The sequence below is a fragment of the Mytilus trossulus genome, chromosome 3, assembly GCF_036588685.1.
Source record: "Mytilus trossulus isolate FHL-02 chromosome 3, PNRI_Mtr1.1.1.hap1, whole genome shotgun sequence".
Classification (NCBI taxonomy): Eukaryota; Metazoa; Mollusca; class Bivalvia; order Mytilida; family Mytilidae; genus Mytilus; species Mytilus trossulus.
In genome coordinates, this window is record NC_086375.1 from 37,591,461 (window position 1) to 37,653,674 (window position 62,214).

At 30.8% G+C, this 62,214-nt stretch overlaps 4 protein-coding genes across 5 annotated transcripts; 1 reads left to right on the plus strand and 3 right to left on the minus strand.

Moving 5' to 3' along the window:
• Positions 1–10,132: 10,132 nt before the first annotated feature.
• LOC134711390 (uncharacterized) lies at positions 10,133–21,672 on the minus strand. Of its 2 annotated transcripts, none has more exons than XM_063571952.1 (9): positions 21,585–21,672; positions 16,348–16,905; positions 15,637–15,695; positions 15,026–15,080; positions 14,165–14,226; positions 13,425–13,528; positions 12,150–12,893; positions 11,696–11,805; positions 10,133–11,280 (listed from the first exon to the last, which is right to left on the minus strand). In XM_063571952.1, the coding sequence occupies exons 2-9, from the start codon at positions 16,847–16,849 to the stop codon at positions 10,850–10,852; spliced, it is 2,067 nt and encodes a 688-aa protein (XP_063428022.1). In that variant the 5' UTR covers positions 16,850–16,905; positions 21,585–21,672; the 3' UTR covers positions 10,133–10,849. The 2 variants fall into 2 exon arrangements, with proteins under 2 accessions (XP_063428022.1, XP_063428020.1); XM_063571950.1 differs by lacking the exon at positions 21,585–21,672 and adding an exon at positions 18,466–18,562.
• Positions 21,673–28,263: 6,591 nt separating this feature from the next.
• Positions 28,264–34,433, minus strand: LOC134711392 (radial spoke head protein 4 homolog A-like). The gene is made up of 10 exons (XM_063571954.1): positions 34,190–34,433; positions 32,775–32,964; positions 32,186–32,464; positions 31,740–31,797; positions 31,276–31,389; positions 30,919–31,016; positions 30,496–30,637; positions 29,922–30,031; positions 29,272–29,531; positions 28,264–28,726 (listed from the first exon to the last, which is right to left on the minus strand). The coding sequence occupies exons 1-10, from the start codon at positions 34,297–34,299 to the stop codon at positions 28,501–28,503; spliced, it is 1,587 nt and encodes a 528-aa protein (XP_063428024.1). The 5' UTR covers positions 34,300–34,433; the 3' UTR covers positions 28,264–28,500.
• A 45-nt stretch (positions 34,434–34,478) lies between these two features.
• On the plus strand, positions 34,479–48,055 carry LOC134711391 (uncharacterized). The gene is made up of 7 exons (XM_063571953.1): positions 34,479–34,977; positions 39,641–40,012; positions 40,749–40,937; positions 42,655–42,847; positions 43,355–43,512; positions 44,946–45,007; positions 45,577–48,055. The coding sequence occupies exons 1-7, from the start codon at positions 34,887–34,889 to the stop codon at positions 46,705–46,707; spliced, it is 2,196 nt and encodes a 731-aa protein (XP_063428023.1). The 5' UTR covers positions 34,479–34,886; the 3' UTR covers positions 46,708–48,055.
• Positions 47,387–59,483, minus strand: LOC134711393 (coiled-coil domain-containing protein 42 homolog). The gene is made up of 8 exons (XM_063571955.1): positions 59,288–59,483; positions 58,093–58,312; positions 57,366–57,523; positions 56,302–56,384; positions 54,469–54,575; positions 53,740–53,910; positions 53,252–53,368; positions 47,387–51,463 (listed from the first exon to the last, which is right to left on the minus strand). The coding sequence occupies exons 1-8, from the start codon at positions 59,368–59,370 to the stop codon at positions 51,359–51,361; spliced, it is 1,044 nt and encodes a 347-aa protein (XP_063428025.1). The 5' UTR covers positions 59,371–59,483; the 3' UTR covers positions 47,387–51,358.
• Positions 59,484–62,214: the final 2,731 nt, after the last annotated feature.

Below are 62,214 nucleotides of genomic sequence, written 5' to 3' on the forward strand. Positions count from 1 at the left end.
TAAAAATTTAATTGCACGTGTTGGTTTATTCTTTTCATATATTTATTATGTTTACCTCGCTTATATGATAATTCGAGGTCAAATCGATAATTAATTAGATGGCGTCTGGACTAAAATTCACACGAAACGAACCTTCATATTATCTACCCCATGCTCTGTAAACTGTTTCTTTTGGACTTTTGGTAGTTTGGATAAATGTTTTACATTGTTATAAATCAAATATGAGAATTTGTGTCAAATCTGTGACCATGAATTTGACAGCTAGTGCCCCTTTAATACTGATGAAATTTAACCGAACAAATGTTAATCATAATCATCTGCTTTACCGGTTTTAATCATATTTCTCTAAGGTTATTCAATGATAACACTAATGTTAACGCCATCATGTAGACTAACGTGTGATTAAAAGATTGTTCTAATATGTAGTCGGAAATTAAAGGGCTTTTCTCAAAAGACAACACGCTTTCTTCATATTTTCTACGTATTAACTGGTAGATTTATTCAAAGATTTCTCGATCAACTGTTAGGTAAACTTTTCAACTAATAAGTCATGAATAAAAAAAATCTTTTTACACAAGCACGCAAGAAAGACAAATTCTGTGTTATAAAGATCTACGTAAAAAGATATAAGAAGTAAAAGCAGAAGTATGTCAAGTTATTTTATAATTCCAAATTGAAAATATATTCTGTAATAGTATTTCCAATGGAACAAACAGTATTAGTTCCTAACAAAATAAAGGGAATCGAATATGTATTCCAATAAAAAAATATTATGACATTGTCTTTAACAAATATTCTGGGGAACTGCTGTTGGACGGAAATTTAACAAAGTTACCAAATTTCAAGGCAAATTCAAAAATTTGAAGTTCATAAAACTGACAAAATAAAAGAAACAAGTGATAAACAACTGCCATATTTCTGACTAGGTACAGGCTTTATGACTTCTAAATTATCTACACTTATCAATACTATTGGATAAGTGAAGATAATTTTTACCGGATATCTGCTACTGTCTTTTTACATGTAGCATACATCTTTAATGAGATGGAGCAGTTTATCACATGCAGTAAAATCAAAAAGGTTTAGATATATTTTTTTTTAATTAAAAAAAAAGGTTTAGATATAAGCTAAATATGGATTTATACTCTGACATTATTAACAGAAGTCTAGACACTTATGATCAGTTAATTGAGTATAACATTAAGCAAAGCTGCTTTGAGGATAAATATTTAGAATAAGGCCAAACACTTATTTAAACCAAATAAAATCTGTACAACTAGGTGAGAGGAAAAATCATAAATATGCATGACATTTTGAAAGACATGCATCGGATTTTATGGGATTCCCAACTTAAAGGTACACAAGCTGTTAAATTCATGTTCACCGATTTTAATAAAATTCCCTTATTTGATTTATAACAATGTAAAATATTTATCCAAACTATTTCAAGTCTAAAATAAACAATAAACAGGGAACTGTCATGAAAATACGTAGCTTCGTGTTGTGTAAATTTTAGTATTGACACCATCTAATAAACTATCGAGTTGACCCTAAAGTCATCCGATGACCATATAAGCGATGTAATCATACATATAGACATAAATAGATTAAGCAAACTCGTGCTGTTGGATTTTTATAGGTCTATTTAATTTTATATTATAGGTAAAAAAGAAATGTTTATTATCGTTTTTGTGAATCGAATCAGTCAATCAAATGATTTACATTTGTTTATTTTGCAACGTTGACACTCTTTTCTTTTAAATAACTTTACACATACAATTCACTTGTTATCCATCTTAAGCTAAGGGGCTAAATTGAGTTCATATGAATACGGATTCAATGAGGTAGAATCATTCACTTGCAAATGAATAATTCGTAAAAAAAAATATTTTGACAAAATTGAACTATACTGTCTGCTAAAATCGAATTATTATTTCACTATTTGCATTTTATAAATGATTGAGCCAAACAAAATAATATATTACATTTTTTATATATCTAGTAGCTAGTGCCCCTTTCAAGGCGGAAATAAACTGACAATACCATAGCAAAAAAAGAAAAACTACTAAAGACAAGTATGGAAAACTAAAGATTGAGTTACACGAACCTCTACCGATCACCGGTTGTGATTTCATGTGACCCGGAAGGAAAGTAGATCCGACTCCACGTGTAATATCTAACTAAATATAATAACAATACCATATCTGAGCTGTGTATATATAGTTCTACAAAGTAAAACAGATTACTCTCTTTAACACTGTTTTTACTGTCGTGTTGGAGAAATATACGCGACACATACGCATTTCTGCCGTAGATTTCTCACTTACACTAAACCTCAAAGCGTCCTATGTACGATTCCATCTGTTTTTAACTTCCTTCGATGTTCTGCTGCCAGAATGCAGATACAAATTATATCTGAGACGTGTTTTACTTTGTAGAATTATATATACACAGCTCAGATATGGTATTGTTATTATATTTAGTTAGATAGTACGCTACCTTATTTTCTCACCGCGGGTCTTGATTACAGACAACAGTCATTCACCGATGTTCAAATCTAAGAAATTCACTAAACGATACACATAAAGATAAACACCGAACATGGAATCGCATGTGCACAAAAAAACGAAATCGAAATCATCGACAGTATTATGTAAATACAATATTGAACTCCGAGGAAAATTCAAAAACTGGAAGTCCCTTATCAAATGTCAAAATCAAAAACTCAAACATCTCAAACGAATAAAAAAAACAACTGTCACATTCTTGAATTGGTAGAGACATAACATAGAGAAGAAAGTGGTGGATTAAATCTGGTTTTATAGCTAGAAAAATCTCTCACTTGTATAACAGTTGCTTAAAATTCAATTATATTGACATCGTTACAAACAGACATAGTAGGTAAAAATGACAATTTTTCAGCAGTAAACATTGTGTTGTCATCTTGATCACTATAATAACAAACACATAATAAATCATTTTCTTTTTTATACAAAATCAATTAAGGGTCATTGATTTTAGGACCTTAATTTCTTCTAATAAATGGTGTTACAGAGAAAATTTATCCAGACAAATATATTACAACCTGAAGTAGACTTATAATTAAATATACCATGTTCGGTGGTCGTAAGGTAATGGATTATTGACAGGTTTATTAAATAGTATACTTGTATATAATTTAAGTTAATTGAATGTCTGCCTTTAAAACATATTACAGTAAGTAATAACGATGTGTTTTTGATGAATTCAATAGTTTAAGATTGATATATAGTATATAATTACAGTAGTAATTGTATTATGCACCGCAACTCGAATTACACTTCTCCTCGCGCTGACTCTTTTTTGTTTGTAAAATTTTGGATCGAAAATACTGCTAGTTATACTTCAGTAAGAAGACTTAGTTTTAAAAATTTGGAAATAAAATACCTAATTGAATTCGATAACTTTATGAACAGTAGAATGCAGAGCAGAACAATAACATGTATGTTCCCTTCAGTCGTTTTAGGCATTGGTGTGCATAAAATTCAACATTAAATAGATTATAATATTAATTATCTATGTTGAGTATTTGATTTATTTGTTGACAAAAATGATGTATCTGATCTACAAGTCGACCATAATTCACGGCATAGGTATGCGTTTTTACTCATAATACACTGTATACGAGAAATCATCTATTACAGTTTCCAGTGAGATAGCAAACGGTCACATAGATAAGACGACACGCGCGTCTGGCGTTTAAAATTATAATCCTGGTACTTTTGATAACTATTTACACCACTGGGTCGATGCCACTGCTGGTGGACGTTTCGTCCCCGAGGGTATCACCAGCCCAGTAGTCAGCACTTCGGTGTTGACATGAATATCAATTATATGGTCATTTTTATAAATTTTCTGTTCACAAAACTTTGAATTTTTCGAAAAACTAAGGCTTTTCTTACCCCAGGAGTAGATTACCTTAGCCGTATTTGGCACAACTTTTTGGAATTTTGGATCCTCAATGCTCTTCAACTTTGTATTTATTTTGCTTTTTAACTATTTTGATTTGAGCGTCACTGATGAGTCTCATGTAGACGAAACTCGCGTCTGTCGTTTAAAATTATAATCCTGGTACTTTTGATAACTATTTACACCACTGGGTCGATGCCACTACTGGTGGACGTTTCGTCCCCGAGGGTATCACCAGCCCAGTAGTCAGCACTTCGGTGTTGACATCAATATCAATTATATGGTCATTTTTATAAATTTTCTGTTCACAAAACTTTGAATATTTCGAAAAACTAAGGATTTTCTTACCCCAGGAGTAGATTACCTTAGCCGTATTTGGCACAACTTTTTGGAATTTTGGATCCTCAATGCTCTTCAACTTTGTATTTATTTGGCTTTTTAACTATTTTGATCTGAGCATCACTGATGAGTCTTATGTAGACGAAACGCGCGTCTGGCGTTTAAAATTATAATCCTGGTACTTTTGATAAATATTTACACCACTGGGTCGATGCCACTGCTGGTGGACGTTTCGTCCCCGAGGGTATCACCAGCCCAGTAGTCAGCACTTCGGTGTTGACATGAATATCAATTATATGGTCATTTTTATAAATTTTCTGTTCACAAAACTTTGAATTTTTCGAAAAACTAAGGATTTTCTTACCCCAGGAGTAGATTACCTTAGCCGTATTTGGCACAACCTTTTGGAATTTTGGATCCTCAATGCTCTTCAACTTTGTTTTTATTTGGCTTTTTAACTATTTTAATATGAGCGTCACTGATGAGTCTTATGTAGACGAAACGCGCGTCTGGCGTTTAAAATTATAATCCTGGTACTTTTGATAATTATTAGCATATTTATCTATTGTAATAAAAATTCATAATTTCTAACAAAATTTGTAGATTTAGCTAAGAAAGTCCTTATATGTGTATAAAGTAACATTCTTATATAGTGGAATATTGTTTTGGCGTTAAATAAGCTACAATTAAAAATTGCTTGCTAGTCCCTCTCTGTGATTTATATTAGACAACTCGGATTTTTTCCCAATCAATCAATCAATCTATCATGAAGGGGAAATAAATATTTTGATCTTCATTTATAGTCCTTTTTCAAAAATGATAAGCGGTTCTTTATATTGGTATGTAATCATTTTAAACGTTTCAAATTTATAAAATTATATTCGTACATCAATGATTTTGATACACCAATAACAAAAACTGATATATACTGAACTGATGCATTTTGTGATTATTCAAAATTATATCAGAAACCTAAACTTAGTTATAAAATAATGAACCTGTTAAAGGGAGACAAAACTCGCATAACTTTTTCGAATCGGCACATAATACAAAGGAATATCACTCTCGCATAATAATGGCACATTAATAAAATTAATTAACTGTGCATTCGTGCTCCGCCTTCAATGGTGATTCGTCATTATAAATATAACCAAAAGTTGTTAATCTATGCGATAGTGAAACTATTGAAAGCTACCCCACTGTAAAAATATTTCTTTGCAATTTTTTAAAAACTTACTCAGAAAAATGATCGAGCCACTTGATTTTCATAGCTTATAATTAACGTTTTTACACAATATTATAATAAAGTAGTTAAAGATTATTCGCTTCTCAAAGTGAAAGATGCAATAAAAATTGTATGCTTGCATCATCTTACCCAAATACAGATTTAATGAAGTCCTGAACATTTCGACATTTCTTCGTTTATTTATCAAAACCGGTTTTAAACAAATCACAAATACATGTTAAGATCCGACTAAATACCTATATCCCGATATCGTCAGGTAAATTTGCTACGGCGGATGATAGATATGTTTTATTTTTCGGTATGAAAGTAGTCAAAGTGATTAGGTTCAATCAATGGTGTAATTATACAATGTATATGTAAATCAGTTTTTTAAATGATATTGGTCACTTTAGCTGTATTTATAACATTTCCAAAAAAGTGGGAGGTTTAGCTAGCCATAAAACCATGTTCAAACTACAAAGTCAGTGTTATGACAGTTTTGATCACAATGTCCATTTGTATGTGTAATTGCGTTTGTTTTTGTTATAGTTCAATGTTTCTGTTGTTCCGTTGCTTTTTTCTTATATTTGATGTGTTTTCCTCAGTTTTAGTTTTATGATCCGGAATTGTTTGTGTTCCAACGAACTCTGACTATTGAACAGTGGTATACTGCTGATGATTTTATTTAATAATTATCAATTGCAGTTTAACATAAAGAAATGTTATTGATCAATTGAATATTGAATAATTTTAGTACGTAGAAAAACACTACACCAAAACCAAAAAGCTCACTGAATAATTGGCGATGAATTGTTGACTCTGAACAAAGGTTTTTCTATGTTGTTTCAAGTATACAATAATGTGCACTGCATTATTCTTTTAGAAATCAGTTTAGAACGATTGATCATTATTACGACCCTTATTCTTATTTGAAAATATTGTTACCATTCTGTTTCCCAAAGGTCTCTAAAATTTCAACGACTACCAACTATTTTTAAAATTTTATAATGCAAATATCAAAACACAAAAGTAAACAAATTTAAATGATAATGATTTTTATTTCAATAGAACAAATTAATCCTAAAGCTAAAAATAAAAATTAAACACCGAAACTCTAAGTTAATTCCTTCAGTAGGATCAGAACGCATTGGAATCAACCAATGACGTTTCTGATTCCGTACCACAACTTTTATCCATTGAGAATATTTGTATCATTATTTAACCAATACTTTATATTCAAACAAAACAGCGTGTTGCAAAAACATGTGTACTAAAAGGTATAGAACGGGTTGATAAATGAGCTCTCATGTAATTCCACATACAAAAACATATTATTTTACAAGGATGAGATCTAGGCGAAAAGTCATACATAGGTTCAATGAACATAACACTGAACAGGAAATCAAAGGACTAACTTTGTTTGTTATGAATACCAAAGCTTTAAAATAATCCGTACACACAACGGCACATTGAGGTTCTTCAGAATACTCTGAAACTGTTTACTCTCGTATCTCGTAGTGATATTAATTGAATATGGATAAAAAAAAATCTAAAGAACTTTGGGATAACTTTAAATCTCGAACTTTCTCGGAGATTAGTTTTACCAAAACATTTGATTTTTCAACTCTGTATTTCACTGTTTCCCTTTTGAAATTGACAATTCACTAAAAGGAAATAATCCACAATGCTTTACAACATAAAAATTGGAACATACGCTATAAAATATATTACTTTGGGATATTATCTGGCATGTTTTGTTAAAATGAACAAAAAGTTAAAACATTCTACACTGAAGAACAAGTGATCAGTATGCTTGAGTTTCTAATTGATAACATATTTGTTGAATTTGGAGGTAGACTTTTTTCTACAAATTGTCGGTATTTCTATGGGAATGAACTGTCCGCCTCTTCTTGTCGACCTCTTTTGATTTTCATATGAGTCCGAATTCCTTCAAACATCTGAACTAACTAGTTTCAAAACTCGAAATTGAAGAAACAACAAATACAGCTTCCTCTGGTTCATTTTTGAACTTATGTCTCGAATTTGACATAAGTGGCCATCACAGTACCAGAAACAATTTAATTTTGATACTATGAATTGCCTATAGCAGCAATATGCCAACTTCACCTGCATATGGGATATACATTTCCCAACGAATTCCGTATTAAAGAACTTGAAGTTTCTACTCACACTTTGTGAAAGAGGGGCGAAATATACCAGAGGGACAGTCAAGTTCATAGATCTAAAATAAATTGACAACGCCAACGCTAAAGAAAAGACAAACAATAGTACACAAGACATAACATAGAAAACTAAAAACTAAGCTTCACGAACTTCACCAAAACTGGTGCTGGATCTTAGCAAAGGTCAACAGTGTCTGATCAGAAAGTTGATGACCAGTGTTGTCAAAGAACATTTCGTCCTTTTTCTAAAATAAAAGATCGTCGGGAAATACCTTGCTGATAAATATTTCGTATAAACTGCACAAATCACGATGGTCTTGAAGTATAGATTATAGGTGCTGACGTTATTTGTCATCTAGAATACGTGTTATACTGTTCATTCATTTGCCTTGTAAATTGTTGCTCTTTTTGTTTAGTCTATTTTTGGTTGAATTCATTTGACAAGGCCCAGTACTTATGCAGCCTGTTGTTGTGTTGTTGTATATTGGTGAATTATTGTAGTCTTGTCATTTGTTTTTGCGAATATGCTTTGTCTATAGGCCTTTTTGTTTTTCTTTGTTGACACATTTGATCGTTTTATAGTAAATTGATATAATAACCAAATGTGAACTGCTTTTACCTAAATTTTGACATTTTTACCTATTATGTCTTTGTGTTTTGTTCACACATTGTTGTCAATATATTAGGATTTTATGCACAGGGTTGAAGAAGTGATAGGTTTAGCTATCTACACAACCAGGTTTAATCCAACCTTTTCTACATAAGAAAATTCCTGTATCAAATCAGGAAGATTACAGTTTTTTTTTTTTATTTGTTTGATATCTTTGACTTTTTGTCCATGTCATTTCCTAAGAGACTTTCCGATTCGATTTTTCCTTGGAGCTCAATATTTTTTATACTAACCTTTTTTTCACTTTATATTCGTTCAAATGTACTTGAACTTTTGATTTTGCCATTTGATTAGGGACTTTCGTTTACATGAGGCATATAAGTGTCGTTCGAATCAACATTTGAAACAAATACAAAGTTGGAGACCGTTAATAACCGCAAATTCCAAAATGCTGTGTCAAATACGGCTGAAGCAATCTATTCATGGTGGTAGAAAGCCTGAGTATTTTAAATATTTCAACATTTAACATTAAATTTACAGAAAATGACAACAACCATGGTAAACGAAGGATAACTCTAATGCAATTAGACAAAGTTTAGTTACAAGAGCACAATTTTTTTTTATATTTTACAAGATGGTACTCAGAATAGAAGCTTTTATACCTTCTGATTAGATGATATATGATTGAAATTACTTTTCATCGAAAGCTTTATCCATTAGGTTTTTGAAATACAGAAAGTCAATTTCATATTTTACAGAGTATAGAAAATATATTCAATTTAAGCACGTCGGAACCAAGACAAATTTTCGTTTGTCATTAATCGAAAAAAAAGTAAACTTTTGTCTCATGACCATATACATGTTTTGACTGTAATGGCACGCTGACATGTCTACAAACAGGAACTGATACCCATTTTTTTCTAGTTTGTGTGAAGTCTCCGGGAAATATAAGATGGAACACCGCTGATGCTCTATGGAAAATGCATTATGAATAAATGAACTCCTGTAGCGCTGGAGAACTCGCAATGAATGGATATAAGATGAAGGTGATGTATATACTTTATGAATACATATAGAAAGTGTTATTAACTACCTACTGTAAAATTGAGGAAAGGAAATGGGGAATGTGTCAAAGCTACAACAACCCGGCCATAGAGCAAACAACAGCCGAAGGCAACCGATGGCTCTTCAATGTAGCGAGAAACTCCCGCACCCGGGGCCGTCCTTCAGCAGGTCCCTTAAAAAATATGTATACTAGTTCAGTGATAAAGGAAGTGTATACGTTATAATACTTTGTGTTGATATAACGATAATGTAAATATAGGATTTTGTATACGATAATGTATATATTGGTTTTTGTATACGATATGTATACATAGGTTTAATTCTGAACTATTAAAAGTTATATGAAACCTAAAATTAAACAAAAATGATGCATATGTTTTTTTATGACTAAATGGATAGTTTTCATTATAAAATTGATGTACATATACTTTATTATTAAAGAAATTTTTCATAACTTGTCCACGTTTAGAAGTTTATTATATTTAATTGCTTGCTTCCAGGAAGCATCTCTCCGACTTACATTCCGTATGCAAGTAACCTAAGCGTGACACCTCTCCTAAAAATCCGGTGATCGCAATACGCATGGCTCTGTATTTAAATAAATTATGATGTGATAATACATGTTATACACGTGCTCAATATCCATGCTTCTTTGTTGATTGATTACTCTTATGTGACAAATCGATGAACTACGGCTTCAAAACATGGCAATTAATAAGTTGCCATTTTTGTTAAATCATAACAGACTAACTCCAAAAAAAATGACGATAATACTATATTTTGGCTTAAGAAATAAAAAAAAATTGTGCACAGGAGATTCAGTTTATGATATATACATGCATTGGTTAAAGAATTGGATAAACATTATGTTTCACCAGTCACTCGTTTCATTCATGTTTTTTTCTCTATCGATTTATGTATTTTTGAACAGCGGTATACTACTGTTGCCTTTATTCATATGACTTTAACCCGAAATTGTCAATGATATTGTCAAAATACAAAATAGCTAGATACCAAATTCATGGAAAACTGATCAATGTTTTATCAGTTGCGGTCACTCGTTAATGATATACGTTGAAGGACAATATAAACTTAAATCAATATCATATGGTCAAAAAAGCAGATGAAATATCAGTGTACATCAATCCCATGGTTTTTGCACACAAACTTATTCGGAATGCACTATACAAAATTTGAAACGTTTTCTTTAGTTGAAAGTGCATATTATGAAGTCGTTCACGTTTATTTTGTATACTTGTTCATTGTTATACAGAGGTTTTAACTGGTTTTGTATGCAGGTCTCATACTTGTAAAGATAATAATCAAACTCCCGACAGTTCCAGCTCCGATTCGCATACGGGTCCTCAAAACACTCTACACTTATCACATTGATGGAGGAAAGGAAAATAGATCCGGAACGTAAACGATCAATGTACGGAGTTTGGGTGATAATGTTACACATTTTATCAAAAATATCAGCTAACATGAAAATGACCGAAGTAGTCCTGGTCTAAATAATGGAAGCATTTTTTTCCTGAAATTTTCATCATCATAATTCACAGGCTTTATTGCCCGAAACTCAGTTGGCAGTTTGTCATCTTTTGTCATTAATACCGGAATGACCCTTCCGTGTTTGTTTTCATCTTCTAAAGACATGACGAGGCAGGTATTGGCTATGAGTTGAAATATTTTTGACTCGTGGTAGTGCTGAGATAGTAGAACAAAAATATAATGTCTTGTAAAATACGGGCTCACATCAAGCAGCATTTCCCCTGGTTTTGATACTTCATCTTGAAGTTCTATTTTCACCTCAGGTATTTTAATATTAAATTTTCTCAAAAAGGATCCAGCTTTGTGAGAGTCTTCGGGAAATTCAGAATAGAGGACAACTGCAGTTCCACCGCAATCCTCTGTAAATAAAAACAGGATATCAACTTAGACAATAGAAAGTAGTCTTTGCATGTCAAGATGCTGGTCATTTACACTCTTATATGTGTCTTAGACAGAGAGTGCTTTCAAGTATCGTTACTGCATCTTCAGTTTAAGATATGTATATTGATATCATAAAGTGATTTAATAAGAAAATTGAAACAGCAGTATACGGTTGGGGTCCTTAATTTTTTTTATACCGTAAATTTTAAATGGTAAGTCATCACAATGCGATGTCTTATTTGACCAACGGAAATATGGAATGTATTTTTTCCATTTTTTTTATAAATTTCTTTTAATGCGAAGATTATAAGTAAAAACATTGTTTTCAAACAAATTTTTCTAAATATTATATATTTATTGAGAAAAGATTTATTTCATGTCATAAACTTATACCTGCAACTATGTCTTCTACTAATTCCTTATTCAGCTCTTTGACGTCCAACCTCCAGTCCACACCAAGGTCGCTTAAGCGATCTTTGATTTTTGTTCTCTTCTTCTTTTTCCTAAAAGCATATTAAGGTTACTTTAGATTAATCATAATAATATATAATGCAAAACTGTGTAATTGCTTATTATTATAAATTATTCAAATATGCAACTTTTGAAATGGTGTAGATAAACTTTACCATTGACAAAGCGTAAATTATCAAAGTTTTTTAGAGCATAAATGTAGTTTTATCAAGCATATTAACTGTATTTGTGTTTAAATCAATGGAATTTCACACGTTCATTTTATTAAATAAATAAATGCCTTTTCGAAATTAATAGATGGAGAAAAAAAACTTCATTACAGTGAAAAAGATCAATAATACAATAGATAAATGAAACTTGACTAAATGCACCATACCTGTTTCTCAACAATGAACAAACGAAGTCAAACGATGTCCCTTCTTTGGATGGCAACCCTGATAATCTTCTAGCCATCAATGATACTTCTTTGATTACTTCACATGATTTTCGTTTAGAGTATCGTCTGTTTAGGTACTGTTTCTTTGAGTTTTTCGGAACAGCAACAGCAATATTACAGCTTGAAAATGATTCATTGGAATGAAGAGGATATTCTGCATGCCGTTCTGTTTTAGAATATTTCTTTCTTTGTTTTCGGCGAAATGTTTTCTTTTGTTCTGATGCAGGTTTTTGTAAATCTACTTTATGGGTTTGAAACATAAATATCGAGTTATCCTGTCCGTCATGTGTATGTGGTATTGCTAGTGAGTCTTGTATATGATCTTTGCTCGAATTTTGAATCAGGTGTTCTTGGTCTTTGTTTATCGTGGATGACTGACTCTGTGTCTGACTTTGACAGGCCCCAACCTCTTCGACTGAAAAATTCTTAACTGTGTCGACCAACGGACTTCGGCTACGCAAGACACTTTTATTTCCATTTCCAACGCAGGAGGAACATGCCTGATCCAATTTACATTTTTCATTTCCACCTCTGAGATGAACAACCAACTGATCAGGTTTATCGAGACTTCTTCTACTGCAAAACCCAGTTTTGTTGGTCGCAAAAAGTGCTGAATTTTCACTTGGACATTTCCTGATACCTTGATCATTGCACACTTCTGATGACTCAAGATGAAGTTTAGATCTAAAATTATAATCGTTGGATTTTCTTATTTCGTACAAGTTGATGTATGAAAACTAGTTTGTAATGTTATGCAGAATATATAGTCGAAATGACGGTGATGCATAGTGAAAGCTAAACAATTGTTTGTATGCTTTTTGAAATCTCTTCAGCAATAGGTCTTGTCAAAAAGAAATAACAGTACTACTACAGTTTTTAAACGTCCTTGTGTGACAATGAAACTACAGTTACAATTGGTATCGTTTTAAAACCATTAAAAGATGAATATACAATACAATTAGGCTTTCAATATCGTATAGCATTATTTAAATGGTTTTTTTTGTGTGAACTAAGTGTATTCTTCAACTCCATAATGTTTATACTTGTTTGATTAACAATAATTTCCCTTGGTTTTAGGATGAAGCAGCTCTTAACATTTTCCTATGTTTCTTAATCTGATACGTGTTATGTACTTTCAACAATAAGCGAGTGGCATTCCTTGTGATCTAAAAAAAATCTGTTCTTTGTTGTTAATTCTGAAAAACAAAATCTCACCTAAAAGGAAGAGGATGTTTAAAAGGATTTAGTCTCTCACAACTCTCTTTTTCATCAGTTTTTCTCGCTACCTCTGTTTTGTCTAAAACAGGATCGCTTCTAGTCTATAAAAAATAAAAACCAGTAAAATAGAATAAGGAATTGGAAATCACCTGTTGTTTTTTGATAATTCTACCTTTGATTGTGTATAGTTTCATGGACTTCAATCTTTTTTAATTTACTAGTACTTTTCATGTGTATATACTCAGTTTTTTATACTTATACATTTTGAACATATTATATTTAGAAAATAATGGGTATTTTCATAAAAATATTATGTCGGTGGGAGTTTTTCTCAATGTTGTTGAAAGAGTAAAAAATATATATAGGAACACTTTATATTAGTATTACTCTTTCCAAGACTTGCAATGGTCATTTTCATCTTATTGCAATGCGGACTGATGTTCTATGCACTTTTATAAGATTCCATTGGTTTGATGAAGATATTAACCTTTATCCTTTATGGAAAACTGTTGTTTGCGCTCGTGTACATTTGTCAATTTTATCCTCATTATTTCAACAAGAAATAATTTGACGTTATTATAAGTCATTCCTCTCTGTATTCATATGTTTAAAGTTTTTGTAATATGGCCACTGAAAATCGAAATGTTTCTAGTTGTTTTATTTAATTATTTTAATTGTTACCAATATAACAACTGTACCACTGAATTAATCGTGAGATAAAAAAAAATAGTACTTACTTTATCAGTGTGTTCTTCCACTACGTATTTAAGTGACTTAGAATTAGTACATGGTTTGGTACCTAAAATAAAATAAATCGTTAAATTAATAGTCATTATACAAGGTGAAGTATTTGTATCTCAGCAAAGTAAAATGGGAATAATCTTAAATAATTTAAGAGTGCTTGACGATTCACTTTTGCTTAAATCTTCTTTTATATAATTTTGGGATTTGTTCATTTTGTTTATCTTCTTGGAATTTTAAATCTTTATTTTATTTTCATTTTAAAAGGAGTTTCCCGAAAAGTCATTTGAGAAAATATGTGAAGCACTTTAAAACTTTGTTAACTCAGCTTCATTCTGTTGTTTTCTGGCGAAACGCAAAAGCCTGTAATTTTGTTGTTTATAGTTTGTTTCATTTTGCATGTGTAAAATGCTTATTTGTTTTAAACCATTTGATTGACCGTCGCGTCATATGTCAATTTTATATCTGTTCTTATGTTCTCTGTTGTAAGGTTGGGGTTGAGTGTCACTGATAAGTCTTTTGTAGTCGAAACGCGCGTCTGGCGTTAATATAAACTTCCAATCCCGGTATCTATGATGAGTTTATCGGTGGTGTTGCAAAACTGGTAATATATTAAAAAAATTATAATTACATTTTCCTTAAAATTTATGAAACATAAGAAAAAAAGACATTAAAACAAACTGTCATAAATATATATAATTCTTCGTAGCAAATGATAGCATGCCCAGGAGGTACATCTAAGGTAAACGTAACATTTCTTTTTGTATTAAGCAGAAAGTTACATTTACCTCTTAAAAGCCTAACTGGACACTCTGTCAAGATATTACGAAAGAATAACGAAATTTACAAATATTTACCTCGAGCATTTAAAAACCACTTTGTTTGTTCTGGAGGTTCCAATCTGTTCTTCACCTGTAAATATACATGTTTAAATAGTTCAAGTTTAGGACAAGACGTTTCATGGAAAGAAAAAAATAATATAATCCAATCGTCATAACCACTATCCCCTCCATCCTTTCCCCAGAAAGTGCTCTTCTAAATAAGACTTATCGACGTCTTTGTACTTATAAGAGCAACATGAAGCTTGCCACATGTGGATCAGGATTTCATTACCTTTCTCTTTCTGTAGCGCTTGATATCAACCTCGTGCTTTCCTTAGGACATACTTTGATTTTTCTATGTTGTGTTTTGTATACTGTTATTTTTTGTTTGCTCTTTGTTCTATTGTTCTCTTTTAATTTGCCATGGTTTTGTAAAAAAATATCGGCTGTTTTAGTTTGGATGTCATTTTGGCACTTTTGCTTCTTTTTTATATTTTTTTTTGTAATCAACGATTTTTTACAAATTTAATAGCATACTTTTATTCTTTTCTAATATCAAAGCTTTTATTGTTTCAGTATGTTGCGATCAAGTTTTGCAGATTCTATGTATATGCCTTCGCTACTAGTTTATAACCAATAAAACTTACTGGAAATTTGAATTCCGTCAATGACTGTTTAACTGTTTCAATTTGAAAGTCAATCCTATCTGCAAAACAAAATAATCTATTAGATATACCAGATTTTTAGGCGTCATTCGGCGGAAACAAAGTATTCCAATGACCAGACACGTAAAAACAAAAGCTATACAACTTTTGACAAAAAGATTTAATAATTTAACATAAGAAAAAAAGTTGCCATAAATACTTCAGTCATAGTAAACAAACAAACCAAACCTCGTCATGTAATGTTGCCATTTTGGCGGTATATTTAACATTGCCATGAAGCGCAAGGTTTGGCTAGCCACAAAACCAGGTTCAACCTAGTGTGTTTATTTAAATGTCATGTACCAACTCAAGAATATGGCAGTTGTTATTTAATAGTTCGTTTTGATGTATGTTGTATTTTCGGTTTTGTTTGGTTGCACTTCAGGGTTCTTTTGTTTCCTTGTTTTCCTGTTATAGTTGATGTTTTTTCTCTCAATCGATTGATGACTTTTGAACAGCGTTATAACATTGCTGTCTTTGTTTACATTGACCTTTGCTATTGAATAATAGTTCTTTCATTGGCTATCATACCAAATATTTTGATATTGTTACTTTCAGTATAGAACTATTTGAGGCTTGTGGAAGTAATACAATGCTCTACTTTTGAGAGATCATGTATATACACCAACAAATGTCTAGTTTAAAGAATATTACCTTCTTTGGAACGTGTGTTAACTTCGTATATAGTTTGAAATTTCTGCTCCAAAAACTTCGGTTTCTTTAGGTATTCCTCCAAAGCATTTGCTATGTAACAGCACTGGTCAAAATAGATCTCAAACTGTGATTCTGTTATATTTGTATTTGTTAAATGACATAACTCGTTTCTAATTCTCATCAGCGTTGTTATAAGTATTTCAACATTGTTTTTCTCGTGAATATGTCGAAGAAGTACCGCTATGGTTGTTATGTCGAAAGGTCTGTATCCCGTTCTTGAAGCATTGCATATGAGTTCTTCTTCTCTTTGTGTAAATCGTTTCTTTAACTTGTTTTTAACTGCATTATAGTAGTCTTCTATTTTAGAATTGGCAATAGAATGATGTAAAAGTTCCCTGAGGAGCTCAGTCAAATCATCAAATATAATTTTGTTCAAAATAGATAAATACTTATTACACTCCAGTAGTATGTAGTCCTCTGAAGACGTTATAGGAAACGGCATTTTCACATTTTCAGGATTCCTTAAGAAATCCACCAAATTCTAGAAAATATAACTACCTGAAATAAACGATGGGAAATTTTATTAACTGTGTTAACTTGTCTGAACTGCGTTTAAAACGCCTGTCTAAAAATGTCATCAAAAACAATACGGTAAAACATTTGAAAAACAAGGAGCAGGAAAAGAAAACAGTTAAAATCTCTTAGGTTATATTGCCGAAGTTTATAACTGTTTCAACGTTTGAAGATGCTTAAAAGTTTAGTATCATGCATACATTGCGTGCCTTGAATAATTGGTAAATCGTTGTTTTGACTTAAGTGCCACTCACTTATGAGTGATGCCTGTACCAAGTCAGGAATATGACAGTTGTTACCCATTCGTTTGATGTGTTTGGACTTTTGATTTTGCCTTTTGATTTTTGATTTTCCTTTTTGAATTTTCCTCGGAGTTCGGTATTTTTGTGTTTTTACTTTTTATGAATAAGAAACGCGCCTCTGACAAACAAACATATTATTCCTGGTATCTAGGATATTATTTGTTTTCAACACTGGATCTTCCTGTCGGTTAATATGCTATTAGACGAGCGTTTGTTTTCGTCAGACTCTATATGAACTTCCCGCTTTTTCAATTAACAAGTTAAGATTTCAGTAGTGTTGTAAGAATATTTTTTTTCAATACCATTTCTGGTTAAACTTTCAGCTTTGAATGTATCACTACCGCAGTATTAAAGCAAACATCTCCAGGGTTTGTTCATTTCTGTTAACTTACTGCTCACTGAATACTTAATTTATTCAAAAAGATACTGGTTTTTTTTCTACCCCAGAAATAGATTGACTACCTAGCCAAATTTGTCGCGTTCTTGGTTTTGCGATTTGTTGTTTTTGAAAGCTTAATTCAGTTTCGTATTGATTTTGATTTCAAACACTTTGAAACGATTTGCGTCCCAAATAAGTCTGAATTGGATGAAAATCGCAATTAATGTCAAAAAAGTGTAAACCACGAATCTTTCAACTTTTTTTTAATGCTCTAGAAAAAAGAGCGAATTGATTTCGAATTGTATTTTTTTTAAATTGCAGGGCACACGTTTAAGTATTTGTCTGAAATACCCAAAATTGAATTGTCTTTCTTATCAATCATATATCAATATAGAAAAATGACAAGAATTGCATGCAGGCGAAAAATTCACAATTCTAGTATAGTTATCAATACAGTTTAATAATATTACACACAGAAAAATAATCTAATTTTAGATCATGTATATAGATTAATATAGAAGTTTAAAAATAACCATTTCATGGAAATCGTGTTATGATTTAATTTAATGTAAAATATATCAGATTCTTTTGTATTTATTTACTCCTCCTGTTTTAATCTTTTTTCACCAATTATATCTCAAGTTATAAAATTGTCACATTTTATAAAAATATACCTATCAAAATAGTATTCTTGACATTCGAGATTTGCTATGATTACCGACAAATAAACATGACAAAGGTGACGACATCGTCTAATATATAACCTCTAAATCCTTTTCCTGTGTTATATTGTCAATAAAAATGAAACTTGTAACTTATGATACTCAAATTGACATTTGTAATACACATGAATAAACAACTTACCGACACATCTAAGATGCCTCTATTTAATTTAATTTGATAATTCCAACATTTTGACACTGGTCCAAAAAAGATCACGCCATAATAATATGTATAATCTGTAGGTGGGCGAAAATACCCAAAGTTATTTTAAGCTAACGAGGCGCGAATTTCAAATAATTTGAATGATTGATATCAAATCTTATAGTTTTAAAAAAATGTTATAAAATGGATGATATGGCATACAGACATATATAAATCACATGATGTGTATTTAACTTATTAGCCACATGTTTACGTTACTTTTTGATTCATAAAAAAGAACAGTGGCAATATTTACATTCTTTGTATCAACCATCTTCTTTTTAGAATGTTTGCTCCTTTTACTGAATTACTTCTGAGGAAAAGTTTCAAGAAAGAAGAAAGATCGACTACAACTATTCTGAACATGAATGTATCTCCTATATTCAAATCCGACTTTTTGTTTCTTAAAATTCATTTTCATCTGGCGTACAAAATTTTAATCCTGGTATCCCTGGGGAGTTTATTTGCTCAATTAAATGTTGTATTACTTTTTTCTTGTCTATATGTCTATGATGGAGGTTATTTAGTGTAACTAAATAAGTCACTAACTTCAATAAAGTACTAACAACAATGATTATTATTAGTAACTACATTTGTGAAGACCTTGCTAAAAGAGTGTGTTACTTTAAAGATGCATTAACTTGATAGTATTCATTACTATGAAACAATATAGATCTAGTACTTTATATTGGAACGTAGTACACTGCATATGTTTGGTCATATTTCAAACTATTTAGGTTAAACAAGTACATTTTAAATCATTTGACTGACATAAACGAACAAACAAAAATACCTAATGGAGAAAAAATCAAATCTAATGAAGATGCCACTATTTTTTTTATCAAATTCACTAAACCGCAAAGAAAAGTAAAAAAAACCCGTTATAATTCGGTGATGTCCAGGTATAAAAAGTGTCTACGACAATAGGAAATATATCAGTGGTTATCCACACAGTCAAATCATGATATAAAAATCTCTCTTGCAAAAAAAAGTCTTTTGAATATATGCCACTTATTTTCTTTTTCACAAATCTGCTAATTCACAGAGGAAAGTAAGAAATTGAAAGTCGGTGATGTCCATGGCAAGTATGAAATGTGATTAAGACTAGTAGGACATATCAGTGGCTATATGTGATAATCCATACAGCCAAATCATAATGGTGCAATTTCAACTGTACATTTTTATCCTCTCGTGATAGGAGAAAAACGCACTGGGACATGGTTCAAAGGGGGATAAGTATATATGTTAATCACCAAAGTTACCCTGATTCGTTAAATACAAACGATATTTTTAAATAATTCCAAAATACCCCCACTGGCTTCTAAGCAGATTGCTTTCTATAACACGAACCATTCATCTTCATGTTAATGGTTTAAAATTTCAGCTTTTCGAGAAACTTCATATTGTAATGATTTCGACTTAAAAACTCTTTTAAATGATTTAAGTGTCACGGATGAGTCTAAATTGGACGAAACGCGCATTTGGTACACAATAATTGTGAATATGGTATCTTTGAAAACGTATTTCTATTCTTAAGAAAAATAGAGATAACCAGTTTGGAATTTCAACTCCTTAATATACGGAGCAGAAACTTGCTTTGGTGTCAAAACCAAAAATAACCCTGTCTTTAAACAACAAAGAGGTCATAGGAAATCGTATATAAATATAGAAACCAGATGCTCCGCTGAACGCAGCTTGATACGACTGCAGAGGTCAAACCCTTAACAGTTGGGGCAAGTATAGACACAACTTTCAAGAATGAGTCAGCGCTGAATTTAGATTGTGATTAAATAGTTGACACATAATAGGTTTCTGACACAGAATGGATGTGTTTTAGGAACTTAACAAATTTAAATTGGACATTTACCTATTATGGTTATGGTCCAATATCCAAAATCTAAATACATGCTAAGATTCAGCATATCAATGAACTCTAGGAATTCAATTTTTGATGAAATCAAATAAAGTTCAATTTCAGACCGTTTAGAACTCAATTTGTACCAATTTGATAAATGGGCCAAAATATCAAAATTCTAAATGCATGGTTAGATTCAGCATAAAAAAGAACCCCATATATTTATCTTTTGTTGAAATCAAACATAGAAAAATTTTCAACCCTGATTTCGACCAACTTGAAAACTGGGCCTATCATCAAAAATCTAAGTACATCTTTAGATTCAGCAAATCAAAGAACCCCAAGAATTCAATTTTTGTAAAAAATCAAACTAAGATTAATTTACCCTTTGGATATTAATTCCTAAACTGTTCGGACCAAAACTCCAAAAAATCAATTCCAACCGTCCTGTTGTGGTCATAAACCCTCAAAGATTTCTATTTAATTATACTAAAGTTATTGTGCGAAAACCAAGTTAAAGCTTATTTTGCATTTTTGGACCCTAATCCCTGAGCTGTTGGGACCAAAACCCCAAAAATCAATCCCAACCTTCCTTAAAACCATGTGTTAAAATTTAATTGATTTCTATTTACTTATACTAAAGTTATTATCCGATAATCTTAGGACGACGCTGACGACGCAGTCGACATGATACCAATATGTTACCAATATACAACCAAAATATTTTTAATTTTCGCGGTCGTTTAAAAGTGACAAAAAATAGAATGCATGCCTAATGATCGCAATTCTACTAGTTGTCAATGATAAAATTACCCACAAGAGATAGACATTTTGTTTATGTTGTCTAAATATATATATATATTGAAAAGTTTAAAAATAACCATTTCGTTGAAATCATATGACTTCATCATAATTCATGTAAAACTTGTGACCTTTTATATGTATGTTCTTCCCCGCCCGGTCTGCATCTATTTAACATCATTAATTCTCACAAATTATAATTGCCACACATGATTACAATTTCCGTGTTAATTAAAACAATATTTTGCATTCCGATATTTACTATGATAATACTGACCTCACAAGGGTGACGAAATCGACTAATATATGACCTCTTAATCGCCTTCCTGTGAAAGCTTGCCTATAAATATGAAACATATCTGTATGTGATTGAAATTAACAACTAAGACCAAATAAAACTTACCGACACATCTAAGATCTCCAAATGATTCAAATGGCTTGGCAATGATTCCAGGAAAGATCATGCCATTAGAAAGGTCAACGGAATTTCCGAAAGTTATTTAAAATTCTTTTAAAGGCGCGAATTTCAAATCGCTTTAATGATTGATAGTTTCAATTATATATTTAAGAATGCCATACTGAAAAATACACATCATATGTGTATAGTTAATTCGTTGACAAATCTATTATGTTACTTTTAAATTCATTGACAGATCTAAAAAAAGAACTTCGTCTGATATTTACATTCTATGCTTAATATAAATCATCTGAAACACCTTTTAAAGTCATATGAAACGATCGAGTGGTGAAAAATAATGGTTGTCCAATTCTTGAACCAATGCATGTATACATCATAAACTTAGTCCTTTGTGCATGATTTTATCATTATTTTCGCAAATATATCATATAATCGTCAATTTTTTTTCTCTCTGGTTGTTATGATTTAACAAATATGGCTGCTCATTAAATGCCGTGTTTTGAAGCCGAGTTTTACCGATTGTCACCTTATAGTAAACAAATCACAAAAAGCATGGGTCTTGAGCATGTGTTTAACATTTATAATCAGATATTTGTTTATTTCAATGACAGATCCATGCGTATTGTGGTCACCGGATTTTTACGAGGAGGGTTACGCTCGGGTCACTATGCATACGGAAAATATGTCGGCGAGTTTTGAACAGCGGTATACTACTGTTGCCTTTATTTCTTATATTTAAATCTGAGAACTCATTTTAAAACGTGTGTCTAGCATACAAAATTTTAATCCTGGTATCCATGAGGGGTTTACTTTGACAGTTAGATGTTGTATCATATTTTTTTCAATCATGCCTATATATCAATCCTTGGGGTATTTTTAAGATTTAATAATTGACTTTCTTTCAATAAAGTTACAACAATAATAATCATAAAGAAAACCTTGCTAAACTAAAGAATGTTACTTTATAAATTTATTTACCAATTATTGGCCTTTGTCAGGCAAGATGCATAAACAACATAGTTCAATTATTATCATCATGAAATATATAATTGTATACGTTTGGTGTGTAGTAACAAGGACCATTGAAGTTGTTTGGCGAAGTTTTAACAATGTATTTTGGTTAAAACAGGTATATTTTAAATCATTAGACTGGCATTAAAGGATATATAAAATCCCTTTTGGAAAAAAAGTCTTATGTTTATATACCGGTACTACTTTTTTTACACCACAAAGGAAAGTAAAAAATACGGGAATAAGTCGGTGATGTTCACTTATAAAATGTGATTACGACTTGTAGTTATTTGTGACACTTATTTTCGTCACAGCCAAATCATGATGGAGCAATTTCAACTGCACCTTTTAAATTTTATATCCCCTCTTATATTGATCGCGATAGGAGAAAATCACACTGGAACATGGTTCCAACAGGGGGATAAGTATAAATTTTAATCTCTCAAATTATCCTGTTTCGTTACATACACATGACATCGTTATCTTAATTCGTTAATAACCATCACAGACTACTTAGTAGTTTGCACATTAACACTAGCTATGCTTCCTTGACGGGCGTTTTTCATCGATTTCGCCAATGCAGTATACCGATTCCTTTATATTGTGATAAAACATACTTTAAGATGGTTCAGCGATGTTCTGTTAATCCGGTAAATTTTGGTATTAAACGAACAAAATTTAGTGAAAACAACAGGAATCGCATAAACTACAAGGTAATTATTCAGCAGTTTACCAATGTTCAAATATCATAAATACATTAAGAAGATACAGATAATAGGAAAACGGAAGTAATCGCATAAACTTTAACAATGAGCAAGACATTGTGCGTCGACGTGTCAATTAATAAGTGTCTCCTATTATTGGTACATCGATGTCGGAATCGGAATAAGGATGTATTCGGAAAAATTTACAGGTCAGACATTTATTTCTTGTATCTAAAGAAACAAGACCACAAAAACATGTTGCAAATATAAACTCATCACAGATACCAGTATTGAAGCGCGTTGCATGTGATTCATACACAGACACATATTATTGGTCAACCAATTTTGCATAGAGACGGTGAAACTTGTACTAATCAATATATGCATATATATTATCGAGACATGTTATAAATATATATATGGAAGTTGGCAATTGGTCTATATGAAGGTTTTATATATATTTTACTACATATAAGTAAAGAAATATTGTCCTAATGTGTATACTCCCGACCTCTTTAAATATCAATTCGGTAATCTCATCTTTAATGCCCAGCATTTTATTATTAAAATAAATGTGTATTTGTTGTTGAAATTAGTATCACTTCTTCTGTATTAACACGAATTATCATTGAAGTGGTCGTAATTATAATTTAATTGTTTACAAATCTTTTAACTTTTTATTCAAGTTCTAAGGATTTCCTACCCAAGAAATAGATTACCTTAGCTAAATTTGGCAAAGCATTTCGGAATATTTTGTCCTCAATAATCTCCAACTTGGTACTATATTTTTTTAACTCGAGCATCACTGTTCAAAAGTAAAATAACAAATATACCAATCGCTGAGGAAAATTCTTAAAATACAAAAGTTCCTAGCAAATGGCAAAATCGAAAGTTCAAACGCATCAATCGAATGAATAACAGCTTTCGAATCGCGAGTCCGACATACAAAATGCTAAGCAGAGTATTATGATGAGTATATCTTCACAAGTACGATTTTTCGTGACCTTAAACAATTGAAGTATGTTTACTTCGATTTTAACTTTTAAAGAGAAGCCTTTGTTTTATGGGTCAATCTAACTCGTCACTTTTCCGATTTAACATGGGTAATGGTAACCTTACTATTATACATGCAAAATTCAAAGATCGATTCCATAGCGAAGTTGTTGCCAAAGTCTGTTACATTTCCAATCTTGATGAAGTTACTAGGAATCAAAAGGTACCAGGCTTATAATTTTATACGTCAGACGCGCGTTTTGTCTACAGAAGATTCTTCAGCGACTTAGATCTTAAAAATTAGAAATCCAAAACAAGTTCAAAGTGAAGAGCATTGAGGACCAAAAATTCCAAAAAGTTGTGCAAAATACAGCTAAGGTTATCTTTGGCTTGGATAGGAAAATCCTTAGTATTTTTAATAATTTATATTTTTTCAAACAGTAAATTTATAAAAATTAATATATAATTGATATTCATGTCAAAACCGAAGTGCTGACTACTGGGCTGGTGATACCCTCGGGGACGAAACTTTCACCAGCATTGGCATCTACTAAATTGACATTAATAGATACATGTGGTCCATGACCGAATTAAAAACTGAGACACTGGTACTGCCATAAAGTGCATTATGGCTACTTGTAAAGTGATAATGTTCGTTGTTCTTTATAAAACATTGCTAGAGTAGCATTTAGATTCAGAATATATCTCTGTTAGAAGTATCACCATAATGGGAAAAAAACACAGGCAGAGAAAAATCAGGGTTACAAACTTAAACTGAGATTAAAAAACATCAGCTATAAGAAGAAAACAAGGAAACAACAGAAACACTGGAGTACAACAACAAAACAGAACTACAATGCAACACACACAGAAACGAACTATAAGATAACAACTGCCACTTTCCTGAATTGGTACAGTACAAAACCGCCCACTTTTATGACATTGTTTGATTGATTAATTGTTGGTTGCTTAACGTCCAGTGGCAAATATTTCATGCATATTCAGGACGATATGACATTGTTAAATATAACACTAAAATGATAACATTACACGACAGGACTACAGTACAAATAAATGCAAGAACATTATGACAGAGAAATACGCAAATAAACATTATAAAAGTACATTTCGAAATGCTAATTACTATCAAAGGTAACAGGCCTACAATCGAATACAGCATACGCGCGCTACGTCTACATAAAACCCACCAGCGACGCACAGATCAAAATAGTGAAGCAAGTGAAGCCAAAAAAGTACAAAGTTGAAGAGCACCGATAACCCAAAATCCTAAAAAGTTGGGCCAAACACGACTAATTTTATCTATACTTGGAACAAGAAAATCCGTAGAATTTAGAATAATTCGTACCCTTGCAAACTTTTAAAAAAAAATAATAAAAAAAATAATACTATATTATTGATGTTGAACTTCATGTCAAGACCAACCATATAAGTAAAACGAACACGTCAAAAACTAGGACAGAACATAAAACAGCGCAAAAAAATCTGCATTGTCACACGATGATAAAGTGGCGTCACAGGCAAAAGTGATTTCACAGGTAATTTAAAAAAAAAATGTTTGATATTGTTCAAAATCAGGTTTGTGAAATTGAGAGGATCGTAAAACCGATTGGCGAATAATGTTACTACTCTAGACTGGAAGATTGACTATATAAACTCTGAAATCTTCGCATTTTTCATTGGTACTAAAAAAAATCCATTAATAATTCAAAATTTACAAGTAAAATATTTGCACATAAAGCCAACTATCTAGTTTCAGTAAAGTGACCTTTGGTTTCAAGTTCACACGCTTAAATGAGATATATTTGCTCTCTGAATAAAGAGATAGTATTAACGACAGAACATCGTCAGGATATCTGAAAGCAAAACTGAGAAGTTTAGAGGGTGTTTTTTTCTAACTGTATAGGCTTTTAAAAACCGTTTTAGAGGAGTACAAGAACATGGGAGATGTGCAGTTAGTATTTTTCGAAATACTTGGGTTATCTTAGCTGTATTTTGAAAAAAAAATCGTAAATTTTGGTCCCCAATGCTCTTAACTCGGTACTGTTTTGGCTTAAAGACCATTTATTCGAGTGCCACTGATAATTAAGTCTTTTGTAGACGAAACGCTCGTTTGGCTTACAGTATTATTAAATATTTGCCTAATATATGCAATGCGTTTATTTGGTAGCATTATAATACCGAACATGTTTGAGGAAACAAACAAAAATCCATATATCCCTTCAGATATATATGTTATGGTTAATATGTTTATTTGCTTCTCCTTTTTGTTCAATCAAACATATTGTATTTTCTTAACTTAAGAAACATCTCCAATATTTGATGTAAATGTGCATTTTGAATATTTTCGTCGATAAAACAGCAATCAATCAATTATATTGTTTTGCTTTAACTGACAGAGCAAAACGTGAAACATGTTTTCCTTCCGGTAATTTTACATCCACAACAAACAACTTTTCCTAAACTAGTGAGGTTTTTGGATAATTTATATATCAAAATTCAAAAAAAGGAAAATCACAAAAATACTAAACTCCAAGGAAAATTCACAAAGGAAAGACCCTTATCGAATGACAAAATCAAAAGCTGAAACACATAAAACGAATCATGTTCTTGAATTGGTAAAGGCATTTTCTTATGCAGAAAATGGTGGATTCAACCTAGTTTATAAGCTAGCTAAACATTTTACTAGTATGACAGTCGCATCAATGCTTTGTGTCATTTTCAGCATTTTTTGTGATTTCTACATATTTTAACTTTCTAGCCTTCAATGTTCAGGTGTGAATATTTCTGATGAAATTAAATTCAGTAGAGTTCCTAGCTATGACAAAAAAAAATTATAAAGTGTTATTTTCAATACCTAAAAGGGTCTTTCTGGTGATATGGTGACAGACAATTCATGAATTTGTGTTCTGTATAATTTTATAAGAAAGTAGTTCATTGTATAATAGATACTAAAAACGCATTACAAGAAGAAAAGCATATTCATTTCAACCACATAAAGATAATTTCTATTGAAGAAGTTTCTATGTCATTAATTATTCTAAATCATATGAATACAACGGTCATATGTTCCAATATTTTCAATACACTGTCAGTGAGATGAGGTTGATGATGAACAATGAGACAACTATCCACCAGACTATGGCATTTTTTATGTGTTGGTAACTATCTTCTACTATATCTTCATATAGGTATCTATATCTACTCACTGTTTATCATTCTAGGTCCAATGAATGCAACAGATAAAATCCATTCTGTACAAATATGTAATTTAATTCTATGTCTCATAAATAAGATTATTATGCATATCATCTGATTTCTATGTGTTTAGGGAGTTGTGTATAAAAATATACATAACCATATATTTTTTTTAATCTGTCCAATATAATTAGAATTCTATATGTAAGGGGGATAACCACAACTTTTAAAATCAAAATGATTGTAAACCAATCGTATTAAAATATTACCATCAATTATATCCCAAGGATAGATCAAAAGAAGATAATAATTTGTTCAATGACCATAGTGTCTTACTCTATCCCTGAATATAGTGTCTACAATAGAAGGAGGAAGTATTTGTTTGTAAAATTTTGGAAACAAACTTCTGAGCAAATTCTTCATAACTAAAAAAAGAGTGATTTATTATACTACATATATTACCCATTTCTCATAGTCTTCACATTTTTTTATTTCTGGGACTGTTGTAGCTGAATAAATATATAGCTATAAGGTACAGGTTTTCTCATTGTTAAAGGCTTTAAAATGACCATTTATTGATTATCCACTTATGTGAACTCTAGAGGACAGTTGTCTCAATGGCAGTCATACTTAATCACCTATTCTTAAAAAGCCATACATCATTTACTATCTCTGCAGATGCTATCTGCTTACTGATACTTAAAACAAATCTATGGGCTATTAAATAAAAAAAAAATAAGTACAGTCCAGACTTTTACTTCATAACAGGAGCAAAAAATGCATTTATATAATATTATAAATAAGTAATGTACAAATGTAAAATGTTCTTTTTAACATTTGGTATGCTGTAAAAGTAGGCATCAACTATGGAATGACATGATTTAAAAGTTTATAGCTGACACTTTCTGTTCACAACACTATTTAGTTATTCATTTGTTGTTTCTTGGCAGTTTATAAGTTTATTATTTTTTTGTTATTTAATCGTCTTCTTCCTCTTCTTCTTCTGCCTCTTCCATTTCTTCGGGTTCAACAGCCTCTTGTTGTGCTTTACGGATCTGTCTTTCTTCTTCAACTGATGGATCTTCAATTTCAGTGATTTCAGCACCACTTGGGAATTCTTCTTTAATAGGTGTGGTTTCTGGTGGACTGTAATTGTCTCTAGAGTATTTGTGTCCAGTGCCGATGTATACATTTTCAAATTTCCTGTAGACAGAAACAGATTGAAATTAATAAAATTGTACAAATAATTTATGGATATTTATTTCATCTTATTACTTAGTAATTATATTTTCAAAATGTGATAAAATTATAAGTTTAACATTTCATTCTTTTTTTCTTTTTTCATTCATGTCACCAGCAGAAAATAGTTTTATTAATTCTACAAAAAATTTCCTGTAGACAGAAACAGATTGAAATTAATAAAATTGTACAAATAATTTATGGATATTTATTTCATCTTATTACTTAGTAATTATATTTTCAAAATGTGATAAAATTATAAGTTTAACATTTCATTCTTTTTTTCTTTTTTCATTCATGTCACCAGCAGAAAATAGTTTTATTAATTCTACAAAAAATCCATTGTAAAATTAAAAAGAAATGACAACTTGAAACTAAAAGTTGACAAGATAATTAAATTTAAAATCTAGTATACAAAAATCCTACTTCAGTACAAATCAAAATAAAACATTTAACCATGTTCCAAATATTTTCAAGTAAAACATTTACTACTACAAAATCTGACTTACTTATCTGCGGCAAATGCATATGCTCCTGGCCATAGATTTGATCGCATTACAGCACAGGCATACTGTGGAATGAGATTGTAAGAAAGTTTTGGTGTCCATGGTGGCATATCTCCAACTTCAGCATCCTCAGACAGAGGAGTGAGGAGTTCTGGACCTCTTTCTGGTTCTGGTTCATCTGGTTCCTCTCTTTCTTCTTCCTCCTCCTCATCCTCAAACTCATCCTGGTCTGGTTTAGCAGGTGGGAACCAGACACATCGACCCTGAAAGTCAAACAATAATCAATTATACATTTTGTTCAAAAACATACTAATGAAGGTCTGGAATAAAAGTTAAGAATAATTAATTAACCCAGCAACATTTCAAAACTTGCACATCCAGTTTTTATTGATGGATAAGTTGCCATATCATATTGCAAGCTATAAACTTACCACCTCAAGACAAGTTGCTAATTGATTTTTCAGAGAAGTCAAAAGACAGAATAACAAATTGTTAATTGTAAATAATTTAATTAATGGTTAAGGTAGGCGATAAAAACTACTACATAAGTTTTACATCATTGATTTGTAGCCATCTTCTGTAATGTCTTTTCATCATGACCACCCCTTATGTTTACTTTAATAATCACATCTTTAATTGTGTGAATTATTTACCTGTGGTAAGATGTGCTGTACATGATGTACCCAGTGTGATAAAGACTGATCAACCAGATCTCTCATTGGGTGGGCTTCATATTCAGGGTTAATGATGAAATTTTCCCTACCTGTAAAACAGAAAAGAAAAGATATATTGAAAATCTTTAAATAATTGTGTACCAAACATTACTGATAACTGGCAAACAATGATGATTTTACTGCAGATGAGAAAACAACAGTAATACAGTTTACTGTACCATGTATAGCTTTGGAAAAAAGTAAATTTCTGCTCAGTGCTGGATAACTGTGGTATAAATATATAAATGCAATGAATAGTTTGATGGATGCCAGACAACTGTATTATTCTGTGTTTTTTCTTTAAACTATTGTTAAAGATTAGGTTTATGAAGATTAAGTAAATTTTCCAATGGTATTATATCAAATGAACAGGTAAAGATGTTCATTCTCAATTTCGTTGTGGTTTTTTTTTTACCGAAAAGTATTTATAAAAAAATCTGTCCTTAACTTAATAGAATTTAATGATATTTCCATCCTTTGGTGTAGTAAAAACAATAACAAAATGGTCACTTACTGCCTCCTTCTTCTTCTTCCTCCTCTTCTTCATCAAAGATGTAGAATGACAGAGGTGAAATGTGTGTTCCAGCACTGATACGTGCAATCATAGCTCTCAAGTAGTTACATTCATTTCCTGGGAAAGGGGGATAACTCACAATCTACAAGCAAGAACAAATAGATAAATACAAAAATTAGTTCTCATTCTTATCTTCCATTAAGAATCAATTTTATTAGACAACGGAATAAATAAAGATGTTTACTATATATTTTGTTTCCTAAAAATAAATTCAATAAATATTAAGAAATGTCACACTTATAAATTAATCATAATTTTGCCACTTAAATTCATTAATCCTTATGAATTAGAGAATCTATTTTCATATTTATGCAATAAAAATGTGCATGATTTACTGGATTTTCTACTTATATAACAACTTACTGGAGCATCTAGTCGTCCTGTGAAGTACTTTTTAATATTTCTGGCAATGTGAATTTGTGCAGGTGTTACTGGTGGGAGTTTAATCCATGGCTTACCAGCTAAAATATAAAATAAATAGATTTGTTATTCATTTTCAATGTACATTCATTATTGTTTTGTACAACATGTATCAATTAAAATGAAAAATATCTTACCAATAATTGTAACAGCAGATACATGTATAATAGGCATTTTTGTTTGTCTCAAAATTAAAATACTCTTAACAAATTTAAAGAACTTAATAGCTTAATTATGCTATTTTTGAATGTGTTTATGATGATCAGATAAGAAAAAGAATAGAATATTTAAATTACTCACGGTCATTGCACACAAAATATGTCTTTTTATTTGCACCAGATCTGTTTTCTTCTTTTGGTACTTCTGCTGGAGGTTTCCAGTCTGGTTTTGGGGTATCATCTTCCTGTTGTTCCTCTGTGAGAAAAAAAATGATTTATTAGTGTACATTCAAAATACTACATCATATCCATGTTTACACACATTCATTTATAAATTGCTTGTACATGTATGCACATCACTTCATGTATTGTAAGCGTTTCCACTGAATTTCATCAGAAAAACTTTGAAACATTATATAAATGGTATCAAATAATTTTTTTGTTTATAATCAATAATACCATGTACAATTTTTATTTCCAAATTTATATATAACCAAATAGAAATGTACATGTAGCTCAATTTATCATAGGTAAAATAAATGAAATAATTAAAAGCCAAGACTTCAGTTCCATTCAGATAGTGAAAAGGAAAGAATTAATACATACCTTCTTCACCATCTTCATCTCCCTCTTTTTCTGTTTCTTCCTCAGCATGAGCTTCTTCCTACAAAGGTTAGAGAACTTATTGATAACTTTTTTTACCTTTTTATGATAAATGACCTTTTTAAACAATTATTGGTTTATAAATTATCCTTGCTGAAAGTGAAGGTCGAAATCAGAAATTTCTTTCATTGAACTATACACTTGTAGTTACATGTCCTTCTGGTTTTCATATTATCCAAACTAAATGTTTTTAACTGTTGCAGTATTGAAATTGGTAGAATTTGTTAGAGGCTAGTTAAAGCAGACCATATCTAAAGTAAGAATCCTTGGTTTTTTTTTCCTTTTTCTTTTCTTGTTTTACAAATTTATACAACAGTTGATAGACCAGTTTCATACCAAACAGTGAAGCACTTCTGGCATTCAATGCATTTAGTATATAATTAACTAACCTCTTCTTCCTCTTCATCTCCCTCATCATTTCCTTCTCTATATTCTACCTCTGCTACATAAAAGTTCTGTTCTGTTCCAAATATTTTACCCCAGAAATGCACATGTTGTAATGGATAACGATCTACAAGGTCTTTTAATGCTAGCCAAATACGCACAAGTTCTTCACGACCTAATCCAATGCCAGCTTGTTCAAAATAGAAAAAGTGATCCATCAAATTTGGTAGTGGTGTTTCAACCTCCTCATCTTGATCCTGGTCTGCATCTTCTCCTTCTCCTTTCTAAAAATTAGAAACACAAAATTAGTCTCAACTTTAATTATTATTTTTTGTATAGGGTCTTTACAAATAAAAATTATTCTCATTATTTGAATGCTAATTTTACAAAAAGATAGTTTGATAATAAGTTGATTATAAAAACATCTATATATATGAAATGTGGCTGAACACATTTTTTTCTATTCTGTCTTATCAAAAATATTACAAACAAATCAATAAAAATGAAAAGTAAAATTTAAATGAAAGTATCCTGCGTTTTCAAATATCAAAGTACTGAGAATCAAATGAATACCAAGTTTGGTTTGATACCTACCGAAAACAGTTTATGATGAATTTCAGCAAGAGCAACTTCTGTTGACTTGTCTACTTTGTCTTGAACTGTGTCAACTTTCGAATTAAACTTTGACCTTTTGACATCCCTACTGATGTCTTCAATAATGTCAGATGCATTTTCTGGTCTTTCATCAAGTACTTTTGCCAAGACACAACTCAAATGATCATATCTGAAAATAATAATATTTATTACAGACAGCTGTTATTAAATATAACTATATACCAAATATAGACTACTAAAACATTTATGAATGTGGTATTTGAAAAGTATATAGAAACAAGTACATTTTTAACATGTACATGTATAATGTTTTGTGTAAAAAAAATTCACAAATGGTGTTACGGTGGAGTCCGGTGTATCCGTGCACCTAAGACTTATGACTTCACTTCATTCAACTGATAAAACCAATAATTGGATAATTTTGTGTGAACACATTCATAACATACTTTTATTTCATAAAATCTTCTGTTTGTATGGTTTCATCCTTTAGATTTTGTGTAATGTGTGTCCAAAATTAGGAAAACCCCTGTTCTGAGAGTTCCTCCAATGTCCGGTGATTTCGTGCATGTCTTCCAAAAATAGCTTATTTGAAATAAAGGAAAGATTTTATACTACGAAATATAGCTGAGATTGTACCAAACACACTTCCAAGGATGCAGAGCAAAAAATATTTCAATCTGATATTAATTTGACTTAAATAAAACAAAAATAATCTGATGATGTAATTTTTTTAATGGAAATTGGCCAAATATGGTAAATCACGGGATTGCAGTTATTAATTAATTCTTGAACTTATCAATTTTATTCTTTTTTATCTCTTCGGAAGGCTAAAACAATAACAAGAAAGATTTTGTATGTGTTACTGTGTTGATAGGACGAAATCAGCTAATGCGCGATATCACGGGCCGCGCGGCCACTTGGGACTCCACTGTATACAAAAGGTTCATCATACACAATTTGTAGCTATCTACATGTATCTCATATAATATACTAACACTTAAAAAAATCTTTTGTTTTCTCTTAATGTTAACATGTGCAAAAATATACAAAATGTATAATACCATTAATTTGGTTGAGTTTATTAAATGTAAATTTCAGGGGGATATAAAATATAACTTGTGTTTGTATCGTCAGAAAATAAGTATGCTTCACAACAAATACATAAACAAAAATATACAAACCTGTGACAATTTAAACGCAAATGGTAAGAAGTTGGTGAGAATTCCCCAAGTAATAATTGATCGCAATATGTTTTCCAAGAAATTTAATTTAAAAGATATTATTTACATGATTTACAAACTGCTAAAACATAAGAGAATGATTCAAGTCTAGAAAAATGAGCTATAAATTCATCTCGCATTCAAAATAAAGCAAATATACACAGATAAACTTACAAATTTGTTCCCGTGTCTGTGCTTGAAGTGAGAAGATATGATTTTGCACTAATAAATTGTTGGTCCTTCGGGTTCATGTTTAGTTCCGTGTTTGCTGGTGTTGTAGTCATCTTGGAATAATGGGAGGCTTATCCTCCTTTTACAAAATGACGCTATTTTAGACCAAAAATGGTGTTGTTACGTCTCTACTTGTTGCCAAACTACCACTCTACATCGACAGTGAAGTCGTCAAGGTAAATACACATATTTGCGTAAAATTTATTAAACGTCACTTCCGGCCCAATTTCAGTGACATATTTAACACTACCCGGGCACTTGCAGATTTGTCAACAAACTAGGAATTGGAATTTACGAGTTCTTCCATATTTCAACTACTCAAAAACTGTTAACAATTTAAAAAATCGATACATATAATATTTATAGATGAATTGGCTCAGTAAAGTGTGCCAAACATATCTTTTTAAAGTTTAATGGGGCGTTTCCATTGTGCAAAAAGTGAAATGTACTGATGAAGTTGACAATTCATATTTTTTTAAGTATACACATATATACTCTTAAATGGTATTTTAGTTAAATTGAAAAATTAAACGAGTTTACAGTTTCCAACCAGGAGCAATGAATAAGGACCCTTAATATTGATATGACTAATCAAAAAAGCATGTGCATATTAGTAGTAAATACAAAATAATGAAATAGTATGCTGTCAAAGAAAAAAGAATCATCATCAGGTATCAACGATGGTATTGCAGGGAAATATGTCAAGAGAGACACACCTCCTATGCTCAGAAGTAAGTTACACAGTGTTTCTGTTAGGGTTTGTAAATAGAGGAGTTATATACATGTAACAAAAACAACACTTTAGTGACGTTTGCTAATTCACTTATTACAAGGGCCATTAACAAAATGTACTAGAAACTTGGTCTGTTCCCCTATGTTCAGGTTTACCCTAGTACCTGTTCGCCTTTGGTTTATATGTAAAGCAAAATTATATCCGGGTGAAATTTGATCCGGAGGAAAAAATGTCACAGTAGTTGTTATTATTTTTTTATCCAGAGGAAAATATTTCCCTGGGATATTTTTTCCTTTGCAGTGAAATTCTATCTGGGTAGTTAACTTATTGAATAGTTATTAGAAAAAAAACTTATCCTTTACAAATACTATGAAATAATAAAAGTGTATTTGAATTAAACCTATTTTGTAAAAAAAAAACGTATTTTAATGGGAATTATTTCACAAATTATCATTGAAAAAAAATCCTAAACAAATTTAAGTAAATATCATTCTTTTAAAAGAAAATTATCATTAAACATAAGAAAGAAAACCAGAAATAATTTCAAAGATCATAATTGTGAAATAATATCATGATTAAATAAGGTAAAAAATACATGTAAAAGTGAGTTGTTTTCAGATCTCAGTACAAATATAAATTAAAACGTAAAGGTAGAAATATAGTTGCATTACTACTGTTAACAGTAATGGAAGAATTTGATTATGATAATATTTTTAACTATATGAATAGTCTGGGGACAAAGATGTTGTTGTTGATTATATGGAAATCAGATAAAAATAGCATAACAATAAATTGGAACAAAAGCAATTTTAACAGCTGGATAGTATTTACCTGTGAAATAATATCTGTCTTATTAAATATTCATGTTGTAAGTCATCTTGTTATATAAATGAATATAAAAAAAATAAGATTCAAGGAAAAATTTCACTATGAAATAGATTCAGGAATATATTATATTAATATCTTTAAAATATAAATTGCTCATATATAATTACCTCCCTTTGATAAGTTATGCAAATTTGTTCTACCTTTGTGAAACATTTTACAATTAAAGTCAGGTATATATTGATTGCGACTAACTTACATACTAGTTAATAGGAGTATATTTCACATGGTTCTGTGAAATATGATACGGCAAATATATACCGGTACATACTATCCGCATAACACAGATAGATTTTCACTCCTCTGGAAAGGTTCTACCTGTGAAATACCATGCCTGGAAAAAAAATACCGTGATAAATTATCCTCAGGATAAAATATCACAGAGGAAGAAATAAACCGTTACATATATGCTATGCTTTGATTTTAATTTAATTTTTTAGTCTTGTTATAATGTACATTATTTGAATAGATTATATGCAAAAGTTTTTTGAACATGTTACTAAATATTTATGTTCATTGTTTTCTGTTGATTTGCACTATGATGTACATATTAAATACAAAGGAATTCAACATGATAAAACTGCTGAAAATCCATTTCCATATTAAAAAAGTGATCAAACAACTATAGATTTAGAGGTAAAAGAAGCATTCACTTGGAATTCATTTGATGGAGAAGTTAAAAATATTTTAAGCTTCACAGGATTTAAAAGAAAACTGTTTTCTTTTCCACTGGTTCACGTAAAGTTAATATAATCCACTGCCAATTAAGAAATGAGGCTAGTGATCTAAAAGATCATCTCTTCTGTGATCATTTGTCGGACAGCTCTATGTGTGCATGTGGAGATCCAGTAGAAGATAATTTTCATTTCTTTTATATTTGTCCATTTTACACTTATCAGAAATATGAGCTCTTTCGAAAAATAAATAACTTTAAAAATGTCAATCTTGATGTCCTACTACAGGGTTGCTCAGACTTAAATATTGATGAAAACACAGAGATATTTACATATGTACAACAATATATTCATGAAACTGGAAGATTTTTATAATAATTCATGTGATATTATACTGTTTAGAAACCAGCCTATAACCACAGTGTACCACTCTTTAGTCTTAATTAAAGACAAACCTAACTTTTAACACAAAAAACAACTAATTGTGTTTAGAATCTTTTTGCAAATAAATTTATATATATTTTATTTTATTTTTTGTATTAGTAATTATATTTTCAAAAATCAAGAAATTAATAGTCATGTAATAAGATGGTACACTAAATTATTTATGTATTGCAAAAAAAGGCCAATCAATTCTTTTTATTCATATAAATAGAACAACTTTGTTGCAGTGAGCTTGTGAATTTGAGTAAAAATCACTTTATGATCTACTTGATTCCTAACCAACACTTATTATTTTGGTATAAAATTCGACATCACCTTCAGTAGGTCATGCTTTAACTTTGTTCACATAGTTATATATATATGTATACACAAAAAATACTTCAAGAAGTGGAGGAACTGCCTCCCTGACTCACTGCAACAACGTATGATCTATTAACTTATCAGAAAATTATATACTATCATGCATGTTATTCAATCCATCTTGTATGGGAAAGGATTTGTATAGGCACTACCTTTTGTCCAATCCCTTTGTTTAAATGTACATTTGATATTTGAACAATAAAATATTTTGAATTGAATTGAAAAGAAGCATACATGTATCTATAGCTGCAAAACAAATGCCCCCTAACTCTACTTTTGATATTAAAAAAAATAATTCATTACTAATTTGCTTATTAATGAGATCAAGGAAACTTAACTACACATGTAGTAATCACAATTTTTAATAACAAACAACAGCCATTTAAAGTAATTCTGAATAAAAATTAAAGTAACAATGAACATGATGAAATGTATTAATTCTATAAAATAGCCATTAATTTTAAAATATTTTTTATCTGTTTTAAAAAATATATATTTTCCTCAACACTAACCATGCTAACTATATAAATATCTGGATAAAGTCTAGATCCATTAAATTATAATATTTAGAATATATAAAAAAAAAATACTAATAGATAAAAGTAGGGCAAAACAGACTGTGGGTGAACGAAACCAAGGCATGGACTAGGACCTGATACCTCAGTACCCATTTACTACACCATGGCCACCTGCACATGTTATTTTTATTATGAACTATGAATCTACTAGCTAATACACCATTATTACTTTACAATATTAATAATATTAGGATTCACAAAAGAATCACATTCATATGTTCCTTAATAATTTATAACAGTGTATATCAATGTTTAGCATTTGCAGAATACCAAATGAATTTCCATAGGCTGAGATTATTGAAGTTGAATGTTAAATATGTTTGTTATGGTAATTTAAGCAAATCCTGTAATTAGTAGGTACGCTTAGCTTGTCTTAATTAAATCAGGTATCTTAATTACATGTAGGTGTTAAATATTAATCATCCAGTGAATGGTTGATGATTAGGGAGAACTAGTTCATTTTCAATTTCAATTTCATTAAAAATGAATTGGATTATTTAATTGTTTAAACCAGACACTGTCTTGAAAAACTACTGAATAAAGTTAATTTGATAATTATACAAGTTTTGAAGGGTTTTTGAAAATTAACTATATCATTGGCATATATTTTTTTATGTGTATTCACCATATTGGTATTTTTTATTGCAAAAATGCAAGTGTAGATTTTTATAATTATTAACTTAATTGAAATTATTAAATGTAGGGCTACAGCATTATTCCATATCACAAAATGACAAAACAATTTAAAACTCATTGTATTAACTGTAACCCTCTTTAATAAAACAAATATCATATATGTACATTGTATGCAGATTTTACATGGTTTGTTGAGAAATAAAGATATATACCTGGGCCTCTATTTGAAATTTTTGACAATTGAGTAGAGTTTCAATCAACAAATAGATATTGTTCATCTGTTAAAATTGATTTCATATCTGCATTGGAAAATATTGATAGATCTGGATGACATGCATAACAATTGTGTGCATTTGGGGATTATTTTTTTTCCTTTGCACACAGCTTTTGATAAAAAAAATAATCCTGCATTCATTTTACAGGTAACACATTTAAATTGAAGATAATTCATAACAAATATGACTATAGTTAACTAATTAACAGAAATAGAAACATGTCGACTCAATAAAACTATCACCTTGCGGTAACCCAGATGTTGTTGTCTCTACATATTATATAGTTAACTTAGTATAAATTTTTAAAATACATGTATATACAAATGTATGCTATTTCAGCCTATTTGTTATATAAATTATATACTATAGCTAATAAACAGTGATCACAAGAAATACTGTTACAGATAAGACATACATGGGTATTTGGGCATCACTACTTTAAGCAGAATCAAAGCTTTCTACAAACATTCTGAAATCATTCTATGCTCACTTCTGCCAGCAATTATATATGTTCAGGGCATTTATTTTATAATGTTACGACATGTACCGTCAGAATGAATATCATTTTCCCTTAATTACTGTAAATCTTTCTCTTAAATGTTATCTTTAATGTGATATTAAAAAACATAAAAACTGATCTTTGACTCTCACAACATTAAGAAAACAAAACTTCATTGTGGATTCAACTTAAGTGCCTTTACCTATATCTCAGACTTTTTATGTCAATGATATCCTTTTTTTTTTATTTACAAAATGCACTTAAAAAAAATTCATAATAATATGTTAACAAATTTCTTTTATCTTTGCAGATTATCACACACCTGTACGTCAAACTGTCAGACGAAGTGTAAAAACTCCAGCGTTTTATGCACCACAACAAGCAGCAACAAATTTAATATCATACAGACCTCCAAGTGTGCATCCACCACCGACAAACCATGATCTCCGTAATTTTCCACAAACACAACGTCCATCTAGATTACCTAGTCAAACTTTTGGTCATCTTTCAACAGGTATACAAAACCTTAACATATCGGAGAGGAATGCTCAAACAGGTTCAAATAGTTCGTTAGAAACTGGATCAGAAAGTGGTCAGTCTTCATCATCTGGATACCAATCAGGAAATACTGGTGTCAGAAAGTTGTCTGGAAATGTTCCAAGTTTGGGAACTGTTGGAGAAGGTAATTTACGTTTGAAATTTAAACACATATATAAAAATCTTACAACAGTAATACATCTTATGATCTGTTACATTTTTATGATCTGTCTATTCATAGAATCTTGATGAGGGTTGTTTTATTTTATATTTTTGGTTTACCTACAACTTAGCATATTCAAATGTATGAGGGCATATTGGTGTCCATTTTTTTGTAAATTTCCAAATATAAGACAAAACAGAGATTGCTTTATCATTTTATGGAAATTCAGAATTTACAATTAATTTAAATATTATATTTAGAAATGCCAAAAAAATATGATAATCAATGATTTTAACAGGGGAGATAATTAAACTGAAAATTACTACAAAGCGACTAGTTCTTATATGAAGATCAGAAGATGTTGTATGATCACAAAATGAGACTACTATCAACCAGAGCTCAAATAGTGTCGGTAGTAGCCATTAATTTAATACCACCTTCAACAATGAGAAAACAACCATACCGTATTAGGCAGCTATAAAAGGCTCTGACATGAAAAGTTCAAATGAGAAAATGAACAGCCTTCAATACAATTTATGAAAAACAGATATGACAGTCATGAACCAACCTACAGATTGTAGTTAGGTGAAGGATGATTGTAACTAGTAGAGTGGTGTTAGAGCATAACATAAGTTCTGTCATATTTAATACCAATCTATTGTATTAAGCAATTTTTTATCATTAAAAAATCATCTATTTTTTTTGTTCTTATTTCCAGATTTTGATGACAACTCAAATTATTACCATGGCAACTTCAACACAGAGGCTTACAGCCAGTATGATGAGAATTATCAGATACAACAACATCACCAGGAGATTAGAAATCTGTATGCTCAGAAAAATATGTCAACCCAGCAGAATTTATACACATCTGCCCAGAGAGACAATCCAATTACAGTAACATCAGGTTTGTCTTCAATCTTGTTTCTGTCAGAACTATTGAATCAGAAAAGTTCCTCTGATCATTTCTTAAAGCATCATGAATTTATTCAATTACGGGGATATGATAATGGTCTTTTTTATGCCCGACCTACGATAGTAGAGGGGCATTATGTTTTCTGGTCTGTGCGTCCGTCTGTGCGTCCGTTCGTCCCATTTCAGGTTAAAGTTTTTGGTCAATGTAGTTTTTGATGAAGCTGAAGTCCAATCAACTTGAAACATAATACACTTGTTGCTTATGATATGATCTTTCTAATTTTATAGCCAAATTAAACTTTTGACCCAAATTTCACGGTCCACTGAACATAGAAAATGAAAGTGGGAATTTCAGGTTAAAGTTTTTGGTCAAGGTAGTTATTGATGAAGCTGAAGTCCAATCAACTTGAAACTTAATACACTTGTTGCTTATGATATGATCGTTCTAATTTTAAAGCCAAATTAGACTTTTGACCCCAATTTCACGGTCCTCTGAACATAGAAAAATGAAAGTGGGAATTTCAGGTTGAAGTTTTTGGTCAAGGTAGTTTTTGATGAAGCTGAAGTCCAATCAACTTGAAACTTTATACACTTGTTGCTTATGATATGATCGTTCTAATTTTAAAGCCAAATTAGACTTTTGACCCCAATTTCACGGTCCACTCAACATATAAAATTTAAATGGGAATTTCAGGTTAAAGGTAGTTTTTGATAAAATTGAAGTCTAATCAACTTGAAACTTAGTACACATGTTCCCTATAATATAATCTTTCTTATTTTAATGCCAAATTAGATTATTACCCAATTTCACGGTCCACTGAACATAGAAAATGAAAGTAGGAATTTCAGGTTAAAGTTTTTGGTCAAGGTAGTTTTTGATAAAATTGAAGTCCAATCAACTTGAAACTTAGTTCACATGTTCCCTATAATATAATCTTTCTTATTTTAATGCCAAATTAGATTATTACTCAATTTCACGGTCCATGGAACATGGAAAAGGATAGTGCAAGTGGGGCATCCGTGTACTTTGGACACATTCTTGTTTGGTACATAAAATTACAAAATCTTTAATCTTTTAGTTGCGTTCAAAATCAAAATGAGCTCAATTATTTATTTCTGAGCACTAAGGTGCGGTATGATTTAAAATGAGACTATTATCAAAGACCAAAGGACAAAGATATGAATCATATGAAATACAGGTAACTTTACAACTTCTACAATGAGCCAAACTGATATCATTTATAATTAGTAAGCTATAGAAGGCTGGGAATGAAAAATTGAAGAACAATTCAAAAAGCAAACCAAAGGCCTATTTTATACTGCAACAGTAAAAAAAATCACTTAATTATGGCATACAGCGACAACATCCATTGGATTACAAAATCTGGGTTCTGGACATGCATAAAATGAATGTGGTAGGGATAAACATATAGAAGAGTGTTCAATCCTCCTTTTACATAGAACAGTGGTGTAACAATATAAGAACAAACTATTAAAATTAGTTGAAAAGGCTTGACTTATCAGATCAGCAATTATCACAAAAAAAAGAGCAAAATGGGTTCATATCAATTAGACAGCTACCTAACAATATAATACAAGTAGAAAAAACATATATTATAATGCAATGTATCATGTATATAAATTAAAAGTATTATAAGAGAGAGAATATTGTGTTAGCAGATAATTGATAATGATTTATGTCTTAATAGCTTCAGGTGGATTTTGTGGACAAGACATGCTATTACCTCATGGATGGTCAATTGACTGGACAGTCCGAGGACGCAAATATTACATTGACCACAATACTCACACCACACACTGGAGTCATCCATTAGAGAAGGAGAGTCTTCCTACTGGTTGGGAGAGGATAGAATCAAAAGAATTTGGAGTGTATTATGTCAAGTAAGTAAAGATTTTAAATCTTGATTCTTTTGCACTAGCAATTTATAAGAATATCTATAGGATGATTTTACACATGAAAATAAACATGCTGATTATTTATAGATGAATTTCTTTTTTTATACTGTATATTTTTTAAATGTACATTTTAACTAGATTTCCAAAGGAAAACAGGTTAAAACATGTGTGCAGATGGGCCAGGGAATGCCAAACAGTGTTGTGCAATAACTTGAAAAGACTTTCACAAAATCTTTCAAAAATTTGATATGTTGTGTCCTGTTACTAAACAAAGGTCAAGTTTGATTTTCGCAATTTTAGCTTTCATTGTTGCTGAGTTGTAGACCTTTACTCTTTTACTTGTTCCTGTTTGCGGGTCCAGATTTGCAAATATCATTTTCATGCATGAAAAATCTGGTTTGCTGCTATCCGACAGACTCTTGTTAGAATTACAAAAAAAACAGTTAATTTACAAATATTATTTTCATAACTTTTTGGTTTGTTTCCTTTTAGTCATATAAAGAAAACAGCTCAGTATCCTCATCCATGTGCACAAAGTATACCAAACATGCACAGTTTCCAACATCCATTACCAGGTGCATTGGAGTACAGACCATCTATAGCTAGACAGCCCAATGTTCTAGTCCCAGCGAACCCATATCTAAATTCAGGTAAATATTAATCACAATGAGCAGTGTCGGATCCTGACCTTTTCATTAGGGAGTCCATTGACTAGCCTATTAGGGAGGGGGCTCTAGTCATGCTTCTGTGATTCCCTATATAATCAAATTTTTCCCACAAATGTTGGGCCTACGCCCCCCCCCCCCCCAGGATCCACCTAAGATGGGAAATGTGTCAAAGAGACAACAACCCAACCAAAGAGCAGAAAACAATACATGTACTATAACAACAAATTTAAAGTGTTGAATGGTACAAAAACGTCATTCTTGCACTAAAATTAAGGATACTTTCGGGAAAAACTTAAAAAAGCAAATATACTTTTGTAAAATCACTTCTTTCCTTGAGAAAAAAATATTAAGGTTAATTTTTGTAGCTGGCTTTAAGTGACTATATCTTAGATTTATAGAATTACATGCCTGCTCAAATTGGTAGCTTCACTTGATATCCTTCAAATAAGACTTAATTAAGTTGGAACTATTATTAACCAGTTGCCAGAAATGGTTAACACTTGTAGTAAGGTGTTATTTGAAAACTAGAATGTGTCCCCAGTATATGGATGCCCCGCTTCCACTATCATTTTCTATGTTCACTGGACTGTGAAATTGGGGTAAAAACTCTAATTTGACATTAAATTAGAAAGATCATATTATAGGGAACATCTGTACTAAGATTCATGTTGAACTTCATCAAAAACAACCTTGACCAAAAACTTCAACCTAAAGCAGAACAGAAGGACAAACATACACACGGACCAGAAAACATAATGCTCCTCTTCTATTGTAGGTAGGGGCATAAAAATGGTGATGACCAAACAAATTTAGAATGAAAAACTCACAGTTTGTGGCCTGGTTATACTTTATTATTAAACTGTAAAAATATAAGTGAACCAACACCTGAAGTGGTGATTGTGTGATAGGGTAAAAACTAGTGGATACCACTATTTATATAGCGTCACCTTAACTACCCTAATTATACTTACACTTCCGGTTAACCGCTCAACTGCAAAAAATGCACCTCACTGTAAATTTTATATGCAACATTGTCCTGATGGAGCCTATCTAAAGGTGAAACATGTCAACCAAATATACAGATACTTTGCAGTAAATACTTTAGTGTTGTTGTCTTTATTGTTGAAATTTTATTATTAAAGACTAAAAGTCACAGAACTTCATTTTAAGCACATTCAAATTTCTCATTACAACAGACTTTTTGATTTCTTAGAAAATTGTGATATATTACATTTTGACATGTCTTACACTTACTGTAGTTGTTCAGAGTTTTGTTTTTTAATTTCATTTAGAATATTTATCTGGAACAAAACATTCTCATATAAAGTAAATTTGAATTTAACGCTTTCAAAGACATGTTTTATCAGAGTTTTTTTCATATAGCATTTGGTTTTATGATTGTCATTTTGTTGCAGCAATTCCTCAATGGTTACATGTATACTCTAGAGGTGCTCCTGAACATGACCATAAACTAAAGGTAAGTATCTATATAATTGCATGAGGGTGTTGATGGGGCATAAAGAATTGAGAATACTGGGCAAAAAAAGAAAATATTGGACCAAAAAATATAAAAAAGGGATAGACAAAAAAATAAAGAAAAAGGAATAATGCACAATAGAAGTGAACACTGTGATGGTACGCCTGCTTTACTGAACATTTAATTTATGTTTATAGTCCTAAATATAAAGCTTTACTTTAAGTTTCACATCAACTTGACATTATCCAAGAAATGAGGTCAAGGTTAGATAAAACAAACCAGAAATACATGTACACCTTACAATCATTCCATACACCAAATAAAGTTTATCTGTTATTAATAGTTTCTTAGAAATGATCTCAACCAGGAAAACTTAGCATTGACCAACGAACTATGAAAAAAATGAATCTACTTTATGTAGTATAGTAACCAATTGTGATTTCTTTGATTTTGAACGTATATTCAATTTTGCTATTAATGGGGTTATCAGACTTGAGTGTTCTAAAAATGGTAGTTGATGTTTTTTTGAGACATTATTATGTTGATTTTTTTTTTTTTTTAATCTTCAGTGGGATTTATTCCGTTTAAATGAACTAGAACATTTTGATGCCTTGCTAGTACGATTGAATAGACAAGATATAGAAGACATTGTCCTGAAATATGAACATTTTAGATCGGCTTTGGTGATAGAAATGGAAAGAAGAAGGCAGGAAAAAGAAATTGAGATGCTAAAACAATCAGTTGAAAATCCACAGCTTCCTGTATCAACGACTGGGAATAAAATGTTACCTTTCTCTATAATGAACAATCCAATGGGGCAAAATTTTCCAATAAATCCAATGGGGAACGATCAGTTTCTGTCTCAAAAACCTGAATCTAAGCAAATGTTGTACATGCAAAGTCATGTTAATGAACAACCTAAGACTTCTGTGATATCAAATGATCATCCTCGTGTTGGACAACCACAGTTGATATACAGTCAGCCTACAGCAATGTATGGTCCCAACAGGATAATGGTCAATCGAGATCTAGAACAAGAACATTTAGAACTTCAACGAGAGATGCAATTACAGTCACAACAACAACAAAGAATTCAACATCTTCAACAACAGTATCAGCAGCTTTTACAACAGTACCATGCCCAGCATAATCAACCTTTGAATTCACCTACCACCGCTAATGTCTCTGTTTATTCACCTTCAATACAATATAGACAACCCATGCAACAAGTTCAACTCAGACAACCAGTAACGCAGCCACAGTTACAGTCTCATATGCAAATGCATAGGCCTCCACCTTCCCTTTCTCCTGCAATGCAGGATCAAACAGTTTATGGACAGCTGCAGCCTCAATCTATGCAAATTATGAGGTACCAGCAACCCCCTGTTCACATCCAACAATCTGTGCCTTTCATACAGCAGCCAATTCTTTCTCACCATGGTCAATCAACAACATCTCAGCAACAGGTGAACTTAACACAGCATATTACACAATCAGCACCTCAGTCTCAAGGAAACCCTAGTCAACTTATCAACCAATCAGCTCCTCAGTTGCAAAATTCTTCTCAACATATCAACCAATCAACACAGCACTCTCAACAAAACATGCATATGATACAGAATGAGCAGTCAGGCATTACAGCAGCTCAGGGTCAACAGACATCTAGAGCATTAACTCAGAATATTGAAACAAAAGTTTAATGTTAGTACTGGTTAACTTCATAGGCATTTATAAACTGATTCTGCATTTCATTTCATTTTTCAATCAAATCAAAATAAATTGCAATTCTGTTAAACATTTGATTGTAAGCAGAAATGTATTTTGTAACTTTTATAATATTTTATGTTAGCACATAGGAAAAAAGATCAAACCTGAATCTTAAAATACTGTTTTAATTTTATTTGGTTAATAGCATATTTATTTATTTATTTTTTTGCTAACATTTGTTTATGAAATCTTTCTGCTGTTGATCTCAAATTAATTTGATATTTTGTACTTGAAACTTGTCTTATTTGTTGTGATGGTTTTTATGATCTGTCTCATTATTTAATATGATAGAACTATTGAAATCTGATTCTAATACATATCCTGTGTCTAAGCTTTGTCTAAAAGGATCTAAGATGCTCAGTTCTCTTTTCAGCTTTAAAGACATTTAAGGGGGTCTCATTGGGGGTTCTGATCTCAGATCCCACTTACGGTACTGTTTTGTCAGATTCCCGTATCCCGCTTACACTATGAACGTAAGCAATTCTCATTTTTTTGTAAATTCCTGTGTCCCGCTAGACTTCATTTCCCGTTTTCACTGCACTATAATTTGACTTTCATGCTTACAAAAATACAGCAATGAGACCCAAATTAAGGATCATCTGGTTTTTAAAAAAATTTGAAGGCTAAAATTTCATTACAAAATTGGCCAATCACCAGAACAAAAAGAGAAATGGACTGTTGTCTTTGTAAGGAAAGCTTGAACTCCAGATCTATATTGTAATCAGATTGTAACTATTCCATAAGTTATTATGTACTGTTACTGGTACGTAAATGTTTAAAGAATTTTGGCTACTTATTTTCTTAATCATGCTTACTGAAATCTTTTTTATGTCGGTATCAGAAATATGATCTATATGCTTTTAGGTCTGTTCTATTTTGCTATAATGTGCAGAGCTGGGATGGATCTAGTCCAAATAAATATGACGTCTTGAAAGGTTATTTATTTTTTTTGCTTTGACGAATTATATCCTTTCAAGATGTCATAATTATTTGGACTAGGATGGATCAAATTCTTCAGCATAGCATGGCAAATAGTTGTCATCATTTGTACTTCTAAATAGTACAAACTTACATTCAATTACGGAAAAGTCTGTAAAAGGTCTATATTTTTATATACTAGTAAATGAAATGGATTGATATGAATTGGCTGCTTTTTAAATGTATGATCTTCGTACACATGTTATTCTCAAATTCAGCTTGGTGCTTTTTTTCTTTATAACCTTTTCATTGTGCTGTTCCAATCCTGTTTAGATGTAAGACATACTTGTGAGTGAAACATTATAGCTATCTGATAAAAAAATCAGTCAGATAGTTCTGTGGATGCATTATTATTCATGGGATACCAAATTTTTCATGGACTTCCTTAGTGAAGGTTAACTAAATATTTAATTTTTAGTGAAGTACATTTCAGTTGTTTCCATTATTGCGAAAAAAATTGCACAAGGATTGGTTTGGCAAAAGTAAAAACCCTCATTTCCAGTTTGAAAGGATTATATGTATACTGCAGAAAGCACAGAGAATAGCCTACATCAAGGCAACATACATATGGTATATTCTGTTGATTTCAAAATCCAATGGTTCTGTAAAGTAGTTTATTAGTGCTTAATTTTGTTTGCCACAGTACACATATTGTACTAAGGTTTAAATCATGTGTACATCCATTGTGTAGCTTGTTTAAGTTTGATGCTTTCTGAGTGTAAAACTTGATTACGTTTTAATCTGTTTTTATGCATTATGAAGATGTGATAAAAAGACTAAAAATAACAATTCAAAATAGACTTTCATGTGTATTTTTAAGGCATATGTATAACAATATATTGATAAAATTGTACAAATTGTGTAAATATTAGATAAATGTATTTATCATTACAGCAATAAATTTTCCATTCCCTACCAGATGCATTGTATTTTTCAACAAAGATGTTTTTGTTGTTTGAGATCAGCAATTGTTTGTTCATTTATTTGGATGTCCCTGTTGGAATTTATGCCCCATTTCATGTTGGTGTTTAATTCACTACAAGAAGCATGATTGTTGAAAACTTCCAAATGTATCCAAAAAAAAAACATTGATAGTGATATCATGTGAAATGAAATTTTATGCCACAGTACAAGTTTCTTCATGTACAGTTTCAGAATCTAAAGAACTAGGAATAGTTTCAATGCTTCTAAAAAAAAAAAAAAGAAGCATCACACAATTTGCTAGATTCCCACTGTTCTGGACATTGTCAGCCAACCACAACAATTTGATAAATTATTACCCCGAAATGCATTAGACTTTGAAACAGCAAATTATACGTGATATAAAATTGACATGTATCAGATATTTATACATTATTTGAAACTGGTAACAATCTGATCATTTTCAAAACATGCTACAAAAAAATGTCTTTATCAAAGATCAACATCAGTACAAACCTGGTACTTAAACAGTAAATAAATGAAAAAAAATACATCTTACAAAAAAATAATGTGGCAAGTGTCTTGCGTATTAGTTGTTGTTACACATATATATTGATTATGACTGAAACTGTTAACAGGAAAAATGCAAAATGAAATCACAAATACTTGTAATTCTTGATGTACACAAACTTGTTTAAAAATATAACTTTTCCTGTCTGCGCCAAAAAATGGAATTAATCAGAAATATGTACCTAAGCATCTGTCTCCACCCCCTAAAAAAATATTAGAATTGATAAAAGGAGCCTTTGTATGGGTCAAGGAATGAGTAGAAATGTCATTGTTATACATATGATAGAGAAAGGGTTAGATCATTTCCATTTGCTGACCATTGTCATTGTCTTTTAACAGCTCCTAATCTACAAAAACTAACAGTTGTTCATGCTTTTAATTTCTATCTAATTCACAATAAAAAAAAATATTTAATGCAAATTTTATGACATATATTTATATATTTTGGCAGTGTGGATTTCTTGTCCATCAAAAATTTTGCATTGACTTATTTTGTAACTAAAAAACAACACTCAAAATCTGAATTATGAAGTTATACAGATTTCCATGAAGTACAACAGTTGAAGTTAAGTTAATAAAAAATAATATATAATATCACAATTTTAATAGTTACATATAGTCTATTTTTTAATCAGGGTTATGTCTTACAACATTTTTGACAATTCATTTGAGCTGATATCAATGACTCTTGAAAAAATCTTCATCTTTATAAACTTTTTTGTCGTTTCCTAAAAATAATTCACTGGCATTATATTTATTCAGTCTGATTGAAATATTTTTAGGACAGCAAGACATATCATAAATGCCATCTGGTTCACGTAATAATTATAATTTATGTTTAATTACACATTAAATACTCTTGAGTTGACTAAAAATGTCATGTGTGTAGCTGATCATGGCTGAACAATAATATAAAAAGTGTTTGGTCAATATAAACTAGTACATGCATCAAACTAAAAAAAAAGGGTCACAACAGAGGTATTAGATTTTAAGTTAACAATAATATAGGTCAACAATTTTTAGTGAATCACTGAACCATGAAAATTAGGTTAACACCAGAAAAACTTTCAACAGTGCTTAAAACATCATACATGGTTGACCTTTTTGTTGAATATACATGCTGGAGACATGGACAGTAAGACATTTATGAAAAAAGAATGGATTGTTCAGCTTTTCTATCTTCTAAAATAAAACTTTGTACAACTAGAAATTGCCAATGCTATTACAACATACATGTTTTTCCTTTGCACCATCAATTATCAAAAAATCATAGATTACTTTAATAGATAAGAACATTTTTCGAACTAGAAAAGAACATTTCGGCAGTGTCAGAAAAATGCAGAATAATGAAAACGATTTTTTCCACACTTTTTTTACTCTGCTAAAAAAATATAAGTTGTTTTTGGTTGGTTTTTTTTTTAAATTTTGAATTTAAACTAATTGCAAATGAAAAATCCACAAAATATTATTATCTTATAGATTGTAAAAAATTAGGAAAAAATAATTAAAAACAACATTGCTTATACCAAAGTATGCACAGCATTCAAACAACAAAGGGTTGCTATTTGTATAGGAATATTGTCTAATTATATCTAGCACATTTAAAATCTTTGGTTCTATGGGTTAGCATAAAAAAAATTACAACACTGATAACAAAATCTGTGATAAAATTTGTTTAAACAAAGTGAAAACTTGTATAAAAAAATTATATTCAAAACAATTGTAAACAGACTAAAAACTTGTCAATGAGGCCATTCATATTGTTTTATTAGCACCTTGTGCTGATATGACTGCAACAAATACACCATAAAATTATTGATATGTATTTAAATATCTTACAGTACGAAATGTCATGGACAAATTCAAACTTCATATAAAAAAAAAATCAAACAAGAAACCTAAAACATTTTAAAAAAATCCAGGAAAAAAACATTAAATGTCAGCATTAAAAGCAATAAATTCTTTTTGTTTGAATTAGTGTGTTTTTTTATAAAAAAAATATACATGCATATAAAGTGTATGGGAACTAATTTTACATTTTATTCTTGTGATTTTTTTACAGTACAAAACATTTGCTCATTCACTCACATTTTCACACATTCTTACACATTTGAGCTACGTTTTCTTTTTATGTCTAGATTTATTTTCATCCCCACTGCTTTGTAAAGTACTCCCACCACCTGCCATCTTTGATACATCTTTTCTGTCTTTTAAATGTTCCTGTAATACAAATAATAACATGGGAAGATGCAGTATGATTTCCAAATGAGACAACTACCAGGTGTCTATCTGATAAAATATAGATTATAAACCCTTTATGCTGCTTTTAAATAATGTTTGGCAATGCAGAAAAAAAAAAAAAAAAAATATTTTAGCATGGTTTATGATGTAGAGAATTAAAGAGGTTCATGAGAGGTTTTTTTTCATATAGATAAAACCGTTGGTTTTCCTGTTTGAATGGTTTTACACTAGTCATTTACGGGCCATTTATAGCTTGCTGTACAGTGTGAGCTAAGGCTCTGTGTTGAAATCCATACTTTTACCAGGGTTGGCAAAAACCCGGGTTTTATGAGTATTGCCCAGCCAGTGGGAAATACTGGGAAAACCCGTGTTTTACTGGGTTTTAGTGGGTAATACTGGGCAATACTGGGTAATATCAAATACTGGTCTAAATTTCATAGAGGATTCAGTGATCAAACACAAATGTAATACATTTAAGAAATATGTAACTTGTTTTAGTTGTCTAGATTGGTCAGACTGTAAATATAAAGCAAATTTTTTATTTTTTTTCAAATAAGTACAACTCTTATTAAGAAGTAAGAAAAAAATTAATTTAAATTTATGTATATGTACTGTCACTAATTCATAAGTAATTATTCAGATTACAACACAGATTTGTTTATGTAACAATAATCAGCCCTTTCAATTATATAAATTTTTATGGCATGACCCATTAGGTTGTTTATTTAGCAATATGAATGTATAACATGTATAACAATCAAAATAACAATTCACTTAAAAAAATGCATTTTTATGAAAAAATTTGATTATCTGTAAAACAATGCTTTGTAATTAACATGGTATCCTTAAATGTGCAAATCTTGCATTCTGCTTACATACAGAATTAATTAGGAACTAAATGAAATTGAAGTTTTCATTCTTCTAGAAAGGACTCAATGATTATCTGTATAAAAAGTATATATATTTAGCTGGAATACTATGAAACTACACCAATTCTAAACAATTTTGTGTTAAAATGTGCTTAACAAGAATGTGTCCACAGTACACGGATGCCCCAATTGCACTATCATTTTCTATGTTTAGTGGACTGTGAAATTGGAATTAATTTTCTAATTTGGCATTAAAATTAGAGTGATCTTATCAAAGGGAACATGTATACTAAGTTTCAAGTTGATTGGACTTCAACTTCATCAAAAACTACCTTGACCAAAAACTTTAACCTGAAGCTGGACAGTCGAACGAACGGACGGACGAACGAACAGACAGACGAACGGACGCACAGACCAGAAAACATAATGCCCCTCTACTATCGAAGGTGGGGCATAAAAAATCATATTGCCCAGTAATGCCCAGTATTACCCATTTCTGGGAGTATTGCCCGGGCGGGTAATACTTTGCCAACCCTGACTTTTACTTATAATTGTTCATTTTTTACACACTGTGACTTGGATGGAGAGTTGTCTCATTGGCACTTATGCCACATCTTCCTATATCTATTTATAGTCAACAGACATTCCTACAAGTTATTTTGTGCAAAATACATTCTTTTTTGACAAAGCAAGAATTGCGACATTTATTGGAAAATATAATCAAAATACATGATTTTATTTGTCATGAAGTCAAGACTGAATATTCTGAGTAAAAAACTATTTAATAACATATTATTCAACTTATCAACTCTAAAAATCAAGTTGTCGTTGAATGTTTTTTTTTTAATTCAGTTTATATTTTGATCAACACGAGCATGGAAGCATTTAATTTACCTACCTTGATTCTCAGTAATTTATCTTGAAACTTCATTTGTTCTACTGGTGGGTCATAGTATTTTCTACAACCTTCAGCCATATTATTGATTGCCATGACGATCAAACCAAGATCTGCATGCTGTAAAAAAAATAATGCAAAAAATGGAATTAGTCACTTGTAATTTTGATCTTGTTTATAATACAAAACAATTATAGCCATATTTGTTTTATGATGTACAAATTTTCTGTAGCTTTGTAATAAAATATTGACAAATCAACTATATCCATTATCCACAAATTTAAAATATATTTTTTCCCATAACCCATGAAAAATAATTATTAACCCATTGATGTTTTAACAAATCAATATCTTATTTAATTTGCATATTGAAAATAATTATATATCTGACCTGTTTTATAGTGTTTTAACGTTAACAAAAAATTAGTCATATATTAAATCAATACAACAAATGTTTAAAAATTATTTTTTTTAAAATATGGAAAACAAACCTTTTCTCTTTGATCTCCTTTATTTAACATGATCTCTTGTTCATCATGTTTATTTTTATTCTGTGTTTTGTCATGTTTTTGTTGTAGTTGTGATAATATTCTGTTGTTAGACATCTTAACTTTATCATGTTCTGATTTTTCTTTCTCAAACTCTTGCCGTAATGTGTCCAACTGAAGAAAAAAAATTTATGAAGCTAAAACTATTCTAATTTTAATCTACACTAATCTATATATATACAATGGCCAAAAATAATTCACCATATTTTATCATATGATAAACAGACCTTTGTTGACAGATTTTTTTCTCAAGTCAAATGTCATTTAAATTTAAAAAAAATGCATTTCTTAAAAATCATGTAAACCTTAATGGAAATAAGAGCACATAATGTTTTATCTTATGTGTAAAAAAATTATTGCCAGTACTGACTAGATATGCTTTTTATCAATACTTTCTTTCTTCCATTAGTGACTCTCTTTTTCAACACTTAGCAGGAGGTTAAAATGATTGTAAGAACGAAGAGTAAACATAAAATAGACATGAGAAACTATACATCCCAATCACCCATATTGACTCTGTGTGTTATTAATCAATAAATCAATTGTTTTATATATATTCGATTAACATGTTGTAATCTTGATATGCATGTAATATTTACCACTGAACATTGAACAAAAATCAATCATAGGTGTCTTAAACCACTTTGAATAGGACTGTTGAATATTACTAACCTCATCACCCATATTGACTAGGTTATCTATAAGATCTTTGTTAGATTCACTTAAAGTTTTATGTCTCATCATTAATCCTTTCACCTTGTCCTCGGCTGCTATATAATCTACAAAATGACACAATAACATAAAGTGAGAGTTATCCTCAACTGCTTAAATAATCAGAACTTGACTTTATAATATAAAATGAGGATTAAGTTCACTTGCTTATATCTTATAACATATAAAGTTAAGGTTAAAGAAATCTTGACTACAGTCCAAGACTCATAAAAGACCACTATTACTCTACCTTTATATAGTCAGTTACTGTCTTTTACAATTTGTATACAGTGCATACTGAGTTTCAGAAAGCAAATACCATGGTTGCAGTATAATATATATTTAATTGTATCACCACATGCAGGTGCAATATTTTTAAATTCAAGATAAAGAAAAAAATATGAAAAAATGAAGATGCAATAAAGAAAGAGATTAGAAGACAAAATATTAAATTGGCATATATTCTAAAATGTTCACATCAAAATGAACATATGTACTAAGCTTCATTTATATTTAACCACAACTTCATGGTAAACAGCCTTAACTAAACAGTTTAGTCCAATACTACTCTAATATCATAGGCAGGGCATACAGTAACAAATGAGATACCATTACTAATTGAATGTACAGTTTTGAACTATTTATATCACAACTTCATGGTAAACAGCCTTAACTAAACAGTTTAGTCCAATACAACCAGAAAACATAATTACACCGAAATCATCACAGGCAGGGCATACAGTTACAAAATTTTCATCTGTGTCAATGAGATACCGTTACTAATTGAATGTACAGTTTTGAACTATTTATTCACTAGTAACTTTCTTGCAGAAGTTTATAATACAAATTTTATAAAATGTCTTCATTTGACACACTGGACTGGGGTTCATTTTTTTCTTTTCTTCAGACTTATATATCATTATGAATTTCCTTTCAAGATCCATAGTAAAATCATACACCGAAAGCTGTATACACAAAATAAATATTAAATCTACTAATAAAAAACCTTTATTAGTTGTGTAATAAGACCTGTTACTTCTACATGGATTTTTTTAAATGTTTTTTCCTACTAAATACCAGATGAATAAGCTAGAGGAAGGAAGAATTATTTAAAAGCATAGCTTTATTTCATTAATACATAATGGCATAATAAAAAAATAATCTATGTAAATGTATTCACTAAAATGTAAATTATTTTTTACAAAAGTAAACCTATACCAAGGTGTAAATAAATACCTCTGAAATGTGACCTGGATTGTGCTATAATCAAATTATCAATTATGTATGATGACTTAATAATAATTGATGAGTTGTATAAATTTACTATGAAACTTTAATGTTTCAACAAATGTATCTTCATATACAAAAGGGGATATCATATATATATATATATATATATATATCAAAGTCTAATGTAATTTCATGAGCTAAAGTAAAAATCTGAATAATGTCAATGAGATGAAAACACAAGCTTTAATACATATAGGTAAGCTTTGTTTTTTCTGTAAATATGTTTGGGCTCTGGTATGGTAAACTGTATGAAATTTCAATGTACAGGCTTTCTTTTCAAAAATTGGTTGTTTGATCAATTAAAAAATAAAATTGAATAGGATATACATGTTTAACACATAAGACTCATTTGTTTGAGCTTTTTTAATCAGAGTAAAATATGATTTCCAATTAAATACTGTTGAGAATGAAACTATTTTTCAAAATTAAAATTTCTAGTAATATTTTGTGTCTAAGTTAACCCATCAATTTTTAATAACGTTTTGTGTTTTAATCTATGCTTACCATCTGGCATAGCCTCTGTAACACTGATCATATAATCTGAATACTTTTTAAATCTCTCTACTTTTTCACTGAGGTATCTTTGTCTGAAATATATAATTCGTAAAATAAAGTTTAAAAAAGGAAATATTTACACTAAAAGATATAGCCTTTGAAAACATATTAAAAGTGAGAATAAAAGATAAGAATATGTGAAATATATATTAACCTTGTGCTGAACTAGACATACATGCTGAGCTTGGTGTTCAAATTTCTAGTTTACAAGGTAATTTTGCACAGGAAGAGATATCACCCTACACGACAAAATATTCTGACTCTTGGTCAACCAGTCTTAACGTTTGTTCTTACTCCTAAACATCAAATACTTAGTAAAGAAGCAGTAATTCTTTATACATGTACATGTAAATTCACTATTGCTGATTTCTAATTGTTCAGAAGTAAATAATGGTTACATATTCCATAAATTAAGTATGGAAACATACTAATGGATACAAAAATTATAGATAATTGATATTGTGTTTAAACTGAATTATCTCCCTTGTAAATACAATAATATGTGTCTTTTTATACTTTTAGTAAAAAATATTAACCAATAAATGGAATTGTTCAGTAACTCATATTATCTTGCCGCTGTAGGCGGTCAATAAAATTTCTTATCTAAATAGAATCTACAATTAAAACCTTATAATTGTGTGTGTTATTACAAGAGGGAAGGACTGCCCTTTATCATCTATCGCCCAATGTCATTTTTTCGCTACTGTTAGTGTCAAATGAGGTATAATTTTATATTATCATTGGTCAAATCTGATTTTGAAGCTACTGTTACCATCAAATATTTATTGTTAATATAAAAAAAGAAGATGTGGTATGATTGTCAATGAGACAACTCTCCACAAGAGACTAAATGGCACAGAAATTAACAACTTTACAAATTATCATAAATGTTACATTTAAACATTTTTTTTACCCTCATTGGTCATGTGGGGTACCCCATTACTACTGTCTTATAAATAATAGAAATAATTTCAATATACTTGAAAACAAATGTACATTAAATGAAATTTAACCTTTGTTTGTATTCCTCCAGTTCAATTTTAAATTGTTCAAGTTCTTGTGTTTTCTGTTCTTTTGAAATGACTTCTGTTTGATATTTCTGAATGGCTCTCTTTCTTTTAGCATCATACTCTTTTATATATTTATCACAGTCAGCAATCTGATGTTTAATCTGTAATGCAAAACATATTAGTGCTACAGTAAGCCCTGGACAGTAATATATACATATGTAGTTTAGAATTAATCATGAACCAAATTATTTTTATTACCTTTCACAGAATAAAAAGGAGTACTGTAGATTATAGAAATGTATTGCAAAAGCTGAAAATTAAATGGTGCATCAATTTCAAAAAGCTAAGTGTAATAATGGTCTTTCAATCTGAAAACTTAATTCTAATCATCCATCACTTTCAAAGGTTACAACCATATGAAGTTAACAATCTTCAAAAAAGCAAATTTCAGTCCTGAAAAAATATATTATGGCAAACTTTCACTTTGAGTCACCATATTTCCTGCTCAAAACCTATTTTAAGACTGTCTTCAATATGACAACCCATGTTACACTGTATCATTTAGATTTGAGCAACTGGCTTATCCAAAAAGATGCCTTGCTGTAAGACCCTTGTATTTTATGATTGATTTTTGCATGGTTCATGCACAATGGCAATAATATTGAAGTTTTTGTGTTCAGACTGTAAAGTTACAGTCCTATTGAATTAAAAACTATGCCAATAACCATACCTCCTGCCTTCTCTTTTGTATGCGTATTCTTCTTTGTGCACATTCTTCCATACGTTGCCTGAAGAGTCTTCTGGCTTCTTCCAAGTCTGCATCGACTTTAGCCACCTCTACCTCTTTCTTTAATAACAAAGTTTTCTGCAGAGTTCTGACCCCTGTTTCCAGAAGTCTGTCTCCAGACTCGCTGACAACTGGGAAGGCAGTGACCTCATCTTCAAATTCTCTGTAAAAAAGAGTAAAGTTTTTTTTCTGAGAAATTTCAGTTAAAAATCAATGTCATTATTATTTGTATAACTGAATCATCTTTTTGGTATATTGAGTAAATAGATTCGTTCCCAGAAATACCTAACAAATGTCATCCAATCATAAGTATGTTTAATTATAAAACATATCAAGGTTATGCCAATATTAAAGGTTGAATGGTTTTGAAAATGGCTTATGGACAAGATGGAAAATAAATTCTAGGGAAATTAATGGTAATTTTTAAATAATTATTTCTTTTCAGTGATGCTTGAAATATATGAATAAGATAATATCAGACATTGAGAAGCAATAATAATATTAAATCAGAAACACCACAGGCACTTGAGTATATGATACAGATTATTTTTTTTTTTTGGGGGGGGGGGGTTATTAAAATATTCAATTTTCTCTATGTAGAGTTCTTTAAATCACTCGAAACTAGGTGAGACATGCGCAGTAGTGATAGATATATATATATATAATAGAAAATAGAAATATTTTAATCAGCAACAAAAATCCCCAAAAAATCTGTATTATATACATTGTACCCAAGCGCCTGTGCATCATAATTGATTGATTGATACTAAATTAATGTCCAGTGGCAATTATTTCACACATTTTCAGCAGGACTACATACATGTGTGTTTTGAGTGGAAGCTCATAATTTGTATTTTTTTGTATTCAATCGATGGAATGGACTAGATATATTATAATATAGGTGATGAAATCACACCAAGTAGTTAAATCAGTTGCCTATTGAGCATGCAACAAATTAACAGATCATTTGTAAACATTAAATTCCTTATCAAAAATGTTTGAATTAGAGTCCCCTCTCGGGATTTTGAATGACCAGTATTTTATTACATTCTTATTTGCTAAACTATCAATATGTCTTGCGAAAGTAAATAATGCTATGTGCATGAGGTTTAGGGTTATTTTTTCATGAATTATTTACCTTTCGTGCAACTGAGTCACGAAAACATTTTGTTTACGGTTATCTAAATCAAGCTTATAATCATCTCTCGTAGCTGCCATCATGGGAAATCAACGATATATATTATTAATCGAACAGTAACATGGTTGCGTGTACAGAAATACAACAGGTGTTCGATGTTATATGGCGGCAGCCATGTCTAAACAGTTTTATGCAAATGAGGGTACCTTGGAGATCGTCACGTGATGAAGTTGATTTACGCGGGAATTTACATAATTTTAATTTTGAAGCTCTTTCAAAATCTTTCAATACCGTTCAAATATTTTTCTTACTCAGGGGCGGATCCAGGATTTTAGAAAGGGGGGGCGAAGATTATAAATTTCGCCGAGCGGAGCGAGGCGAAAAATTTTTGAGACCTTTTTTTGGGCAAAAAAACATAAAAATAAGTGTAATATGCACTATTTAAACGGTTCCTGGCGTGCGGCATGTATATTTCATAGTTGCTGTAAAGTGTAAGGGTTGGACATTTTCATGCTGTTTTCTCCCTATTTTAAAATTGTCTATCATAAAATGATAGTATTGATCTAAAGCTATGTACTGATATATTTGATGTAGGACTTGTCAGTAAAAAATAGACATGGAAATTCGTTGAAATTTACAATACGACCGACACGAGTTAAAAAAGACCAACAAGCAGTTTTTATCAAAATATGTGACTAATTATGTTTCACCCAACATAACTAAGGGAACCGAAGTGAGGGGTTCCAAATCCACCAAAGACTACGAAAGTGTCTGAAATGACAACAAAATTATGAATGACGGTCGACAAATGGAGACATAAAGGTCACATCCAGCAGGCAGGTTACAGTCTGGTCTTGAAAAAAAGTATTCAATATATATAAGTCCGGCGAAACAGACATTCCGGTCAGACATGCAAACCCCGGCCACAAAAAAATACGCCCGTCTTTATTCATCATGTTCATTAAATGCTAAATAATTATGTTTGAAATTTTCGTTTTTAATAGCAAAAAAGTGGAGAAGACTATTTTTTCAATCCAGATACGGCCAGAATTTTTGTTTAAGGCAAGAATCAGAGTCATTTTTTTTTTCTCTCAAATATCTCAGACTGCCTCCTCAAATCAAATGCTTCGTACCTGAGACTTGAAATCTTTCTAATACTGACTGGGGATCCTTATTCAACTTTGTTATTTATAAAATATAAAATAGGCTGGGGCATTTGGGGTTCGACATGTTTTCGTATGTAAATAATATTGTGGAACTTTTTTTTCATGAGAGTATAATAGTCTATAGAGTATTTACTATTACTTTCTTTTTGGTGGAATAGTGAAACAGAAGTCACTACGTTCTTGCTCAATCCTGTGTCGCTTTGAAGGTGTCCTGATTGTCATGACATCCTCAGCCTAAGCAATGTGTATTACTGTAATTTGAATTTCAAAATGACCGAGTGACGTTTTTTCAACGCACTGGTCAACTCCACCAAAACAAAGCACATGACTTTGACAGTCAGTGAATACCAGCGAAAAATATCTTCATAAGTAAAGAATTGTCGTATACAAATCAAATACTCGGGAAATGGCAAAGTTCACGAAGTCTAGTCTGATTAATCATTTTACAAAAAAAAAAAAAAAAAAAATCCGAGCAAAGGGGGGGGGGGCGTACGCCCTCTACGCCCCCCTGAATCCGCCACTGTAATACTTGAAGGATGCATATCCTATTGATTTATCGATAACATTTAAGTAGTTTTTTTCTTTTCTTATCATATCAAATCAAATGTTTTATACAAAATTAAAGGGCCGATTTTCAATCAGTATAGGATATGATCATGTTAATATAAAAAAGAAGATGTGGTATGATTGCCAATGAGACAACTATCCACAAAAGACTAAAATGACACAAACATTCACTATTATAGGTCACCGTACGGCCTTCAACAATGAGCAAAGCCCATACCGCATATAGTAAGCTATAAAAGGCCCCGATAAGACCATGTAAAACAATTCTGAGTCAAACGAGAAAACTAACGGCCTTATTTATGTAAAAAAATGAACGAAAAACAAATATGTAACACATAAACAAACGACAACCACAGAATTAATTAAATTAGAGCAGGAACATATATAGTTAGGTATACTGTTCGCAGAATGGAGGATTCAGAAATTTTCATAAAGGGGAAGTGGCACACAGTCACTGACTGCCTTAGAAGGGACCGCTCTAGATATGCTACAGTGATTCCCTATATAATCAACCATTTTTCTTTATACTGTTACAAGATCCACACCAACCAACACAAACTGGCATATTGAAATACAAATGTATATAAGAGTCCCCTATTAAAGCACGTAGCTGTTCTATAGAAATTGAGAATATTTAGTCATCATTTTAAATTTGTCAATGTTTCTGCATACAATCTTTTAAATTATGAAAGATAGAAATTTGGGCAGTAAAATCTCAACTGGATACATACCGATAATAGATATGAAATAGTATAGGGGCATTGTATAATCGCTGACGTGCAAATTTTTGAAAGTATGTAAAATGGTAGCAACATCCGTGGTATGTGCTGCAAGCAGAGACATATAATTAAAGATTATCGTTGATCATCTCAACGAGATTGATTTTCTCGCTTGAGCCGGTACGGCGTAAGCGAGAAAAGCAGTCGAGTTGAGATGAACCATGCCAGATTATTTGTTTAACGTTATTTTACCTATGACGACGTCAATTTCATGTCAATTTCATTGCCAGCAATGCACAACGTGCCTCTTTAAGTTCTAGCGATAATTTTCCAACTCAAGCGAGTATTGTAGCATGATATGAAAAATTATCACAAAAAAGATCAAAGGAAAATGCACAAAATAGCGTTAATAGATGGTCTTTAAAAGTCATCCAAGTTGTAAAGAGCATTTTGATGGGGTTTACATAGATTAAAG

Excerpts from the sequence above, each read along its gene's own strand:
- LOC134711390 (XM_063571952.1), bottom strand. The coding sequence starts at position 16,849 with ATGCCGTTTCCTATAACGTCTTCAGAGGACTACATACTACTGGAGTGT. Across the intron at positions 15,696-16,347 it reads TAACACACGTTCCAAAGAAG|ATAGGATTGACTTTCAAATT; the intron begins GTAATATTCTTT and ends TTTGTTTTGCAG. Across the intron at positions 15,081-15,636 it reads TGACGGAATTCAAATTTCCA|GTGAAGAACAGATTGGAACC; the intron begins GTAAGTTTTATT and ends GTATATTTACAG.
- LOC134711392 (XM_063571954.1), bottom strand. The coding sequence starts at position 34,299 with ATGACTACAACACCAGCAAACACGGAACTAAACATGAACCCGAAGGAC. Across the intron at positions 32,965-34,189 it reads ACAGACACGGGAACAAATTT|ATATGATCATTTGAGTTGTG; the intron begins GTAAGTTTATCT and ends TATTATTTTCAG. Across the intron at positions 29,532-29,921 it reads TACAGCACATCTTACCACAG|GGTCGATGTGTCTGGTTCCC; the intron begins GTAAATAATTCA and ends TTTGACTTTCAG.
- LOC134711391 (XM_063571953.1), top strand. The coding sequence starts at position 34,887 with ATGCTGTCAAAGAAAAAAGAATCATCATCAGGTATCAACGATGGTATT. Across the intron at positions 42,848-43,354 it reads TTTGGAGTGTATTATGTCAA|TCATATAAAGAAAACAGCTC; the intron begins GTAAGTAAAGAT and ends GTTTCCTTTTAG. Across the intron at positions 43,513-44,945 it reads GAACCCATATCTAAATTCAG|CAATTCCTCAATGGTTACAT; the intron begins GTAAATATTAAT and ends ATTTTGTTGCAG.
- LOC134711393 (XM_063571955.1), bottom strand. The coding sequence starts at position 59,370 with ATGATGGCAGCTACGAGAGATGATTATAAGCTTGATTTAGATAACCGT. Across the intron at positions 54,576-56,301 it reads TACAGAGGCTATGCCAGATG|ATTATATAGCAGCCGAGGAC; the intron begins GTAAGCATAGAT and ends GTCATTTTGTAG. Across the intron at positions 53,369-53,739 it reads AAGGAGATCAAAGAGAAAAG|CATGCAGATCTTGGTTTGAT; the intron begins GTTTGTTTTCCA and ends TTTTTTTTACAG.